Raw genomic sequence first — 64936 nt, 5'->3', positions numbered from 1 at the left:
GGAACTCAATCACGAGGGATTTCTGCAGCGATCCGTGGCAAAATTTTAGCGCAGCAGCAAGGGAAGCGCTCACAAACAGCAAAACTTGTCACAGCTTACATGCATTCCTATGGGCTGTAATCGCTCTTTTGAGCACCGCAATATGGCGGCCGGTGGTCGTACCCTTTCCCGCGATACCCTCACCCATCCGCTATCCAGCCTTTATACATAGAGATCAGTGGTGTATCCCTGCGTAGGTGGCAAGGGTGATTCCCTCTCCCCAATAATGCTATGTGGCGCTCACAGCGGTCACTAACGTAACTAACCCGTGACCCGTCTCTCCCATAGGGGAACGCCAGCTGTCCAGGTCTCTAGTATAGAGTAGGCCGTGTACTAGAGCATGTACTAGAGACCTGGCCATCCGCAAAGCTCCCAGCACCGGGGTAGTAGTTCTGACAATCGCCGCTTGGCTATGGGATTTGGCGTCAGGTCCCCCAAGGTCGCCATTTTCCCATGTATTTGTTCCTATCCCGATGCGTGCAATGCCGGAGGCCGCCCTTAGATACCCCATTGTTACCAGACGTTGGCTTGCGTTTGATTGTAGCGCGCTAAAGATCCAGTTGAAGCACAATCCAAGCCAGGCCAAGTCACCGAAGGAGAAATGGACGACTGCGCCTGCGGCGCCTGGTACGACAGGTACGCTATGTGATGCACGCAGCCGTGCACTAGATCCTTCCGATCGCTCAACACGTTTAAAAACGGGACCAAAAAGTGAAACACGACACAGAAAGTTGTTATACGCGTTTTATTTGGACATATAAAGGCTAGATTCATTCGCAGAAACAACAAAAACATTTTGCCGCTAAACTTAGCGCGCTGAAGTGATCCGGAACGGCAACAGTGGGGTATCTAGTGGCGGCCTTCTTAGTTGCACGCTTTTCCGAGGTGAGTTTGGGGGACCTGTTTGGCGTAGAGGTGTGCGCCGTGAGCATTTTTTTCCGGCGGCAGCGTAGAGCACGTTGAAAGACCGGCGGCAGCGACGTCAGCGGCGCCACGCCGATACTATGGTGGGCTAGAACATGGAGGAAGGAAACACAAGGAGCGGCTCTTCCCTCCAGACTAGCGTAGCCACCCTCTAGAGGTCGCTCGGGTCAAAATCGCCATTGCTTCCTGTCCACCACGTGATCCCCTCTAAAGTTTCGGTTTTGCAGGCTTTGTTTCTCGCGCTGCTGTCCGTATGATTTTCCTTCTTGGAAGTAATTTATTGTGAAAATGTGAGCACCGTCGTAGAAACGACGTATGTGACGTATGGTAATGTGTTCCTGTCCCGGCTGCGGCTCTCGTTGAACTGAAATCAGCTCTGTCACGGGAACGCGTTTTGTTCGTAAGTACACGGTAACTTGCTTTAGTCGCCCGTGTGTCTTCGAGTCATCTTAAATTGTTCATTTGGGACCTCATACTCTGCCGCAGATTCATTTCATATCTTCAGTTGTTGTACAAATCTGATTAATGGAACGGCATTCTTAACCACTTAGTCAAGAAAAGTACATACGTTGGAAGTAACCGTTGCCACACGTGATGTTTCCGGTCCCGCGTACTCCTTTTGCGTTCTGCACACTGTGACTGGTCTTCTAATAGAACAGTAAACATTCGTAACACACAGAAATAAAGTGCAAGCACGCTTTCAACGTAACACTGCCACCTGAACTGCGACACAACTACAGCTCGCGTCGTCTGCTTTGCTGGAGCCATGCTGTCTGGAGGGTCACGTGAGCAGTCACGTGGTAGACAGGAGCATCCCAGAATGCAATGCGAGGCTCCGCTCGTCCCGATAGAAAACTGTCGGAGGGGCCGCTCCTTGTGTTTCCTTCCTCCATGGGCTAGAAGGACTGGTGAGCCGTTCGGCGGTTGGCATATGTATCCGCCGATGTTCCTGCCGAGAGATGGCGCCAAGCGTATCTCGGCGCTATGCGATCTAATCGCCTCTCGCGGCTCATTTCAGTGCTACTCGTCACGTGATTACACACCTGCCGTTAACCCATGAGCGTGCCTTTTCTTTGTTCTGCATGCAAAATGCCCCTTGAGTGTCACCTGCAGGAGCAAACGAATGGCACACCCAGATATCAGTGCTGACATTCGTCGGCGCGTCCCTATCAGCTCTCGGGTCTGGGACACGTGTACTTTGATAACGATAAAGACGTGTTCGAGCAGCCGGTTCTGCCTTTGGGTAGTGATATTCGTGATATGTGCTTATCGTTCCTTTCATCTGAGCGACCTTTACCTTCCAGGTTGCGAGGTCCGGTGACGGGGGATTATGATAGAAATGTTTAAGTCTGTGGTGGGCTATAAACGTGAGATATACGTTAACTGCAGCTAATCAACGGAAGCGATAAGAATTGCTTATTACAGTCTGCATATGAGCAGTCAGTAGAGGGAAGGAATCCGGAAGACAAAGGGGACTACACGAAAATATAACGATTTATACATTTATTTCAGAATACTGGTCCCAGAAGGAACCTGGGAAGGAGTAGGGAACGTACATTAATTATATAATATATACACATAATACACTCGTATAGTGGCGACAATTCGAAAGAAACCCGCAAAAGAGACGCAGAAAAAGGGTCCCAAGTTACCTTCGCGAACGTGACGATTGGTAACACGAGTGTTCTGTATACCGGTAGTCTGACCTAAGCAGTAGCATAATGAAGTGTTTTTCTGAGATAGAAGAGGCTTTCTCTTGACTGTGATGCCTATTAAGCGCACGGGAAAATTCCATCTAAAATCGGACGGGACAACGACCCCAAGATATTTGTACTAAGCTCCCTTGCAAGTATACTATGATGTTGGCAAAGCCTTTGTTCTACATATAACAGCATAGACACAGTTTTGTCGGTGTTCAAATTGATTTGCAATTTGTAACACCACTCGTCGATGTGTTCTAAACTGCTTTGCAAAGGTGCGTAATATAAGGCGATCAAGGTGAGCCATAAGCAAAGCACACAGAAAAAAAAAAAAGAAAGCAAAAGAGAGAGAGAACGATCGGCATATTGAGGACGCACGTTCAGACATCCCTATGTTTTTCGGAATATATCGCGCAATATGTTACGCAGTCATCAGCGAATAAACATGCTTTACAATTAATGTTACTTAACATATCTTGCATATAGACAAGAAACAGCAAAAGTCTCAAGACTGACTCCTGTCGTATACCCCAGGTGTATGGGGTTCGATCAGACAGGGAATCAGTCCCGAAGCCAATCCATGATCTTGGTATTATGTGTCAGCTTTCTATAGGGTACGTACACGGTCAAATGCCCTGGATAGATGCAAAACCAATATTTCAATTTGTAGGTTATTATATAAAGCAAATGCAAAGTCGTGGATGAAATCAAACAGGGCCATGACAGCGGAGTACCCCCCACGAAAGATATGCTGCAAGGAATGTTGTTACTTGATCATGATGTTAATTGTTTGCAAGAGATGTGCTTTAGCAATTCACAAAAGCTGGAAAGAAGAGAAAATTCGAAACTAAAGTCGGGACTCCTGCCTTACGTATCGGTTTTATACGAGCGCATTTCCATTCGTTCGGGACAGTCCCTTCGTCCAGCGATATCTGGAAAATAATTTTGAGGAATTGCGCAGCTTACTCGGCGTACCTTATAAGAAAATCATTCGGAATATTGTCTTGCCCAGAAGACCACAATATCGCGTCCTGAAGTAATCAGACCCGAGACTTTTTGGACTAGCATATCCACTTTTTTCCTTTGCCAATCTACCCGCAGAAGACTTCTTCATATTTACCTCCTACAGTGGCATAATAAGAAATAGAGATACAAGTGCTGCTTTAAAGTAATGTCATACTAATAATAATTCGGGACTTTCAGTTGTGCGACAACGGTGATAGATCAATTAGGAGTTTCCCACATCTATATAATCTGTTCTCTGCTGTGCGTCATTTTGTTCCTCTTTTGCTCGATACTTTGAGTAGTCATATGCCAAATTTGCTGGGAGTACGCAACAAAGACGTAGCTATAATATTTCTTTTTAGTCTCACTTAATTTCCTCATTTCCTCCTTCAGTGCCTTCGTCAAACCTGAAACCAGGGTTAGTTTCCATCGCCGTCTAATTTTGTTTATGCGACGTTTAAGATGCTAAGCTTCGCGTGGCAGCCATGGTCTTTGAGTGTAAACCTTGTCTTTTTCGTTTTCCCCGTTTCTTCCTTTATCTTTCCTTCCTTTTCTTTTTCGTTTTTCCCATTTTTTTTAATAGCAAGCCGGCTCTTTGCCTGGCTAGCCTTTCCTTCTTTTTTTCTTAATAAACATATTACCCCCTCCCCCTGTAAGGCTTCTTGGACACGAACTTTCTTGTGGACATGTGTACAGTGGCCTTGAAAAAATTGCAGGCCATATTACCATTTCTCGAGATGCTACAGGCCCAGTTAAAATTTGTACAAGGATCTGCCCAAGGAATATCGTGGAATATCTGGATTTTAGGTCTGTCATGCTTAAATTTTATATGGTGGATCTCAAGAACCATCTTGTGATCTGCATGTCAACCAAGTACTTGGCAGTCCCATTTCCAGTGAAGGGTGTTAGGCACCAGGAACAGATCACGTATTGAAGCAGAAGACTCTTGACTTCTAGCGTACCTCATAGCAAAAGACAATATCAAGTAGTGCATTTTCATCTATGAAGTCTCAAACTCCAGTTGGGGTTTCCTAATTTACACTTCAACATGGGGCCATATACTGAACAATCATGACATTATATCCTTAACCGTGTTCAATGTCAATAGGTTTCATTTGTAACTATGTTACACCCTTTTTAATATAACCGGATGATGGCGGTGATGAGGTAACAGAAAAAGATGGGGTATGAGTCGCGACAGAGTCGGGGCCACACCAGGACGCCTACAAGCGACGAAAATACAAACAGATGCACATACGGTGAACGGATCAATTGCAAAATGTAGGACAAAGGTCTCAGAACGAGTGAGGGTAGTATGACTCAAGTAATATGGCGGCGGGGGGGGGGGGGGGCACACCAAGCGGGCACTTCGGAAGTCATAGGGCACATGTATATTACGCTTTTCAACTTGAATCTTTATAATCTATAATGACGGCATTAAGGCTGTCGGTTGTGGGTCACAAACACAGGTGGCGAATTTCCCTATTTATCATCATCAGTGTATTCGTTGTTATTGTATAATGTCACGCTAGCAGCGCTCTTAGGCCGCTCAATCAGTGGATAAAATGAGTTTAACATGATGTTCTAGGAACCCTTTGTAATTCCATTCAAGCATTTTCGGTTAATAATACAAGTGTGGCATTTTTTCTTCTCTCTCTCTCTCTCTCTCTCTCTCTCTATATATATATATATATATATATATATATATATATATATACCTGCAACAAAATAAGGAGCAAGGCAATAAGGAATATATCTTTCGCGCTATATATATATATATATATGACTCGGTCGTTCTACTGCCCAACAGTAAAACCGTGCGTGCAGAGAGAATACTACTGCGGTGCTACAATTTCGTTTTTTATGGCCGATACCATGTTCCTTTATAGTTACATAGGGAGCAAAAGAATTACATAACAACTAAGATGTGCGGCGGGGTACACTGTATAGAAAGCGCCATAGTTTAGCTAAATGACAATTTAGTTGAACAGACTACCATCGGCCTATGTTCCGTGACAAAGTGTTCCCAGCTTCCTGTGCACAGCAACTCCATAATCTAGGCTGAAAAGAAAGAGTGAAGAGAAAGAAACCATCAAGGAGGCGAGCTCTCGGACGCAGTACCGCTCTTTATTTTGTTTTTCGACCCGTCTGTCATCATCCAACGACGATAAGACATGCGGTCACGTGCTTCGCAACATTCCGATACCTTTCGCTTGCAGGGATCGTCGGCTAGGCAGTCGTGAAGGTAGCAAATGTCACGTGGTTTAGTTACAAAGAACTGCGGATGCTAGTAAACAGTCAGTGCGGCGAACCAACGTAGTGCTGGTCCAAATATATTCACTATAAAAATAGTCAAGCACACATACACCGTCACACACGGCACATGTTGGACTAGTTCAACGAGAACCCGCTTGGTTCGCAGCGAGCGCATAGCGCCGGAGCTCAGGAGCTTGGCTTCAAAACAGGGGCATCGCGCATTCCATGTATTGAATATGGCGGTAAGCACACCAGTCTTTCTAGCCCACCATACCGATACTGTCTTATCGGCGTGGTCCCGTGGGCTGTCAACTGGCTGTCAATATGTGTTCTCGGACGGGGACGCACGGACGCCTCAGGGCGGGGGCATTTTCTCCATCATAGATACCGAGACGATAAGAGTATTTATTGCACCTTGCGCCAAACAAGTACATCAGCACGGTATAAGCGCGTATTATGAAAGGAAGCCAGAACACGCAAAGGTATATTAGGAGAACGCACTTCAGGAAGGTCGTCACCCATGCACTTCGACAGGGCCCGTTAAGGGTAGGTTTCGCTGGAGAAAACAACATAACTAGACAGTCGGGACGATGAGCCACCCCTTAAATGGTAACCACACGTAACAGTTATAGCGAGTGCCGAACGTTCACACGACGACAACGCGTAAAAGCTTGTTCCAGTGATCCAGTGGCTCCTTTTGAGAAATCATAGCAGATTTATGTAAATATGCAAACGTAAGCCTGACGTTTGCATATTTACATATATCTACTATAACTTAAAACGATATGACAAGGCGCACCGATAACGTCATTGAGTTTTTTCTTTTTTTGCAGAGGCTGTAGTTATCACGAAGAAACACTGTAAAACCCTTTAATTTCGCAGCCCTAAATTTTCGCGAATCAACAGGGATATATTCGCAACCACTCAATTTCGCACGCTCCTATCGAGTTCCTCCTTCTCTGTTTTGAAATTTTCGGCGTGCCCTTAAAGTTCGCGAATTTTCCAGACTCGCGAAATTCGCGAAAATTAAGGGCTCGCGAAATAAAAGGGTTTTACAGTATAAGCTTGTCCAGAGCGAGTGGGTTGAGGTTGGCACGCTTCGCGCGCATTATAAGCCGCGCGATCTCGCGATTGAAAACACCATCTGACCGAGTGCTTGTCGCCGGCACAGCCAAAACGCAGTACTTGCTACGCACTTTTCGAGCGCAGAAAAATCGACAGGCAATCCACGTGAGAGGACCACGTGCTTTGTAGCGATCGAGCTGATTGGTGTAGGCGCTAATCTGTTGGCCAGACAGATCGCTTTCCAAACCACATAAGGCGAACGTCTCGTCATTTCTGCGCTCGGAAATTGCGTACTTCTGGTTTCGGCGCATTTGCATAGCGACATTCAGCGTCAGATATTTCAACACACGTGCGCGTTTAAGAATTTCTTAAACACGGAATTGCTTTCAATGAGGAATATCTTCCGTCCTGCCATCTCGCTTTTGCGCGAAATCCCCTAATTAAAGAACTAAAGAATTTTAGGTAAATGATGATCCTGTAGTTACATACTTTCTTCGAGATAATCTCCGCCTGACCAACTCAAAAACGCCATCATCACACCTCATCCATTTTGTTCCGCTAGTTTTCTTTTATCTTCTTTTTTTAACGAAAATTCTGTAACGAATTAAAAAAAAACACCCTGTATGTGGATAATGACTAGTGCTACGGTGTTAGTGGGTGACCGGCAAACAACCTGTAGGAATAGACCTCTGCCTGTTTGTAAACAAATGACGTCATAATGTTCGACAGCGCCACGATAAAAGAGATATGGCGCAGACTAACTGGTGCATGATGATGAAGGAACGAATAACCGAGAGACACGGGACACGAAGACAAGCACAAGAGTTCTCAGGCACAGTAATGATTTAATAACACACAAACCTCCTAAATACTTAACAACTCCTGGAGGGGAGAGAGAGGGATAAAGGACGAGTTTGGTAGAGTTGAACTACGTTCAAAGCTAGTGGCAAACAAGGTCGCGCCTGAAAGCCACGGTCTTGAGGGAATTACGATGGTCTCTGAAAGGGACGCGACCTTCGGTCCTACTTTCTTACAGCGAACAATTGCTTATTCGTGGAACCCAGCTTTCCCCTTCCGATCAGTTTTGGTTTCGGTCTGTCTACCAACTTCATGATGACGTTTGTCGGGTAGAGGTTTATTGAATGACAAGTTTCCCTGGAGTTGTGCCTCCATGATGGACTGTAAAACGAAACTGTGAAGCATAAACAGTATATCAGTGATTAAATTCTTACTGCTAAAAACACCACAAATGAAGCCTGGGACCTACGATGCAAGAAAGACAAAGGAAAAGATTAGATGTATGAGAGTTTTTCGTTTTTTTTATGGAAAACGGATCAAAATGGACACATTCAACAACCGCGCCGATTTTTCAACATCGGCGGCGGCGCACCGACAGTCATGGGACGGCGGCAGCGGCGAGATCCAGACCTCCGGCGGCGGCGCCCACCTCTAATTTGGCGCTAGCTCGCACTATCAGGCCCCCATAGCTCCCCCTCTTCGCGGCTCTAAAAAAATGTTTGCACGTCATAAACACGTGGTATTACTCCGTCAGGCATCATAGTTGATACCCATTGGCCGAAGGACATTGCGCGCTCCGCTATTGGTGGCAAAGTTTCAAAAGAGCATTCTTTCGCGGGCTGCCTGTCTGGAGGGCAGTTACGAGAAGAGAAGGGAGAGAACACAGGGGTGACACAAACCCGCCATTGTTGTAACTACCCTCAAGCGGGTGCTTTTGGCAGAACTGCCATCTTGTCCTGGTCGTACGTCATAGAAAACGTCGTTTTCAGGTCAATATGTGACCTTGTTTATATGTCGTTTTGCCGCTTACCGACATATTTTCGCCGTCATAACACCAAGAGATTAGCGTATTTTGCTAGCGTAAACTATGCGGTGCTTCTTCCGCAACATGGTAGCAAATTTCTCCTTAGTTTAAGTACATGGCATCGGCTCGGTAAATCTTAACGCGCAGTCGTCATCACATCTTTGGAAGTCAACAATACGAGGGTTTGTGTGCAAAACTGCGCGTTTTACTGCAAGATTATCGGATAAAAATAATTACCGTGATCGAAAAACACCCAAAACGTCGTCCAGAAACAACAACCGCATTGTTTACAAACGGTTTGGCCGCCGATCACGGGCGCCGCCATCTTTAACGTCACGTGCGCCTTGACGTTTGCTGTGACGTGCGACCAGGACCTGTCCAGGATGCATTGCGTTCGCCCAGCACGCTTTCGTCTACGGAGGAATACATTGGATGCCACCCCTGTGGGAGAGAAGTGGCAGCGGCGTCTCGACGATGTCGGTTTACAGCGGTGGCCGTTGGGGAAAGCAAGACCAACGGCGCTCATTGGCTGTCTCCTCCTCCCCATTCACCCTCGGCGTCCGCCTGTTTCTGGCGCCCGTGGCGCGGCAAACTGCGGCCGCTGCTGGCTAGCTAGCCAGTTTGCACTTTTGGCTTCTGTTGCTACGGTTCAGTGCTGCGGATCCGTTGGTCCCGTATCTCTTGCGTGTGTGACCTTCCAAGTGAACTGCCTGACGTTTGCATTTCGTGCGCTACGTTGACTGTGGTATTTTCTTCATTGCGCTACGATCAAGTTACTGTTCTGGCGTGGTTTCATTGCTATCGGCATGAATGGGTACTTTTGCCAATGACGAGCAATGACAAGACCAGCGTTGTTTTGCATATATGTATACACAGACAATCGATAATCTTAAAACTGACCGACGTGCTTCCCTGTCTGCAGTTCTGGGAATATGCCAGACAACAACGGCACATGAACGGCGAAAATTGTACCTTTGATACGGAGGTCCATTTTAATACTTCCCCTTTTTAAGTGGTCTCCTCGTCAGATAAGTGCTCATAACTATCGTCCTGGGGCTTCTCGTTCACCCACCTGTACAGGATCGTAGGATTTTTCTATAGTAAGCAACATAACTTGCTACTCGATAAACTTTGGGTCACTTTGCTTTATTGGGTATGCAGATAGCACAATATGTGCTAAAACCATTAAGACGTGAAGCACGCAGCGTAAATTAACAACAAAATTACTGAAACAAGAAAAGCAGATAGCATGAGGACTGCACAACATTGTTTGGCAACAATAACAAACAAATTAACTTTGGCATCTATACTTGCAGAGAAAAGCTAAAGACGCCGTTGAATTGAAAAAATAGATAGTGGAATTTCCTTAAATGGAAATTGCTTGGAACCAGACTTCTGGCAGCTTTGGATAAATGGAGCTAATTTGACAGGGTTTGTCAAGTGCTCTCAAGCTATTTCTGATTGCTGCCACTGCACACAAATTTTGAGAGATAAATGTAACAAAGAAAGAAGAGCAGCTTCGTGTTTTTGTCAATGTTTTCCTCTTTTGTAATTAAAGTTTGCTAAGCTGCATGCCAGAGGCTGTTTATGGCCTGTGCATGTCCAGGAACAATGCAAGACAGTACTGGATGCTGTACGATACACTTCCTCTCTAAATGGAACGCCTGATAAATGGAATACGTCTTTCTGGTCCCTTCAAGTTTCATTTAAAAAGATTCCACTGTATCTGTGACTTCATGTGATGATTTTCTACACTGTACGGATGATGCTGATCACAGATGATGGTCATCCCCTGCATGAATCAGTAGATGCTCCTCTTCCGGGTGCCCACGAAGTATAGCCTTCAGCAGTTTTTCTTGCGCATTTGTTGGATAATTCCTCAATTTGTTGCCTTTTGATGACATGCTCCCCTTGGATCCAAAGTCAGGTTGCTTTTCTAGCTTCTTATTTGGTGGAGTCCGATAAGAATCCTGCATAGGAGTATCAGTGAGCTCCATGATGCTCTCATGAAGAACTCTTAATGCTGCTTGAAACCTCTCGATCTTTGTTGGCTCAGAGCATTCCAATGACTTCTTGCTGAATTCTTTTACCACTGTATAGAATAACCTTTTAGTGTCCTTTGCAGCTTCACTGGTTGCCTTTGGTTGGTGGTTCATCAAATTCAGTTCACAAGCTCCTCGCAAAAGCTCAAGGGGGTCATCAACTGCTGGGGAAAAAGTTGATGTTGATGGAGTGGATAGTGAAGATTGCGCGTTATTGCTCTGCAAGGTCTTGGCTTTTTCACGATATGCAATAGCATGTATATGCTTGCACATATGTGCACGAAGTGTGTAGTCAGGGCACGTGCATGAAAAATCATGAGCACATGTGCTGCAGTCCTTGCAGACAAGCATGCAGCCGTAACATGGCTCTCTTCTGCACACAGTGTAAACTTGTGTTTTGTCATGTGAGGTCACCTTCCAGCTGTCACTTTCTTCCTTAATGTCTTCTGATTGTATGCTAAGACTTCTTTGGTGGCTCTGAAATATAACTGTGTGCCTCTTGGTGTTCTTGCCTTTGTAGATGCCAATCATTCTGTCACGAAGGATCTTTTTTGTCATATCAAGGAGAAAGGAGAGGAGTTTATCTAGCCTTTGGTTGTGCTTACCACCAAAATAATGATTTTTCAGTTGGCTGTGCATTCCTTCCAGATAGTTATTTGTTGTCAGGCCTGTGTGAAGTCTGTAGCACATTGCCCAGGTATTTGGCCTCTCAGCATAGTGTGTCTTGAAATACTTTGAAAATTCGACGAGGCTTGAATTAGCATCAATATGCCTCAAGAAGTCTTGCAAGAGGGATTTAAATTCATCTTCTTCAGATACCCTCATTAGAGTGTGAAGAAAGTCATGAACATTCTTTCGCAGTTGTGTGTCCTTGATTTTTGTCATCAGGTTTTGATTCCAGTTGTTGCGCACATGGAAGATGCAGAGAAGGCGCTTTTCTGGTCTCCCCATAACGTCAGACCATGCGTTATAAAATGCTGGGGCATCATCTGTCATGAATGCTTCTGTTTCAATTGTGCCGGTGTGCTTTTTAACAGCTTCGAAGAATGTCCGTAATGTGGCCCGGTCAGTCTTTTTTGATATCAGAAATGCGCATGGAAGCCCAGATCCATCTTCTGCTATTGTTAGGACAGATGTCAACATGAAGCCGTAACCAGTTGTTCCGTGAGTGGAGTCTATGCAGATGGCTTTGGTGCCCAGTTTTCGAAGAAATTCACGCTGCTGTCTCGTCATGATCGCCAGGAGGAAGTTCTCCTCTCCAGTTGTCGGCAGGGCGTTCTGTTGCTGAAAGATGTCCAGGTCCGGGTATATAACAATTGGTTCTGGTTTCTCTAGCTGTTCTTTTATCCACATGTGGACACTAATGGCATCATTTTGGTGCAGCCGTTCTTTGTTTGCCAAGCTGTACTCAGCTGCAATGTTACGAACGTCTTGCCTTGTGGTCAGGTCCAGTGGTGAAATGATTTCTCCAGAAAATTCAGACTGTAGATTTGTCATGATCCTCTCAACAGGAACGCCAATCTCTAACTGGCCTGTAAATAGAGTTGTGAATGTCAGTTATGTGTTCGTAGAGGCATGCCCCCACACTACATCTGCAGCTTTTCACTATCCCACTGGGTCCCACAGCACCACTGATAAAATACATGTTCTCAATCTTGAACTAAAGACCAAGGTAAACACTGCCAAAGACACCTACTACAATTTCACCCATTTGCAATTCTTGCGCTCAGCACCTGGCAGGTTCTGGAGTTACTTGTCATCTAGTAGTCTTCGCTTACTAAATTGAAATCTTCTGAACAGCTCTCATCAAAGCTTGAAGGTATCCAAAGAAAAGCTTTGCGTTTCATTTTTAATAGATATTGTCGTACAGATTCATTGGATGAGTTATATGCAGCAGCTGATCTTACCACACTTGACGACAGACGACTACTAAGTCGACTCACATTTTTCTATTGATTAGTAAACAACTCATTGAAGATTGACAAAGAAAGGTACCTTACATTGCACCATACAAGACAGCTGCTAGTTAATCATCCCTTGTCCTTCAAGCCCCTTTTCCTTTAATAATCAAACCTTCAAATACTCCTTCTTCCCTAGAACGATATTGGAGTGGAACAGCCTTAGCTCCGATATTACTAACGCTCAATGTGTCGATACGTTCACAGCTGCCCTCAAGTAAGTAGCCTGCTATATGAGACAGTTGTTATATCATGTTCAAATCAATTCCCAATTTATTAATATGATGTAGGACCTCATCTCACTATTAGCTGTTCTGTGCTTAATGCTGCTCATCTGTTTCTTTCTGTATTGATCATTGTGTATGACGTATTTTGCTTGATATATTATGTGTATGATCTTGCTCGTACCTGTGATGGTCCCGTTGGGACCAACAGTGTGCTGAAATAAATAAATCCTGTCACTTTTAGCTATGTTTGCCAAATACTAAATGTTTGTTTAGACCAAATGCAAACATATGCAACACGACATGGAGAGCTATTAAAAATATATGGGATAGTTACGCAATTGTAATGTGAATTTCAGCGTCAGCTGTGTGTGGATTAACGGTTGAAATCTTTTCTTAAACAGTTTTGGTTGAGTAGCCTTAGTTCTGCAATTTTTCCAGAACGTTCTTGTTGTTCCACTTAGGAGAGTTCGGATCTTGAAGCGATGTGAGTCACGAGCTGTTCCCATGTACTCACCCCTGAAAGCTGCACAATGTCGCCAAATTTTAGTGGGTGTTGCAATATTTTATGGGATACTAGGGGGAGTAGCCGGGTGCTGGGAAAATCCCTGTTTTCATTGCAATGGCTTTCGTTTGCATAACTGTGCCATGTTTTTAATTTTGCTAGTGTCAGTTTTCTGTTCACTTGGTATACGGCGCTGTGTCCCCGGTATGCTATCCTACCTCGGCTGCAGGGGCGTGCGTAAACAGCTGCTGCATTTCATGCTGTGTTTGTTCTGTCCCCACTGTTGTGCCCAGACTTGAGCTTTTCACATTATAAAGTTTGTTCACCATACATTTATGGCATACAACTAGCCATACTCTCAGTTGTACTTATGACTAAGTTCTTTTTCAATGTTCTCGTTTAAACCATAGTCCTTGCCATGTCCTTATGTCACTTACCACATAATGTGAATATCATGCTTAGTTTGCATAGTGATTTATATTACTGTCCCTAAGTTACGTGGTCCTCAATTCAAACGCTCTAGAGTTTTATTGTTCATCATACAGCTGAAGCAGTTGTCTTGCAGTTTGAAAAAGGGAGACACTTACTTGCAATCATTTGCTTTTCACTGTCACCGAGTGGCATGTGTCTGACGTCATTCAGTTTGTGGCCACTGTGTTGCTTCTGGTATGTGACAGATACACCTCCATCTGTTTCTGTAGTAAACTCCAGACTAGCAAGGCACCATGCACCAGACCTGCAGCTTCCCTGGCTCTTCAGCTGCCTTTTCTTAGTTCCTCTTCCTTGGTATTCTCCAGCACGGTGGCAGTAGAGGTATTTCTTCTTTGCCCCAGTTGCGAGGTTTGACTTTCCACGGGATGACACAAATCTACACTGGACCTTTTTTTCCTCTTGTTGTTTCCATGCTTGGAAAGCTAAAAATGTACAAGTTGTAAGTTGGCTTTATAGAACAAGAAGTTCACATTGCCCATGTGGGCATAAACTAATGTCCTGTAGCACATGGAACTGCTGATCATTTCATATGGAATTAGCAATCACAAATCATGAGAATTTGGTTTCCGATTGTAAGAGTATCTAGAGCTTGGGAAACATTAGCTTCATCTTCATAGCTTTAGCTTAGCTGTTTCCTGCTGTCTGAGTAAGTAGTTTGTTCACATCTGCTGGAATGTTTGTCATACACGGCTGTTGCACTATGCTGTTCTTATATAACTCCTATGTTTACATAGTTGTTATAATCAGCAAATTGAACTTGTAATGATGAATGTGGCCAGGATATTTCTAGCACTTGACGGGTGGCAGTGACTCTAGCTAGGTGTACACACATGCAGGGAATGATTTCTGAAAATGTATCTCTCTTAACTTGCTTCTACATAAAACTTATCTAGACATATTCTTCATCAATTCTGGCAACTAACTGCCAAAAAGACCAGCAGACGAAGTCTTGAATAATTCGGAGAAACATACTTGACACTTGCTTATATATATATGTATATATACAGGGTGTCCACGCTAAGTGTGAACAGATTTTTAAAAAATATATCAATCACTTTTTCCGAGATGAAATCAATTGCAATATAGCATATGCTGAAGGGCACTCCCTAGGGGGGCATTAACAGACTCCTAAGGCAATGTCTTAATTAACTTTCAATAAATAACTTTTTAATTATAAAAGCTACGAAGTTGCTCCAACGAGAACATCTGATCTCTTCGGTCACCAGATAGCAAAGCAGTGTTCAAAACAAAAATCCGTTCGATAGATCGTCCGCAAAAAATTCGTGAAGGAACGCAATTTTTTCGTTTATTTTATTCATTTTAGAAGGATCATGTGCTAACGTCCTGCTGCTGTTTTTCCGTGACCCCGCGGCACCCCAGGCGGCCTTGACTCCAGATTGCGAGCCCATATGGGTATCGCGGAAACAGCCTCAGGATCAGCCCTTTACGTGTGCATGGTGGTCGGACATATGATAAAGATTTTCGAAAGGCAACTCGCGCTTACGCGACGGAGGTCGTACACACCGTCGATATAAAGGCACGTATAGGAATCTAGCCGAGCAAGACGTCCGGTGAAAGCCAGGGGCCCTGGATCCCCAGTACGATATTATTCTACTCCTTTTCTACCATTTACTAGTCAAAAACACAGACTAAGAAATACATGTTTTATTTTCATGTTTATCGTACATACTTGTTTATACTATCTACATCTATAGAGTTCTAGAGTGTGCATCTGCACCATGCAATAGAAAAGTGTAAACACGTACCTTCGAGTGAAGTGAACTTGTGATGTTCAGTCTGTGGGACGAACCCGTGCTTGGAGACGTGGTGCTGTAGGAGACTTACGCGAGTAGGGAAACTCTTCTCTGGACTCTCCGCACACACCAAATTACTTTTCCTTGAAGTGTTCACGTTGACAATCTTATGAATGCGTTCTTGGTGACTTTTCAGATGAGAGAACCTGGCAAATGTTTTACCGCAGGAGCAAGGTATAACGCGCGGCGGTGCCATCTCGGACGCGTCTGCCGCTTCCGCGTCCAATTTAATGCGCCCCCATATGGTTTCGGTTTCAGAGAGTTTCGCGCTTCGCGCCAGATGGAGACGGCGAGAGAATTGATGGGAGGAGGAAACTCATCTTTTTCTACCTCCTCTCCTACATTTGCCGCCGCCATAGCTGCCGCCGCCGCCACTGATGAGCGACCAATGAGAGCCGTTGGTCTTGCTGTCCCTAACGGCCGCCGTTTACAGCACCGTATGACCAGCCGCTTGCTCTAAAGCGAAACGCACCGCCTCGAAGATATTGTCGCCACCGGCGTGCGAGCTCGGAAGATCTCTGATTGGCTGCGCATTACATGTATAAATATTTGGATGCTCATTGGTCTCCAAGAACTGGCGTCAGTTTCCTTCGCGCTGATTGGACGAGAGTCATTTGATTGAGGCGCGCCTATCCAAACGGTCCGTCGAACGGAGGAGAAAGAAAAACGACAGAGGAGGCAGTCCTCCTCAGGTACCCGCGGACGCGGCTGTAGAGTATGTACCACTGCGCCCATACACCATGTTGCAAGCCCATTCGCCTAGACTGTGCGCGCGCTCCGATTGGTCGAGAACGTTTTGAAATCGCATTTCGTATGCGCGCATGTGCGTACAGCGTCTCGGCCGTTTCAGCATAGTTTCGAAATAGCATGGCCGGCATGTCGTCCTCCTGTGTTCGGTGGTGTCAATCGACAGAACAGTTTGCAGAAATATGTTCGCTGATTTATTCGTGCGTTATTGTGAGTCTACGCGTGCTGTGCTGTTCCTGGACACAACTATTATCCCACGAACAATTTGTCAACTGCGGTACCGGAATGCTTCATGAGTTGGAGCGTGAAGAAAAAGTTCAGGCGCCGTTGGATTTCGAGGACTGTCAACAAACACAGGATTACGTGCCACAGAAGCGCTTTTCGCTTCGCTATAATGGATGCACCGCAGGCAGCGAAAGAAGATGCTCATCATGAAATGGTACGCACTCATGAGACTGGCTCTCGGTATTAGGAGTTGAACGGTGTGTTCGTTCTGCTTCATGTTCGAACTTTGTCCCAGTGCGTCAGCAACGCAGTGGGCTTTGCACGCACAGGACACCCATGTATCAGATCTTTGAATTAGTGCTTTGTATCAAATAAATCTTTATTTTACCCCAAAATCGCTTTAGTTATTTTGAATACCGAGTAACGGCGGCAGGCTTGAAATCCAGTAGAAGTCGATGGTAGCCAGGACCGACCGAAAAGCCAGCCAGACATGGGGGCTCCTGATTGGCCGACTGGTTGTGCATAATATCCACCACGTTGCAATTTCATTGGTCGTGTGCCCAGTGTTGTGTGAATTATCTCAAACTATGGGCTCTATGGGGAGCTGTTGGAGCCTGGAGGAGGCATCGCGTCTGTCCGGCCACGCATGTTCTCTCGGACTTCGAACTGCATGCAACCGCTGTGCACGCAGACGCTAGGGGTAGTTTGAGGGTTTTGAATGCTTTAGATTTAGATTGTGGCGAACTGCTAATGTGAGAACGGAATGGCACATCCACCCGATCATCACAACAGCGGGAAGGCGAACATGACATGGAATCCCTGCACCTCCAATGGACGCAGAAATCGTCAGAGAGGAAGTCTGCACTCTTTCCGATGTACTGCAGGTGAACGGTAAGACAAGTTTGATTACTTTTTTGTGACTGAAGGAAGTAATCCAGGTTTATCACGTTAAGTGTATTACGTACAACATTTACGAGTCACTCGGTACGTTAGCGGCGTTTCATTGTGCAGTGCATTGCCGTAACTTGTACGTTTCTGATATGTGCTTATGCTAGTTGCTCCTCATGCACGTCGCAGCCGTTCATTCACTGTGATCTACGAACATTCGTGACAAATGCGCTTTGGTGTTCAAATACGAAATCAAGATCGATTATCTATGATAGCAGTGATTTTCGTGCAGGGTTACGGATCATTAATAGATTTTTTTTTTAGTTCTCCCGCAGCCATCGGCAACGACGACGCACATAGCTCAGCATTGGCTTCTGAACTGCCCTTCGATGTCGAACACAGGGGGGGGGGGGGGCAGAAAGCCGCCATTTTTTAACTACCCCCAGGCGGTCGCTTTCCGCAAAATCGCCATCTTGTCGTGTTCAACGTCACGGAACTATCGCCCAATCACATCTCGGCTTGGCTTGTTTTCTTTATTATGTTTTGTTTCTCCATCTCAGCTGATCCGTGTCATCTGCTTCGCCGCTTTCGACGTCCGCTTTGACTTCGCGTGTTTGGCTATTGAATTGCGTTTGCTTGCCACACATGCCACTTCTGTGACAGGCCATGGTAGTGTGTTGTTATTCCGGTTGCGCTAATCGTTCAGAGTTTGCAAGTAAAGAATCTGGCATAACGTACCACCAGTAAGTATATACCCCTGTGCTCTCGGTTTCGATTCGTCTCATTATGTTGCCTTTGTTTGTTCTCGGCGGTACGTTTTAGCTTTCCCCGAGACGAGTCCTTACGATTGCAATGGGTGAATGCGATCGGGAGACCGGATTGGGTGCCAACGAAGTACAGCCGAGTGTGCTCAAAGCACTTCAGGAACGAGGACTTCGACAGAACGTCGCTAACACGCGTGCGCCTGCGGGAGGGTTCCGTTCCTGTCGCACATCCGTCGGTTCAAGTTCACCAGGTACGTTTCGCCATAATTATGGTCGATAATCAATTGCATATAGCCACACTATGGGCCCAGAGCTTGGGTACAAAGGGAATTAATGCAAGGGACATGTTAACGGTCAAATTTGCCAAGTATTTGCTCGAGGTCAGGCCCTTTGACCACAAAATACGTTCACCAGTTCTTTTGTGTCTTTGGTGTTTAAAAGTCTGGTAAATACAACTCGTTCGTTGTCACGTCAGGAGGAGCATGACTTGCCAGCCAGACGGGAACCTAGCGGGCAAGAACCAATAGGCGTGTGCACGCCTGAACCCGGCACGAGCAACGTGAGCCTGCCTGAGCCTGACACACAGGAGGAGATTGAAGTGAGCATGGCGTCTGGATCTGACACTCAAGAGCCAATGGATGTGGGCCTGCTCGAACCAAAGACACCAGAGCGAATCCATGTGAGCACATATTTGAAAGCCTTTCAAATGTGATGCCGAACAATAGTATGCCGTTACAGGTAGACAGAACTACAAGCACACCTCTTGTGTCTGCTGTGGTAGGTATCATTTTTTTAGCATCAACCGCACAGTTTGTTTCACGAGTAAATCTTTATGGGTTTGTGCTGCCTTCATGTTTTTATTTGTTTTATACGATACATCAATTTCTCAGTCTTGCTTACTTAGTGGAGTGAAAGATGAACTGTATCGCATGCTAGTCCTTGAGTTGGTTAGCAAGCTTCCTATTCATTGTCATCCCCAGTTGACCATTAGGTCTAACTCAGAATTGAGCCACTTGCTCTGTGGCAGTGGTTGCCCAAACACTGGCCTCCCTTTCTCTTCTCCAAGTGTGTCATGGTTCGGTTTTTCAGGCTGTACAGAAGTTAGACCCAAGGTGTTATGCTCTTACTCATAATCGTGTGTAGGGAATCAACAGCTCAGGCTTCACTACTAAGCCACCTACCACAACTTCAATGTGACGCCTCAGCAGCACAAACAAATGAACCACAGATGCATTGTGCCTGTCATGCACTTACACATTCGGTGCCTGGCTTGCATGTCACATGTATATAGTGTGCGACATTAAAAACTGATCAGAGCTCTTCATGAAGAGAGCAATAATCCTAAACCAGAGAGTATCTATGTTGCACATGAGTTACAACCAGGTGCTACTTTTGATGTGACACCTGTTTGTAACCCAAGTACCACAAAGGTAGCCTCCGGTTTCCGTTTATCAGTCTCACTGTGATGCACTCTGATCAGTTCTTAATGATGCACCCTGTATACCAGCACCCTGCAATATATCTATGGCATGACGATCACACAGAAGAGCAAAAATCATGAGAACACAGTAGGATTTAGTTCGGGCAACTATATTTGAAAAGCATTTCCAACGACCATAAAACCACATAAAACCCACTTCCTCACAGGTACCCCAAACAGATCTTGTACAGATTTAAACATGCCCTACGCATGAAAAAAACACTGTTCACTTTAATGCCCATCAATCGCATTTTCCATTAAAATTTCGCACACTGGGTCACTGCTTCGAAGACTACTCCCGCACGGTGTAAACCGAGGTTGTCCGCTACCCCCTCATATCTTGGCTTTAACATGGTGTTCAATGGACCAATCCCAGCATGCGCCTGGCATTTGTCCATACTGGATTCCAGCCGCGAATAATCCTGGATCCGCCCATGCTTTCCACGATACAGCACCAAACTCCATCTACAAGTGCTGCAGGACTTTTGAATCTTTATTTGGAAGTTTTCGTTTTGTTCTGATTATCAAGGGGCCCTGAATGAAACAGTGTTTTAATGATAATGGTTCTTGCGTGCACTCTCCTTCCAGTCCAGCCCCACACCAGCCAAGGCTTCCAGCAGTATCAGTTCCGACACACCAGGGCGATTTGAACAGTCGCGCACGGTAAGCCTTCGGAAGGATTGACACTAGGGGCTTCTCTCATTCTCTCTCCACTGCAAATCAAATGTAGCCTTCCTCTTTGCCTCTGAGTATTGGGACTTTACACCGCGGTTGTGTACTTAATTTAATTTCTTTTCAGGGCTCTTCCGTTTGTCTGTTCACAAGCTTGACTCCGAACACCTGACCCCATGGTAAGGATTGTGCTCTCAGTGGAAAGACTAGGATGTACATAACTAACGCACAGGGGTTATGATCATACTGAACATCCTATGTATTACATTTGTACTGCTATTTCCACGTCTTTCCAGGACACAACCCCCAGTGGCTCAACTCCAAGCACCAGCAGATGTGAACCTTTGGTAAGAATTATACTCGACGTGGAAAAGAATTGCATGTTCATAACTAATACGTTAAGATTCCACTGTAGGTGCTGACTGCACCATTCAAGTATATGTTCCAGGAGCAGGCTTTCAAATACCTTATTTCATACAGTACAGGTGCATAAGGGACAACCAATTAGACTTGAGCATACAGTTTAAACATATTATTGCCCCTTTCACGTCTACATTTCAGTACAGTGCAGTGCCGTTAGTTGCAGCCTGTTGTATAGTTACTGGCCCGAGGAAACATTTCTCAAATTATCTGTTGCCAGCACTTATTGGTGTTAGCAATGGGTATGAGGGTAGTCTGAGTGAACTAAGAGGGACAGTCTTTCTGACAAAACTGATCTGTCTCTGCTGCAGCGATGCTGGCAACACTTGTAGCCTAATAGTTATAGTTACAAAGCTCAGAGAGTGCTCTATATCATGGAGGGAATTCCCAGCTTGGTATGCATGCTGCTGATTATTACTAACCCCAACACTTGTCACAATGAATTGTACTGTTTGAATCAATAAAGATGGATTTGATCAAGCGCAATGGCGTGGAGAAACTTCTGTGATCTGCATGGCTGACTTTTTGTCATCTACTGTGACCACTGCAATGTGGATCTCTCCTCTAGTGAGTATATGCACAGTGTGTCAAAAAAGGAGCAGTGTTGTGCTACTGTGTCTCGTGATACTAGGTCCTAATTCACAAAGATATAAGGGTGCGATTGCTTCCATTCAGTGCTAGGTAAATACGTCAAGAGTGCTCATAGTAAACAGTTAAATTCGAGACATCCAAGGTCTGTTTATCTGTACGAGTGATACGCTGAGAGCTGGCAGCTCACTATAGGCAGGCTAACTGCCGCATCAGATGTTTTTTTAAATTTTAGTAAACATAATGTTAGGACAGTAACTGTAGACCTTCATACTTTCTTCGAATAGCCACCATATGAGTAGGTCCTGTACCAGACAGGCAATCATGCTGTGTTGTAAAGGAACTCTGAGCAAGCAGCTCCTACATGTATCTGACCAGAAGCACAACCTGTGCATGACTGCATGGCCTTGCATGTGGCTGCCACGTACTATCTAAATTGTTCACAGCTGAGTATTAATGAGGTTATTGGTACCTGTTGTCTCAGGCGACATCCTCTGAAGACACGCCAGTAAAGGCCTTCCTCAAAAAGGAAGTCAAACGTATAGGCAACCTGCATACCCTCAGCAAAAAACGAATCAAGGCCTTGCAGCAGGCACAAAGACGCATCAAGCAGAAAGTTGCAAAGCTACAGCATGTGATATCCCATCTCACATCTCAGAACATTTTACTTAAAGAACACGCAAGCTGCCTCGAAAACATTGCCGGTGCAAACAAGGACTTGCTGATGAGGCAGTCAGCAAAAAGTGAGGGGACAAGCTTGCCTCATAAGTACAGCCCAGAGTTACGAGCGTTTGCACTTACCTTACATTTCTATTCGCCACGTGCATATAACTATGTAAGGCAGGTCTTTGACACGTGTCTACCCCACCCACGTACGATACGGAAGTGGTACCAGTCAGTCGAAGGTGAGCCAGGGTACTCAAAAGAAGCGCTGTTAGCCCTGCAGATGCGTGTTACGGACAACAACCAGAAAGCACTGTCAACTGTATGCAGTCTTATGGTTGATGAGATGGCGATTAGGAGGCATGTCGAGTGGGATGGGAAAAGGACTTATGGCTTCGCAACGGTTGGGCCAACCTCGGAGGATTCTTGTGCTGTAGCAAAGGAGGCATTTGTCATCCTACTTGTTTCGTTACATGAGCAGTGGAAGCTGCCGATAGGATACTTCCTTGTAGATGGAATAACTGGCGAGGAAAGAAGTAACATTGTCCTTCAAGGCTTGTCTCTTGTGCACAATGTCGGAGTGAAGGTCGTATCTCTTACCTGCGACGGTGCTGCAGCAAACTTGTCAACGTTGCAGAACCTAAGATGCTCGCTGCAGTTTGAAAATCTAAGGACCAGCTTTCCCCTTCTGACACAGCCGAGCCCATAAGCGTATTTCTTGACGCTTGCCACATGCTGAAGTTAATACGAAATGCATTTTCTCACTTCAAGTCCTTCATTGATGAAGATGGCAAGGAAATATCATGGGACTACATAGAGGCACTCCACTCACTTCAACAGAAAGAGGGGCTCCATGCCGCAAATAAACTAAGGAGGGCGCATGTTCAGTGGCAGCGGCAGCCCATGAAAGTCAATCTTGCTGCAGAGCTTTTAAGCATGAGCATTGCAGATGCCATACATGAGTGTCGTGATCTAGGTGTATCAGGGTTTGAGGACTCGGAGGCAACTGAGAGGTTCCTGAGAGTTATCAATAATGTGTTCGATGTGTTGAACTCCGTCAATATGCACCAGAAGTCATGGAAGAGGCCGCTCTGTCCGGAAAACATCGAAAGGGCACGCATAATGTTTCAAATAGCCACAACATACATTTGCAGTCTACGGAGGAGCAACTCTGGGCCACTTCTTGTGCAGACTAACCGGAAAACTGGGTTTCTTGGTTTCATCACATGCTGCAAGAGTGCCATCGAGCTCTATGACTTTCTCCACTCTAAGAACCTTGTGACATACTTCCCAACACATCGCGTCAGTCAAGATCATCTGGAACCGTTCTTTGGTTTAGTACGTTCGCACGGAGGATACAACAATAATCCTACTGCAAGGCAGTTTGCAGCAGCATACAAAAGATTGATCATTAACACCGAAGTGGAAGCCTCTCAAAAAGGAAATTGTTTACCACTCGAAAATGTCTCCATACTGCACGTCAGCAGCGCTAGACAGCCCCTATCGGAAGACATAATTAACTGGACATCAAGAGGAAGAAGCATACCCACAGAAGAAGTGACTCTACAGGAGGATCTACGTGAGCATAACTACTTCTCAGACCCAACGGAGTCATCAACTTTTGGTGAAAGAGTGATAGTGTACATTGCAGGACGTATAGTGTGCTACCTATGCGAGTATCTGAAATGTGACATCTGCATCTCCCACCTGACAGTCCGTACACCTTCCCTCTACCATTCACTAATACAACAAAAGGATTACTTTCACAGACTTCCCTATCCATCTGATGATGTGATCACCATTTGCAGGAAATCTGAGAAGCTGCTGCGTGCAGCTCTTTTCCAGGAGGGCATATCATCGGCAACACTTCTGCAAAGGTTAATCTTACAAGTGCTGGAGTCTATGATGGACAGGGGTGTGTTCAGCTCCATACGTAATGACCACATGCTCGAACAGACGTCACTTGAAAATCACTACTTTCATCTAATACGATCTATTGCTCACAAATACTTAAGCATACGCATTCATCACGCTTGCAGACTACGTACAGAAGAGTTGCACAAGATTAGATGCCGGCAAATGTACACTAAGCTTACCCAGTTCAAAGGACAATAGTTGCCTTAGGAGCCAAAGTACATGCCACTGTGATTTGTTATTATATTTGCCCTAATAAGTTGTTGTTCCCAATGATAAATGTGTACTAATTGGGCCATAATACTGTCATCTGCATTCATATTCCAATACTATACCCAGACGTTGCCCCAGTCCTGAAGCAGTGTCAGCAAAAAGGATTTCTTAGCACGACAGGAGAGAGCAGCCCTACAGCTATAATTACAGGAGAAACGCAAGTACTGCAGCTGATAGACTGGAACAAACGCTGGCAGGCTGCTTGAGGAATGATTGTGTGTGCGCATGAAAGTGAGATTTCGGTGCCTGATGCTGAAAACTGCTACAAGCTTTGTTGCTTTCGGGGTGATTTGGAGGTAAAAATTTTCGAGCACAGTGAGAATGCAATTTATTGCTTAGAACGTTTTCTCAGTTGCAAAAATGCAGAAGTCACACTGCCTCCTTCCTTTGGTTGTATACTCAGCCCGGCTTTTGCAAGCAAAACAAAGCAGTCTGTTGAGAAATCAGCTTTACAGGCACACTATGAGGTGACAGAAATCAGCAGACCTAGCGTGAAACAATGCGCGCAGGCTGCATTTCAGGTACTACGGTAATTCTTCAAATGTATTATCAGTGATTGTGCCTTATAAATAATGTGAGGTGAATGGAGGAATTACAGTTTTACCCAACAAGTAAAGTGGCACAAGTAACAAGCTCTCCTACAGCATTATTTCGTTTTTCAGACATCCCACTGTCTTCTAATTGCATTACACTTGGAGACCTACTTTTCTACTACAACGCGACAGTAATAACCAAGGCTGGATGATCTTATAAAATGAAACGGACAAAAACAAACGAACGGCGTTACAATGTTTACATCGACCCAGGTCGCGGTTCGTGGGCGCCGCCATGTTTATGGTCACGTGTGAACACGACAAGATGGCGCCTACTGGCACGCTCTCATGCATGGGCGATTGCATTGAAGGGCCGCCCTGTGATGTCGAAGCACCTAAAGCTCCAGTGAAGCCTGTTAGAAGGCGAAAAAGATATGTACTGTAGCTTTTTCGAGGCCGTTCCCGAGGACAAACAAACTTGATTTGTCATACACCATCGCTTTTTGATTTTCTGCTTTGGGACAGCATGATCGTTGCTCTACAGCAAGACAGCAATCGCTGAAGACAAACGGACGAAGTTGGGGGGGTAGGGGGAAAGTGAGGAAAGACGAAAAACCCGAGGAGAGAAGGGGAAGGAGGTTGGGAAAGGAGGTCGGTCTGCGCATGCGCACTGGGCCCTAGCTTTTTTCCCGCGCTGCAGCTCGGGGCCGCTGTGAGTGGCTCCTGGAGATCACGTGGTTTGGGCGCCCTCCATTTTCCCTGGACCATTGCGTAAACGGGAGCTTCCGGCGGATGGTGTGACTATGACCGCATTGTTCAAAGAGAAGTGGAGAAGTCGCAGATTTGTTAGTGTGTCAAAGTGACTCTGCGCGTTTTGTGGTGTTTCCCGATGCAAGTATCCTACGTACGAACAGTCTCTCGAGTTCAGAACTGGAATGCAGTGGTGAGCTGACGCCTGAGGAACACTTGTGAGCGCCGTCGCATTTCCAAATGCAGTCACAACGGAGACAGGATTCGGTGTCCATGCGACAAGCATTTCCCGCTTCGTTGAAACCTTCACACTGCGACCAACGAAAGGAGATGGTCACTGTGAAATCGCATGCACTCGTGTGAGCGTCGCTCGCTTCTAGGAGTAGACTGTGTGTGTTTTGCGAGTTCGAACTTGGTCAACGAACGCAACGATTTGGACTCTACGCACGGTTAATATTTGTGGCAGACTATTGAGCCAGTACGATGTTTCAAATAAATGTGTATTTTGTCCAAAATTTGCCTAGTTGTTCTGCATACGGGATAACGAGCGTCGGGCATGAAATCCGGTAAAAGTAAAAGCCTATGGTAGCCAGTACCGGGCCGAAAGGCGAGCCAAACCGAGAGACTCCTGATTGGCCGAATGGTAGGCATCATAGTTCATTTTCATTGGTTGCATGCCCAGTGTTGCTTGAATTATCTCAAACTATGGGCTCTATGGGGAGCTGTGGGAGCCTTTCACTATTCGTTACCACGTGACTTGCAGAAACCGCGGCAATGCATGGTGCGCTGTGTCGACGACGACGAAGCAGTAAGAGAGACAATAGCGCGTGCTTAGCAACAGCCTGGGGTCGGATTCACAAAGAGCTCGTGCGACGGAATCTGTCGTAACTCCGTCGTACGGGAAAGTTACGATGAAGTGTAGATTCACGAAAGGCGCGCGTCGCAAAATCTTCGCAGCTTACGGCGGAATCCTGCGAGAGCTCCCGAGCAGTCTCACGAAGAAAGATGGCGGCGTTATTTGGCAGCGGTGGATTTGGTGACGGGAAACAAAGACTCCGTAATACGCGCCAACGCATTGCACTTTGCCACAGAACCTTCGAGACCATCCCCGAAGTAGCATTGAAGCACTTTTTTGCTTGATAACCTTCAACAAATGCTTCAACTTTGTGCTCTGTAAAATCGGGTCGCAGGGATTTTTCAAGCATCCCGTACACCCCGCTAAGACACCCCCAACAGCCCTCCAAATTGTCTGCAAGAAAGGCAAAAGAAGCCATAAAAGCTGCAAAACTGAGTGCCACACACCGCTTACAAAACACCCTCACCCACCCCCTCCCAGGGACGAACATACTGGGAATATATTTGCTGTGTCATCGAACGCGTTTCGCCTGTGATTGCATGGCATCCTTTATGGCTACCGAAAGACCGAGCACGTGCAGTAAGAAAACATTTGGGGACGAACAACTTCGTCTTGTTCTAACGGGACGACTCTTATTGGTGCGATTACAAATTTTCGTCATCGTTACCATAGCGAAAACATAGTCTCGCACCCTTTGGCTGTTTCTCTCCGATGTGCACGTGACAGGAAGCGAGCAACTTCCTCGTCAGAGGGAGTACCCTCTCCACTACGATAGCTTTGTGAATCGCGCTTACGACGCCGTCGTACGCGCATCGCAGGCTACGACGTCTTAGCGCATCTTAGCGTAACTTACGATCGCGTTTGTGAATCCGACCCTAGCACGAAAGACGATGGCAAGAGTGATAATGTCATTCCCTCTCCCCAATAATGCTATGTGGCGCTTGCAGTGGCCACTACCGTAACTATCCCATGACCCGGCTCTCCTATAGGCGATCGCCAGTTGTCCAGGTCTCTAGTATAGAGTAGGTCGTGCTTGCAGTGCTCCACGCTGCCGCCGGTTCTGCCGATCAGAGAGCCGCTGTCGGTGAACCATGTCTCTACGTATTCTTCGCATTCAAGAAAGCCACAAGTAGAAAACGTGGGTTTCATGAAAATGTCACAATTCATTTAATATATATGCGGAAAATATGTTCTGACTGCTCATTGTATGCGCATTCGTTCGCTGCCATATGATTTTCGGATGATGATTAACGTCGAAAACAAGGAAATGACTTGCGTATGCTACAAATCACACAGCACAATAACTTTGAATTATCAAATACAATGTGTGTGCGATATGGTGACGGCTTGGATGGGACCTACAATATGGCGGCCGATGGTAGCACGTCTGCCTGCTAGTGTCAGTGGCGGTCTCCTACGGGAGACTGTTTTCGGCTGTAGTTGGGTAGATCTGTGCGCCGATGCCACTTTGACCGGCGGCGGCGTAGAGCCGGTTTTGCCACCGGCGGCGTCAGCGGCGCGAGGGCGTAAACGCGTAAGCCGTGCACAAGCATACGCAAGCGCTGGTGGCCTGCGAGGTGTATACTGTCTAGACTACAGTGCAAACCACATCCTAAAAAGGTTCCACTTTTTATTTGAAAAAAAAAAAAGTCTAACCGTCACAAATTTACCACAAACAATAGATCTACTTCGATCACATTTTGACTAGAACGAGCCGTGAAAGCCCGTAATCTGTGCACAGTAACATGGTTGCACACGTGTTGTACCCTCAGATGGAATTTTTACAGAGGGCATAGTTGTCATGCACAAAAATCAACCCGGCCAGCGGGGTGATGAGGGGCAACAGCCCCCTTGCCCCCCTTCGCGTTGCCCGTGGCGATCAACCTAATACTATCACTAATGAATAAAAACAACAATAATAATAATGACAGTAGAAGAGCCACAAAGCTCGAGCGTTTTCTACACGTCTCCTTTTACCAATGTTTTGCGTTCGTTCAGCAACGGTGAGAAGATTTTCATGTACCAACATGCTCACTTATCGAAGGGCTTAGCTCCATCGTTTTCTTTTGCGTTTGTCAGGCACTCCTCGCAGAAGAAATCAGAGCCAATCTTCCGCTTCTCGTCATCATCTTGCAAAACTAAGGTGCCAAAGTAACGCCACACCGCGCTCGTTTTAAATGCACTTGAGTTCTTATCAACAGAGAACAAGGACACGCGCTTCAAAAACGGAAATTCAGTCTCTGATGCCATGATAGTTCAATAGTAACGAGGCGAAGACCGGCAGAAGTGCGCGAAACCACTTTGAGATTCCCGCTCCGCAGCAGAACCGATGGGAACACGGAACGCGCGCGGGATATCGGCGCGTCGGGGAGGTGCCAGCGGCGGCGTCAGCGCGCGGAGAAATGGCGGCGGCGCGGCGCGGCGGCGCACAGGTTTAACCCACTGATCTCTATGTATAAAGGCTGGATAGCGGACGGGTGAGGGTATCGCGGGAAAGGGTACGCCAACCGGCCGCCATATTGCGGAGCTCAAAAGAGCCATTACAGCCCATTGGAATGCATGTAAGCTGTGACAAGTTTTGCTGTTTGTGAGCGCTTCCCCTGCTGCTTCGCTAAAATTTTGCCACGGATCGATGCAGAAATCACTCGTGATTGGATTCCTTACGTTTTTTGTGTCAAATCCCGTCCCATACATGTTATTTCCTGTCTATTTTTTACTCGTGTGAGGTCGTGTCGTTCCAATTTTGTACTTTGATCTTCGATTATGTGATTTGCAGGTTTTCTGTGGTGTTGTGTTTGTTGTGTTACGTTTCCTTTGTCGTCTATCAGCGTGTGCAGCGTGTTGCTTCTCGTGTTTCTCCCATTTCCTTTCTGCTCGGGGGTGTGGAATGCCAGGGAATGTTTGGCATGTTTGTTTATGTAACCACCTTAATATGCTTGGGTATAAACATTATGCTTTGCACAGGAAGTTTAGATATGACTAGTTATGACACGAAATGCCGAACGGCACTAAATCACTTCCAAAGTACTAGAATGATATTATGTGATATGAAGGCTATATGACGGTAAAATTATATCGACTAGAAATATGTGCACTGGGGAAGTAGCGGTAAAGACAGTTCAAAATGACTAGAGGTAGAGTGAATAAGTCATAAAAAGGCTAAGTAGCAAGGTCTTGTGGTGAAAGCTCCAACATCAAAGTATCACAAGTCCAGTTGCAACAGCAAGTTTGAAGCAGTCAACCAGGTAAGTGGGCAGAGTGCATTACTGATTGTTGAATATGATCAACATTGACAATTTCTTTCGCAGATGAGGCCTGGCTGTCACCTTCTCTGTATATTCCTTGGCAAGGTGGTACAGTCCGACACTGCTGTAGCACTAGGAAACTTCTTTGATCAGACGGATCACATTGTTTTCATTTGGGCTGCATTCAAACATATATTGTCGCAAACTTAAGCAGGGAGAGTAGACATTCGAGGTTGAAAAATTATTTATTGTCTCTAAGTAAAGTAAACATGCTGGAACGCACCAAAGAGACATGTGGCTGGTGTGTTTGTATGTCCCACTAATTCGAGTGAGGCAAAATTTTCATGCAATACTTTTTTCTTTATATTCTTTTGCCCATCTTAGTACTGTCCTATCCAATATGGAGTGGCTTTTAACTGCATAATTCAGGAGTGTTTTCATATATTGGACTAGTTCATGCTGTACTGATTCCAATCATCAACCATCGCTTGAAACTCTTAACTAGGGAATATGATTCATAGAGGCTAGACTTTCATGCAAATACACACTTCGAACCAGAGTTCGAGGCAATTCATTGCTGTTACTAAGTTCCTTTTTTGGTAACTTATAACTTAACTCTCTACTTTTGCCGTGGTAACTTTCAGAGGAACTTATTTCTTTTTCAGGTAACTTTGCCAAAGTAACTTAAGCTAAGGTCCAAGTTACTTCTAATTCGTTTTTCACTCACGTCCACTTGTTTTCTTGCTTTCTCTCCGGTTCTTCCATGGCATTTTATGTCATAAAACGTGATGTTCAGTCAATGACAGTTCTGTTCAGGAAGTAAGAACCGCTGCTGGCCGGTTTCACGTCAGTTCAGGCAGGGAGGGCAGGGTCATCGACCTCTTGGATTTTCATTATTTTTTTATATTTAGAAGCTCATCGTACATGATGACCAACAGCGGTAAAATGAATAATTTCTACGAAATAGTTTTCGCGCAAAAAAATCCAGAAAATCCTGCCCTGAATTCGAGTGTTTCAGTTTTGCCCTGTTTGCACGCGTATATTTCCCGAGTCTTAAAAGATACTGCAATCAAATTTTTTTATGCTGTAGTATGCCTATAGGCCAGCAGTCCGAGCGCAAATTTTGGCGCGCAGGAGCAACGCTCTGTGATATAAAAAATGGCGAACATGCTCTCTCGTGCGGTTTTGTTACAACTTCGACGCGTGATTTCTCTGACTGTAGATGTTCCTCACTACCCTATTTGGTATCACTTCACTCAGCTTTTAATGCTCTTTCATCTGGTATATATATCGTGCGTGTACTCCCTACAGGTATCTGCTGAGACAGGCAAATGTCAAGGTATATTTAAAAAAAAACAAGGATTTTGAGCGTCCGTTTCTCGAAAAAGCCCATTCGCAGTCTTGTAAATATATCGACATAAACTACCACTTTTGATTACACAAAGTTGTCCCTTTCTTGTACGACATCGACAGGAGGCCCGCCATCCCACGGTACCGGCAGCCGAGCTCCGACAAATACGCACGCAGACTAGGGCCGCGTTTTAATGGTCTAATCGCCAGTGTACGTCTTTTGAAGCAGGATGTTTTTACGTGAGATAAAAGGTCTAACATCGGGCCATGTCCGGGCAAAATATAAATGAAATAAAAAGGGGCCTTTTCGAGAAACGGACGCTCAAAATCCTTGTTTTTTCGAAATATACCTTAACATTTGCCTGTTTCAGCAGATACCTGTGGGGGGTATACGTACGATATATATACCAGATGAAAGAGCATTAAAAGCTGAGTGAAATGATACCAAATAGAGTAATGAGGAATATCTACAGTCAGAGAGATCACGCGTCGAAGTTGGAACAAAACCGGACGAGAGAGCATGTTCGCCATTTTTTATATTATACAGCGTTGCTCCTGCGCGCCAAAATTTGCGCTTGGACTGCTGGACTGTAGGCATACTAAAGCATTAAAAAAATTCACTGCAGTATCTTTTAAAACTAGGGAGATATACGCGTGCAAACAGGGCAAAACTGAAACACTCGAATTCAGGGCCGGATTTTCTGGATTTTTTGCGCGAAAACTATTTCGTAGAAATTATTCATTTTACCGCTGTTGGTCATCATGTACGATGAGCTTCTAAATATAAAAAAAATAATAAAAATCCAAGAGGTCGATGGGACCTCCCTGCCTGAACTGACGTGAAACCAGCCTGCTATTGAAATGAAGCTGAACCATTGTATGCCCACAGGGAATAAGATGCAAAGCGTTCGCATTGTTTGACATAAACGAAAACTCAACGCAGGCAACTCAGGGTCGAACTCAACTGCTCACACGCGCTGCACCTGTGTAGTGCTATTTTGTGTCCGAAGTAACTTGGGAGTAACTCGTTCTTTTTTTAAGTAACTCCGTAACTGCGAGTTAAGTTTCGGGCTGGATAACTTCGTTATTAACTTAGTTACATTTTTCACACAGTAACTTCTAGGGAGTTCCTTTTGACTGGTAACATCTCGATCTATGCTTTCAACTCTGCATGCTTTTTGTACACTGCATAAAGTAAGATACTTTTGCCCCAGTGAATTTGTTGCGTGTTTTAAGTGCATGCAAGTGAATTTCTAGAGGTGCATATTTTGAGCAAGATTAATGAATTTTTCATGCATGTGTGTTCAACCAGCTTTTAGTGCACATAAATCCGGCCTCTACATATGACGTATGCATTATTACTTTCTTTTGGGTGTTCTGGGAAGTCAAACTTGTTGGGCACAGCGTCAGGCCTCAGTCGAACGGTTTGGCCCGTTCTGTCGAAGCATTTGTTTTTAAAATGTTTGCTGCAGACCAGTGATGTCGTCGACGGCGTCCAGTCAACCTGAATTGAACAATTTATGCCATCAATTACGGAAGGGATGACAAGGCTAATCCAAGCAAGCAATCGTCGATACCGTGACCAACAAACTGAGCCGTAGATACCACACCTGACAAGCGCACTTCAACGCCTGCTGCGTGCCGAGACCATACCCGTGAACTGCAGGAAGTCTAGACTATCACAATGACTCTATCCAGATAATGTACGGCTTAAAGTTTAACGTTTAGATCTTGAGATGCGATTCACAAAGTGCCGCGCACATGCTTCAACAGCACCGTTTTGTCACCCCGCTCGTAGACTAATAAATCACATTTATTTGTAAAACCAAGTCACTTACTTGTGAAATGTCGTCCCCGGTGCTTTGCCAGTACGGTCAGCACACCCATAACCACTGCAGGCGGGCATAACACCACAAAAATGCTACGCAAAGGCGCATGCAGATAATGCAGCTGAGTCGCGGACTGCAATGTTTTGAGCTTCCCAAGATGGCGGCCGGTGACCGTACGGTTGCACCCTCAATCCGCTATCTAGCCTATTACTATAGAGATCAGTGGTCTAACCTGGAGTTACACAGGCTCCGCCCCATGGCGTGCGTCATATGTCACTTGAGGAGGGAAAGAGAAAGCAAGCGATGAGGCGGGAATGGCGGGAAGAGCAAAGACGAGTATGTGCACGGCCGGCAGAACTGTTTGCGAGTAGGACAAATTATGCGATTTTTTTGGGAATTCTAACTTCAAAAAAGGTATTAAGAGCGGTTATATGTAGGCAGCCCGTCAGGCTGAGAACACGATAAACATTCCGTTAAATGTTCCGTTTTAAACAGTCAGCACTTCCAACACGTCATGAAATATTATTTACGCTGTTGCCTGTGTACTGCTGTCCGAGGCGTGTTACCCCATTACGGCTTCTCGAATTCAGCATTATGTATTGCACGGCGATTTTTACATTTATCTTACTTCACGAAATAGTATAGATTATCATGGCTATGTGACACTTTTGTACGTGTAACGTGTTTCCTCTCATATTAACCTCTGTGAAGTAGGGTAGGGTCCTGAGGCTATCAGGGGTAAACATCACACATCATCATAACTTCTCTATCATTTATTGTTGTTGTTGTACGTGCTTCCGAATTTCGAGATATAGATATTAGCAAGAACAGATACAGAGAAACTCTTTCATTAAATGGAATACAATAATCACATGTATATTGCTCTCAGTCTATTATTTTGCTATTTTATTTTATTTTATGTTTCCAGCGATTTGAGCACATATTTGAATCACACATCACAGACACAACTGCTTGCTCACACCTGTCGCACTTAGTTTAAATTGTATTATACTGCAGTTGTTCGGGTGTTAAAGGTCAGCTACGCCGATTTCCCGATGTGTTGAAACGGTTGTGATATTCAGAACGAGCACATCCAACTGCCCCCGAAACGCACCTTCGTTTCTCAATTTTGTCTTCCTATTACGAAAATTAATTCATCAAAGAAACCAAAACAAGCCATGGGCGCAGCCATTTTTGTGACGTAGATGGGATAAACCTGCTCCATCTACGTAGATAAAGAATCGTGCGTCTGATTGGATGAAAGCTGAGGCTTTCTCTGACTTCCCTGGCGTCTTCTCCCGTTTGCGAGGAAATCCAGTTATGGCCGCCGGCTACGATGAGCGTTTGGTCGTTTGGTCCGAGGTAATCCCGAGAACTATTGAACGATGGAAACAACAACCGCGAACTCACCTCAACATCATTTTCGGCGTGAAATTGTGATTTTGTGCTCGAGAACTTCGCAGTTCAACCGTTCAGCTGCCATTCACGTCAACCCGTTTGCTGCTTTTACTACAAGTGCAGGAATGGGAGCGATTGAGCAACAACGTGAGACTTTGTGATCGTTTGAGCATATATATATACCTGCAGAGGACTGGTCTTCAAAGAAAGAAGGCCGTATTTCTGCCCATGCACATCGTGCGATTGCCAGGCTTGTTACACGAGATACATATATTGTGCAGCATCATAGCGCGACTGCAATGAACGACGTAGGAATGTATCGTGACCACTCGAACTGCATTCGTTGAACCATTCGTCGGTTATATGAAAGTGCTCATTAGAGTTGCCCCGCACAAAAAGTGTTGGATGTAGTTTTGTAGTGTGTTGTTTATCTCGTAGAGCGCATCGCGGACGCATCAGGACGCGCGTGCGCTCGGCGTGCGTGTGACCTCGTAAAAACCAGTTTTTCAACGCGCGCGGAGGGCGTACGCCAGTCAGTTTTCTGCCGGCTGACGCTCACGCGGCAGGGAACGTCACCGCTCTCTGGTGCCACGTGACCGGCGCTCTTCGCCACGTCACCACTTTCTGATCTCCGGAGCGGCAGTCGGAGGCAGCCGGATATCTTGTCCTCCCGGCACAGATTCTGACGACCGACGGCGTCTGCTGCCGGCAGAAGGAGAAGGTGACGCAACGGATACTTATCGCGCTTGCTTTTTATTTCATGAGGATTGTTCTGTATGTGTCCCATACAACGACATTCACTGTACTATGGCCAATTCTGAATTGGAACGCCAACGATGCTTGGCTTTATTTATTTATTTTATTTATTTATTTAACTGGTACTGTTAACCCTGTACTAGGGTTGTCACAGGAGAGGTACAGAAAAGTCAAAACATAGCACTCAACAATTCACAGCGATGCATCTAGCTGTTTTTTAAAAACACTAATGGAATTACTGCTAAGCAAAGAAATAGGCAGCGAACTCCACTCTTCCACCGTTTTAACGAAGAACGAGTTCTTGAAGTAATCAATTTTACTTTGGAACGGGATGGCTTGCATACTATGTGAGGAGCGCAGCTCTCTAACAGCTCGTCGCCTAATATAGGGAGAGGTGTCAAGTTTAAAGTGACCATTGTATAACATAAAATAAGTAGAGAGACGATTGAATGTTCTGCGTACTTGCAATGGTTTCAGGTGAGCCCTGAGCAGTAGCTGCGTTACGGATTGCCTTCTGTCATAGTTTGCGTAAATGAATCTGACCGCCATTCTCTGGACGCGCTCCAATTTCTCAATGTCCTTCTTTCTATAGGGATCCCACACCACAGAGGCGTATTCTAATGTTGGTAGTATGGTCGTCCTATATGCCATGAGTTTTACTTTCCATGGCGCGTTGTAAAGTTTCCCTTTAAGGATTCGAAGCTTATGGCAAGCTGTACTAGTAATATTAGTAATATGTCTTCCCCACTGCATATGAGCTGTCATGGTTACTCCTAAGTATTTGAAGTGTTCGACCTCTCGGAGCACGTGCTCCTGCAAAACGTAGTCATATCTGAGCGGCAGTGTCTTGTTAGTTACGTGACAAACAATACTTTTCCCTGTATTAATTTCCATTTTCCACTTGTGACACCAATCATTAATACGTTCCAGGGCCACTGCTAGCTGAGCCTGGTCTTCGTGATTGTCTATTTTGGTGTATAGTAAGCAGTCATCTGCAAAAAGTCTCACACGGATACTGCTGGGGACGTCGAAAGATATGTCATTAATATATAAAAGAAATAGTAAAGGACCCAATACTGAGCCTTGGGGGACACCCGAACTAACATCGCACACGCTGGAAGAGTGGTTCTCTAACACAACATATTGTTTTCTATTTAACAAAAATGAACCAATTCACTTAATAACTCTCCCATTTATGCCGTACATTTCTAATTTTGACAATAGTAACGTATGTGAGACTTTGTCAAAAGCTTTGGCAAAGTCAGTACATATAACATCAATCTGGCCTTTCTTATTTAAAATCTCACATAAGTCGTGGACAGTTTCCATCAATTGTGTTACAGTAGACAATCCGCTACGAAAACTATGTTGGTATTCATACAATAAATCATGATCTTCCAAAAATGATATTATGCTTTTAGAAAGTACATGCTCCATCACTTTACAACAAACGGAAGTCAGAGATATAGGGCGATAATTATTTACACAAGTACTATTTCCACTCTTAAACATAGGAACGACCGTGGCCATTAGCCAATCATTTGGCAATTGACCCTTTTCAAGCGATTTTGAAAAAATGATAAACAAGTAATAAGACACCCATTCAGCATATCTTTTTAGAAACTCAGTAGGAATATTGTCTGTTCCATGAGACTTCCTGGGATCAAGATTAAGCAGTAGGTTCAATATGCCTTCCCTCGTTATTATCACGTCAGGCATTGAGTACGGACTGTAGCAAGGCTCAGCAGAGCCCATGTGGTGGTCGTCGACTGTAAAAACCGACTGGAAGTGCCGATTAAATTCATTCGCGATCTTCAGTCTGTCTTCGCACATTTCTCCTTCAATTTTAATATCGTCAATTTTATCGTATTTCTGATTAATGTATTGCCAAAACTTCCTAGGGGAGTTTTGCATGAACGCGGGCAGCGACACATTGAAAAACCTTTCTTTAGATTCGCGTACTTTGCGATATAACAACGCGCAAAATCCTTGAAGTCTTTGCTGGACCTTATTCCTAGATCTGCGTATCCTGCTAATTTTCCGCTTGATGCGTATGATGTCCCTGTTAATCCACGGGTTGCTCCGTCTTACTCTCTTTTTGCGCATTGGGACATATGGGGACTTTACCGCGAAAGTGGTGCGACGACACACCGGCGCAGCAGCTTTGGAACAATTATGCAGTGCATAGATAGATGCCTACAATGTAGTGTTGCATAGGAAGCTTTTTCTCTACGTGAGACGAAACAGACACGGAATACAAAGCATGAATTTTATAAACTCGGATATTTCTTTCGCTGGACAGACGTTGACTACACATAATCGTTCGCTTGCACCTTTCCAATACATGCATAAAAACAATAATTGGAAGCTACTCGTCCTAACGAAAGGAAAATAAAAATTGATTTAATTTAATTTAATTAATTATTAACTACCTGTAGCTCGACATCACAGCTTCATCGCCAGTCCATCACTTGTCAGCACGCTGTCGCGCCTATATTGATGCTCAGCATCGAGATACGCTTCATTAGTGGAAAATAAAACCGAATGTGACGTCTATTATCAAAATACTCCCACAGGCGTTAGGGTCGTCCACACGGAGATTTGGGTTAATGCTGTTTTACATTCCATAGCGCTTCTTCGGAACCTATTCTTTGGCCCATATCTTGTCCCGTTTCTCACGTGAATGCATCTGAATCATCCACAAGGAGCACAAGCGCAATAAGTTTTTGCTTTCATTGGTCCATCCTACGCTAGACACAGACGATATGCAAGCGCGAATACAGAAGGGATCGGGAAACTGACAGCCGCCGGGAAAATGACTCGTGTGAATACTAGAGAACGAGCGGGTGTCTTCAGACGCGTAGTGACCTCGTTTATCTCGGATATCCTCTCACTCCTTCCTGACTTGCTGCCGGCAGAAAACTGACTCGTGTGAATACAGGGATATTCGCGCGCGTCTGGGCGCGTTTTCCGAGAAGTAGACAGAACCATGGCCGTCGTGCGGCAGACAAGGTGGCGCATAAATTTTTGGGACAATATCCATCACACTAAATTTACGTGAACATTTTAATGGTATCTGGAATGAAGGAACGCAGGAACCACAGCAAAGAAGAGCATCGGCACGTTCTAACAGATATTTGTGGTCGACGAATATAGCAACAGTGGCGCGCGTCACTCGCTCCGTACACGTCCCATGCGTTTCGGGTGGTCGCCTCGCTGGCGTTTCTTCGCCGCGTGTGCAAGGCCATGGCGTACGCAAGGCCATGGCTTTGACGCTGAGAAAACGTCCAATGCGTTTCGCCCTTTATACGTATTTTTTGCATGTTTACTTGAGTGTCCGCATTGTTCTATACCACACAGGCCATATTTCATTCATAATAGTTTCACAAATAAACACGTACGGGTCGATCTCATATTGCTTTTGAGTTAGGCATAGTGTCTTCAGATCAGGGTATGTGTATCCTGTTTGCTGGGCCCAACAGATGTTATTAAGGGTAGTGCAACATTTCCCACTTCTTGAACCATGCTAACATTGCCAGAATAAGGAACATTACACTGTGCTGTGTATTCCACACTCAGTTGTCTCGCGACGTAAACCCCCAATTATTATATTGGGTACTCCACATGTTCAACCAGTCAGCACTTCCCATATCCTATTTTTTTAAACATGTGCTTAAAATTGCACAACTGTCACTCAAGTAACTTTGCCACCAAATTAGTCAGTGACAAAAGGTATATGTACTTTAGCACAAATTTAATAACCTTGGTGGGAATGGTTGATGGTGTCCTCTGGCTTGTACGGTGCACTGCATAGCAAAATACACAATAGTCCCAATGTTTTCCTTGTCCACAAATGCACTGTCAAAGCTGAAAGACTCTTATCAAAATGGGGAAGCGGGCTTGGTTGTCCAGAGAAACAAATATGAAACTGCAGTGCTCAACGTAAATAACTGCATGCTCAGCAACTAAGGCTGGTGATGCCGAAGACCTAATATTTCTAGGTTAAAAGGAACAAAGGAGAAAAGACCACTGCAGCGTATTAATGTTGTTTCAAAAGTATAACACCACAAAATTTGTGAGAGTCAATTGGTGTATTTAGTTATGTTGGCCACCTCCTGCACCAATTTTTAATAAGATTCAAATGCGTTGCTATCAACCAGGACCTAAGCCTGACCTATGATCTAATAATAATAGTAGTATCTATCTATGACCTATATGGACCGTCACCACTAGTTTGGTCTAGGTTTCACACGTGGCTTCTAGTGAAATTCGAAGCTGCTCTGTAGAGCTGACAGGAGACTTGCAGAGTAGATAATTTTTTATTTATATTTTCCAAAGAACATGTAAAAAAGAATGTGCTGTACCAACTGTATTCAAAGAAATACAAATATACTTTGTTTTAGTTATGTGCATATTAGCAGATTACAGGTGACCGATGACACACAATGGGCGTCAAGGGTGAGAACAGAAGAATACTACCACTGCAGGCACTGTCCTGAAATTCTAAGTCACCATTTGTCAGAAAGCAATGACCACGCACAGCCTAAGGATCATATTGAGCTCCTTCCATTATTCTTTTTATTGACAGCATGTTGGCTGCCATCCAGTCCATGAAAGTGACCCTTATCGTTGAAAGAACGGTTCAACAGCAAGCGAGCTGGTGATAGTGTTCATGATGGCGAGACCTGAAGAGGAGATACAAGAAGGGACATAAACACGCTATGTTGAGACATTGTGTATGTCCCTTCCTATCCCTTGTCTCAGGGTTTTTCGCTATGGACCTTCATGATGTTTCCTTCGGCAAGCTTTCAATATTTTTATGTAGAATTGTGAAGGTACAGCCAGGCGCTGTTAGCAAATCACACAGTAGTTTTCTTGAATCAAGAATCCATAGAAGGTACACAGTCACTTTCAGCATTGCACACATCTATGGGACATGTTAATCACTTTGGAATGTCACAGACATGTCATGGAGGCCGGCACATGATTAGTGGTGCTGAACAGACAACTATTTGTCATAGTTTATGCATAAAAAGCAGTTTTGTCACCTGCATGTTGAGACAGATGTATCTCTACATACTTTGCCATGATACAAATATATGAAGCAACAAATGTACCCTCTACTTTATTATAGTTATTAGTCAACACTGCCAAGAATGTGGGAACACAGTCTTGTACCACCTACACTCTTCAAAACGACCTTCACACACGACACATTGTAGGTCAACGAGACTCCAGAATGATGTCCTCTCCCTCCTCATTAGCTGAAAACATTTTTCTACAACCTTGCATATGGGGAAGTTAGTACAAGAAATTCACACATTCCTTTTTTGAGCAAATCAGTATTCAGAGCGTTACCATACTGTGGTAGGTCTGCAGTGCATTACGTGGTACAGCACACACTGTAAAAAATTTCACCGTAGAACATGTCCCCCATTCTAATGACAGTCTTCTCCAGTTTTTCAAACTGCCATTTCCCATAGTGCTTTATGGTATGACACAGTATTGCTAAATCTTTACTGTAGTTTACTGGTTGTAGCAGAAAAAAGACACCACTGTTTCCGATCACAGGACGCAGGCCATAAGTGCTATACGGAAACAGTACATGCTGCTCTCTAGCAGTTGTTCGTGTTTGGACATGGTATGGTGCATGCAGGGTAAATTCCATGGTTAAAATATCCAAACGCGAACAACTGTTAGATTACATGATGTAGAATGCTCTATAGTACAGTAAAACCTCCAAAGTCGGACACCTCCCTACCTCGGACAACTCCCCATGATTTCATTGCACGGGCAGGCTCCCATTGAAACTACATGGGGACGAAATTCTCTATGTCGGACACCTCCCTATCTTGGAAGTAGGATAGGGTTTTCCCTGCAAAGTCGGACAAAACCCTGGCCAAATTACCTCAATATCGGCCCATCTTTGCACCAAAAAGACCCCAAATGAGCCAATGGCCTTGACTTTTGCCCCTTTTTTCCCCTATACTGGTCTCAGCATTTTGTTGCTTTAGTTTTTAGAGTCCAAAAACAAGTGCTGTCAGTCTACATTGTAATTCTTTATGTGAGCACTTGCCTTCAGTTTGTCCAGAGCCTTTGAACGAGCACTGCACCAAAGCTATGAGAAGTGGGCTGACGCTTCAGAGACAAGTCCTTGCTGCTCGAAAAGCTCCAGAGGTAATGCCATTGAGTAGAATCTGAACGGAATTGAATATACTAAAATCAGTAATAATTATCGGTGAAGAGTGGGTAGAGGTACCACTACCAGGCACCACCACCAGGTACCACTAAGGACCTTAAATTGAAGAAGAGGGACATTTCTCACAGCTGTGATCTCTTCCATTTTTTGTTGCCGCCATATTCTGTAACTCGGACACCTCTATAAGTAGGAGACGCTTCGGCTGCACCGCGGGTGTCCAACATAGGAAGGTTTCACTGTATTTATGTTCCGTGTCATGTGACCACAAACAATATATGCTTTTGCTCATGCTGCACAGCACAGGCGAATTGAGCTGCATGTGAGGATAATAACATGAAACCCGAGGCGCGGAGGAAAAGGCATGACTTTATGGTCTCTGTGTCAGTTGTTTCATGTTGTAATTGCGTACCAGCTGGCCTGTACCTGAGAATAGGTTTGATGCATTGTACACACACCATAGACATGCAGTGTGTGGTGTGTTGTGATAGTAATGCCACCTGCCAATTGAAGAATAATGCTCCAGGTGGATTGTTTCGGTACAATCTTGAATTATGCATACCAAGGGGTAGGGCATCTGCGTGACAGGTTTACCTGGAAGTAAGAATGTAAATGTTAGCTGAAGTCATTGAATAATTAACATTATCAATATACTGCTGCAGGTGATACAAACAACAGCACACAAGATGCTCTGATATGTTCTGCAGGAATGTCACTGTACTCACAATATTAGTACAGCAGCTACAGAAAGGCATAAAACAAGTTTTTGTATACATGATACCACTTGAATGCAACACAAGCTTCTGCTGCACTGCCAGAACACCACGGCGGACAGATTTACCTTACTTCACCTGAGAAAACGTATGTACTGTTGCACACATGATGCTGTTTGAATGTCTCAAAAAACATAATTTATGACCGAAAGTGCGTCAACTGGAAGATTTCGATTTACCTTAGTCAAAACTGAGAAAAAGTATGTGCTGTTGCACACATGAAACTGCTTGAACTGCCTTTGAGCGCTCTGCAAGAACACCTTATTTGTGACCAAAATACAACAGCTGAGCCAACATTGAATTTATACCTTACTCAAAATACACAAGATGTGCTGCCGTGCATATGATACGATGATACTGCTTAAATGTACTCTGAAAGCGCTGGCACCTCAGGCATGGTTGCTCTAAGCTAGCGAACAACAGCAAGGGTATACGAACACAAGAAGTCGAGCACAAGTGATGGAATGCACTTGATTAATCAGAAAATGAAATGTCTCAGTAGGTGTCACTGTTCCGTCAACAAAAACAGATGAACTTTGAAGGGGCGTCTGGTTGGCACTGGTGACAGCCTTCAGCTTGAAACCCAGACGGTGATAGTTGAGACGTGGAGTGCAAGCTTTTCGGTGGTGCCAGAATGCCTGCGAAATCATTTAACAAATAAGGCAATTCCAAATCTGTACTGAGAATACACCCGCTGGGGCGTAATCTCTAAAGGATGAAGCAGTAACTGACAGATAGCGTATTTTTCTCTTCTACGTGACGCAATTTGCACCGCATGACTGACTTGTCTAACATTACGCGTCTTACCTTTATCTGCTGCCCAGTCCTGCCCCTGCAATCTCCTGCTGCAGGTAAGGTTGGCACAGCATCCCGGACGACACATCTTCGGCTTCTTGTGAAACAAGTTGCGCATTGCTTCCGTAACATTCGTATGAGCCAGATGAACAGATCAAATCGCTGCTTTCGAAGGTGCCACCCAGTCGGAGTTGTAACCGATTGTTGCAGTCAATAGATTTCTCTTTCGCCTTTCGGAAAATTGTGGTTTGAAACATTGGAACTGCATGCTGAAGTGTTCTTGCAGACGAGAGCAAAACGCTCACGCATGCTCGGCACGCAGCACAGAACACGAATCACACCAGGAAGTCTGTACTGGCCTAGCAAATGATTTGCAGTCGAAGGAAGCAAAACTCACGTTCCCCGTGGGTTTAGTGAAGTCTAGAAATATACTGGCTCCCTAATAGCGGACTGTTTATCACTTCCCCAATGTGAATCTGCGCAGCAGACGGCTCGGCAGAAGAAACTGGGCGGCTTGGCGGAAGAAACCAAGCCAAAAGTCATGCCAAGCCGGAGCGCGGGCAGACCACGAATGTGTCGTCTACACAGGGTTTGCGGGCCACAAGACGGGATGTCAGTGAAACTAAAAATTCACTTTTTGGGAAAACCGCGAGGAGTTTGGGATAACTATTTTGCATACATAATCAGTGTTCCTTATGAACACATCGTGTGAGTACCATTCCATTCTGTAACACTCGAAAATCGGCGTAGCTGAGCTTTAAGGTGACGTGACAGAAGACGAAAGTTCAGAGAGTTCAGAACAGTCCTCTTGCGATTTGTAGCTGTTGATCGCAAAATTTTCCGAAGTTCAGCAGCAGGCACTTGTGTTGCCGTTCGGCAAACACTGATCCCCATCTTGCGTTTCCTCCCCCTTTTTTATTTGGTCTAATAAATATATCCCCCCCCATCTTGCCCGCGAAGTGAACGAGTTACTCTTCTTCTTGCAATCTGGAATGATATGCTTGGTTTAACAAACGAACAAAAGCTTTCCTTGCCGTATGAATTATTTTGAGTGACAGATACCCAGCGCTGTCGCCGGTCGGCTTTCCTATTTTGCAAGGGGAAACGGTGAAACTTCAGACACTTCTCCGTTTCGCTGGAGAGGAAGAACCACCTGAATGCACTCAGTGTAGCGAACCTCTGTCGGTTTTACACAAACTCATCTCATGTCCATCCAGCAAGGCTATGCAGTACTGCGCTAGAACACATTTACCTTATAAAACTACGAGCACATGTCCACATTCTACATCTCTCCGCAGCTAGAAGAATCCCCAGTGGGCAGAAGCGACCTTCTCACGTGACATATGACGTTCGTCGAGAGGCGGAGCCCGTGTGACTCGAACTACAGCCGAAAAGAGTCTCCCATTTCCTACGGATGACGTTATGTGCGCCCAGATATTTATGGGGAAAACGGTCTATTGGTCTGTTGAACGACGTTTGGGGGCGCTCTGAACCATGTCCTTCAGCGCACCATATGGCCGAAAGCGCGCAACTCGGTCGCGTACCGTCCAAACCGATCAGTTTCGGACTGCGGGTTTCTGGAAATAAAATCCCTCAGTACCTATTGGCACTCGAACTTATGGAAAGGAGAGGCGCTAATTAAGCACATCTACGGGTTAGAAGAAGAAATTGACGCTGACGTGACGCTAATCAAGGGGAAATGCAACTCGCAAGTGAAAGTCAGCGTCAACTACAACGTGTCTTTGAACGTATGTACCATTTCCTCAAATCATTTACATAACAGTGTGCGTGATCGGTAAAAACTCTTTAGTAAGTCGTAAATCCATATTCCGTTAGAGTGTAGTGCACCTCGCGCACAAGCAAACGTCTCTGGTGTTTGTGACTTTCGACTCAGTCAACAGCATGGGCGTTCCCAGGATTTTTTTCCAAGGGGTTACAAAGCGTGCGCCCCCCTTTTTCTGGAAATGGCCGATGCGCACTGTGCGGGTGTTCAGAGGTTCACATTATGACATCAGAGAACAGAGAATAATCATGACGACGTCTAAAGAGCCACAATTTTCACGAGTGACCTTTGAGCTCAGGGTGGGGGGAGACACCCCTTGCCCCCTCTCCGCACACCCATAGTCCATAGCGTCACGGCACAAGCTAAATTTAGCAAGTTCCTGCGACAGCACACACATACGTGGTAGCGTGAGTGAATGAATCACACGACAACGTAGCGTTCCGATTTCTAGAGTCATACCCATAATTCCTGAATCGTTACCTGTGCAGCAACACAAATAACGTGTAGGACCACGTGTCTGTTCCTTACCACGTAATGACTTAACATTTGTTATATGCCTTACAAGTCCCTCGTACAGTGCGTTCCGCCAGTTGCACCTGTTTGCTGCTACGTGAACAAACGTGACGACAGTTCGTGCACCAGCAAACCACAGCAATGGGAAAAACGAACCGGAAAACCCAAGCGGGATTGTTGCTGTCACCCACGCTTCTCGCCTGCCTTTCTCGTATGGTTTGCCGGGGAAACGGTACGACCACGGTCCCGCAGCTTCTCCGTAACTCTATGGGGAAGCTTTACCCAGGGACCGGAGCGCCCGCGTGGTGGCGCTGCCATCGGAACCCGGGATGGAAACGCCTGCGTCTCCCATTGCAGTACACTTGTTTCGGCTGTTGTCGCGTGATAACTGTGTGCTAGCAGCATACCAGAAACATGCTGTGTTACTAAATGTCGCTCTGGGTATTCGGGAGGTAGCAAGGTTCGCGTTTCCTGTGGATTCTGACAAGCGTGAGAAGTGTAATTCCTCGCATTGAAGGTGGGCGGTTCAGTTTTGTCTCCTCCTCACACACGTGTCTGCGAGAAGCACTTTGACCACAGCGACATCGTGTGGCACGACGAATCCGTCGTCAACGGCGAGAAAGTGCTGAACAAGCGTGGAAAGCCAAAGCTTCGAGAAGATGCAGTGCCACGCACATTCGACGACTGCCCGTCGTATCTGAACACGCCGAAACCGCGAAGCCGTTCCGTCAGACAACAAGCCCAGGGAAACGGCCACGTAGAAAGAAAGCGGGCGCCGTCGACACCAACAACGAATTTCGTGGCATATCTGAGTCAGTCGAGATCCTTTTAGAAACTATACTTTTGTCTTCATCAGCTTCGCGGCAACAATTGTGAGTAAGTCATCTGGCACCACGTGAAAGAGACTGGTGTGATTGAATTAGTACGCCGCCATGGGCGCAGTAACCGTCTGCGATTAACTGTAGAAGGTCCTCTACGCGCTAAATAAAGTACGGGTCACCTTACCGCCGGGCACCACATAAACGGCTCACAAAATCTCCGGTTGAGGGTTTGAAGGTATAAGACTCGCGACAATACATCCGTGCCACTCGAAGTGATCGGCAGCAGCTTTCCGCATCAAATAAAGTTGAACAGAAAACGATTATTCGCATTATAGCTGCTGCAACGTAGCAGGAAGCAATCGCAACAAATAATTTTCTTATAGGATGTTTGGAAAAGCGCAAATTCAACACTGCATCTGCCGTTCCCATGACTGGCCCGAGCGGGAGCTTCTACCGGGTTCCGATCGCGGCGCCGCCACGCGGCTCCCTTTGTCCCTAGGCCAACTTTTTGATGGAGCTGCATGAGCAGAAGGCTATCAAGGGATCGTGGTACGACTTTACAGCAGGAATCCGACCCCTCGTGTCTTTCAAGCTGTTAGAATAGTTTACAATAGAACGGTATTGTGTACCCAATTTTTGTTTTCCTTTGGTAGAGATGCCATCGCAGTACAGCGGAACGGCGCGAAATATGACACACACGGTCCACTAGTACGGCAGCTGTAAAACAGGGACCTGATAGGGAACTTTAGTGGAACAGGCATATAAGACCGTTTTCTCCATAAATCTCTGGGCACCGCCATATTGAGGTCACGTGACTTTCCGCCAATGCCGGCCGTCAGCAAGCTCGCTGTCGGAGTCCCCGCCTCGCGATCGCAGGCACGGTCATCGAGCTTCCTTTTCGCTTTATTACATTTGGTTTGCAAATCCTCGTCTTCCTTCATCACCACGGACGTACGGCATGTAAATAATAACTGCTGTAAGCGCTGACACGGAATGGTTGGACGACACACGACGATGGCTCAAGATATCGAGATCACGTAAGTGAACTAAATATGCTTTTACGTGAAGTAGCTCTTACAACAACCAGAAAAAAACGTTTTTCTGGGGATGTTTATCAGTGCAATGCCATATTGTTCATCATGCAATCAGTGCAATGCCATTCTGTCGTATGTTGAGTAACAAATACATTTTGCACTAAAACCAGCATGGCAATACGTAACAGTATAACGACTAAAAAACGGCACTTCTTTATTTCGATTCTTTTTCAGTGGTGTACAAGTACATGATAAACAAAACAGACATTGATGGCCGACCAGCAGAACACTACAGGGCAACTACACAAGGAAAACTACATCGCTGAGGCAACCGACCTCCTAGACTCTGGCCACGTTGGAATTGTGCTCTGCAGAAGCGTGGAAACGTCTGTTGTCTGCAAGCCAATGTTAGGTCAACACAGACTGTCTCAAGTTCATACAAAGTCACCGTTGCCTTTCATGACAAAAAAGTGCAACACGTATATTGCCCGTGTGCGGCAGGACTGGGCAAAACATCCTCTCACGTGGGCGCTGCGTTGCTCAAAGTTACAAAGGAAGGACTCAGTGGTTCCTCATGTGCGGACAAAAAAAGTGTGTGGAACTCCTCGACCGCAAAAAATGTTGTGACACAGATGATGGCCACAGAGATTTACAACCACAAGGGCAGGAGAAAATGACATTCTAAGGATGATCTCGCAAGCAGTGCTTACGAATCGGTTGCATAAATCTCCTTTCAGGACAGAGAATCTTGAGGGCACAATGCTTTTTCAAGTGTTGAACCCTCCTGAGGCATACTCACATCCCGAGAGAACACAAAGACGCAACATATTTTGTTGACAAATGAAAGGAAAATAAATTTTCTTAAAAAAACATTTGCTATGGTGTTTGCAGCTCTGACATATTCCTAAAATACTTTTTTGGTAAGTCTAGTAAGGTATGGGAATTGGTGGTGATGATGATGATGATTGAAAGAAAAAAAAGGGGATTGTAGCCCTCATCACGAGGGCCGGCTACCCCAGATCACCTAAGGAAAGGAATGCCATACACATCCACCCACACCCACAGGAGATGTCGCGAAGCGGCGACGAACGCCACAGACAGACAGGGTCATAGCCCGTCTAACAGCTTGATGTCCCTTAAAAACTGTGTAACGGCTCGCAAAGCTGGCAGTTGAGTGCTCATTGGCCATGGGCCCAGCACCTTCTGCACTCCCAAGGGTCGATTGTCAACCCGGCCTAACGCGGCTACAAGTCTGTCACGACACTCAGAGTATCTTGGGCACATAACTATAATATGTTCGACGTCTTCGATTGAGCCACAGACTGGACAATTAGGAGAGTCAGCCTTTCCAAGCCTGTACAGGAGTCTTGCACTGTATGGTACATTGAGGCGGAGCCTTTGAAACAATGACGTAAGGTGCCGTGGCATGGATGTTGGGAGGACCAGGGCTAGTTTGGAGTCAACCAAGTGCAGAAGGGAAGGTCCAGCCTCGCCACAAAACCATTGATGTTTTGACAGCTTATGGCTCAGAGACTTTAAGGCACTCTTGGCGTCCGCCTTCGTGAAGTAAACACTGCGGAATGTACTATTTCCATGTGCTTTCCCGGCGTTGTGATCGGCCGCATCATGTCCGGTGACTCACAGTGGCCAGGTATCCACAGGAAAATCACGTCATGGCCAGCGGTCACTGCTTTTAGGTGCGCTACTAGTATGTTATTCAGTACAGGAGCTGAGAGGTGGTGTGCACCCGGTGTCATAAGGGTCTGTAAAGCGGCTTTAGAATCACAGAAAATAACCCATTTTCCCTGGGAAGGCGCGCACGAGATATGCTCTATGGCTAGAAGAAGAGCGTGTAGCTCTGCTGCTGTCGATGAAGTACGATGCGATAGTCGAGCACTGCGCGCAGTATTCGACGCTGGTACAACGAAGGCACAGGCGGATCCTGTAGATATTGTGGAGCCATCCGCATAATGGGAATTGTTCTTCTGGTAGGGTTCCATAAAAACTACAGGTTGTCTGCACAAAGCGATCACAGACAAGGGTTGGAGTTCTTTTGCTGTAACTGTGGATAGCAAATTCTTCCTTCTCTCCCGTGTACACTGCACACCTTTCTCTTCCGTCTCCTTCATCACGGAACAATTTGTGCATTCTGATGCTGGTAGCGTGCCTTCCTCTGTTGCAGCCGTGGGATGGTATCTGAAATTTTATTTTGTTTTTGACGTTATGTTGTTTTCACATGAAAGGTCTGCATGATCCCTTTACTGAGATGCTGGAGCAACTGTGGTGTGTCATTCATTGCAGCACATTGCTGTTTCATCACAGGCATTCACGACATTCGCGTGATCACTGTCAAGTCTGGAAAGTGGCTCCTGATCAGGATTCGTCGTGCCTTGTGCGTAACGCTATGTAAAGCAGATGATGTAAGAATTGGTCAAAGAACATGCGAGGACTCGTCATAAAACATGTACACTCATGCTTACATACCGACAACAACAAAAACATATATGCGCTGACATTTAACAATAGAATAATGCATGTTATAAAAATAACGAGTATGCTAGAAATATGGCTGGTTTTGTGAGGCCAAAATGAACAAGAGTGGCAATGTACAGATAATTTTAGCGAAATAAATGACTAGGTAGATTACTTACTGGGGTTGACAAACAAAGTGTTGGGTACGGATTTGCTTTCGTGGGCCGGTCATCAGGAAAATGAAGCGAGCATACCTAAGAAGGTACAGGAAGGTGAAGGAGCCGCGACACGGGTCGATGTAAACCTTGTGATGCCGCTCGTCTGTTTTTGTCCTTTTCATTTTATAAGATCATCCAGCCTTGGTTATTACTGTCGCGTTGCAGTAGAAAAGTAGGTCTCCAAGTGTAATTAGAAAACAGTTCGATGTCTGAAAAACGACCACTGTAGGAGAGCTTGTTACTTGTGCCCCTTTACTTGTTGGGTAAAACTAATTCCTTCATTCACCTCACATTATTTATAAGGCACAATCACCGACAACACATATGAAGAGTTACCGTGGTAGATGAAATGCAGCCAGCGCGCATTGCTTCACGCTAGTTCTGTTGATTTCTATCGCCTCATACTGTGCCTGGAAAGCTGATTTCTCAACAGACTGCTTTGTTTTGCTTGCAAAAGCCGGGCTGCAAATACAACCAAAGGAAGGAGGCAGTGTGACTTCTGCATTTTTGCAACTAACGAAACGTTCTAAGCCATAAATGGCATTCTCACTGTGCTAGAAAATTTTTACCTCCAAATCACCCCGAAAGCAACAAAGCTTGGGGCAGTTTTCAGCATCAGGCATCAAAATCTCACTTTTATGCACACACACAATCATTCCTCCTGCAGCATGCCAGTATTTGTTCCAGTCTATCAGGTTCAGTACTTGCTTTTTTCCTGGAATTATAGCTGTAGGGATGCTCTCTCCTGTCGTGCTGAGAAATCCTTTTTGCTGACACTGCCTCAGGGACTGGGGCAACGTATGGGTATAGTATCGGATTATGAGTGTAGATTACAGTATTATGGCCCAATGAGTACACATTTATCATTGGGAGCAACAACTTATTAGGGCACATATATTAACAAACCAGCATGTACTTTTGCTCCTATAAGGCAACTATTGTCCTTTGAACTGGGTAAGCTTAGTGTACATTTGCCGGCATCTGATCTTGTGCATATCTTCTGTACGTAGTCTGCAAGCGTGATGAATGCGTATGCTTAAGTATTTGTGAGCAATACATCGTATTAGATTAAAGTAGTGATTTTCAAGTGACGTCTGCTCGAGCATGTGGTCATTTCGTATGGAGCTGAACACACCCCTGTCCACCATAGACTCGACTTGTAAGATTAACCTTTGCAGAAGTGTTGCTGATTATATGCCCTCCTGGAAAAGAGCTGCACGCAGCAGCTTCTCAGATTTCCTGCAAATGGTGATCACATCTTCAGATGGATAGGGAAGTCTGTGAAAATAATCCTTTTGTTGTATAAGTGAATGGTGGAGGGAAGGTGTACGGACTGTCAGGTGGTAGATGCAGATGTCACATTTCAGGTACTCGCATAGATAGCACACTATACGTCCTGCAATGTACACTATCACTCTTTCACCAAAAGTTGATGACTCCGTTGGGTCTGAGAAGTAGTTATGCTCACGTAGATCCTCCTGTACAGTCTCTTCTTCTGTGGGTATGCTTCTTACTCTTGATGTCCAGTTAATTACGTCTTCCGATAGGGGCTGAGTAGCGGCTGACGTGCAGTATGGAGACATTTTCGAATGGTAAACAATTTTCTTTTTGAGAGACTTCCACTTCGGTGTTGATGATCAATCTTTTGTATGCTGCTGCGAACTGCCTTGCGGTGGGATTGTTGTTGTATCCTCCGTGCGAACGTATTAAACCAAAGAACAGTTCCAGATGATCTTGACTGAAGCGATATGTTGGGAAGTATGTCACAAGGTTCTTAGAGTGGAGAAAGCCGTAGAGCTCGATGGCACTCTTGCAGCATGTGATGAAACCAAGAAACCCAGTTTTCCGGTTAGTCTGCACAAGAAGTGGCTCAGAGTTGCTCCTCCGTAAACTGCAAATGCATGTTGTTGCTATTTGAAACATTGTGGGTGCCCTTTCGATGTTTTCCGGACAGAGCGGCCTCTTCCATGACTTCTGGTGCATATTGACGGAGCTCAACACATCGAAGCGATTATTGATAACTCTCAGGAACCTCTCAGTTATTGCCTCCGAATCCTCAAACCCTGATACACCTAGATCACGATACTCGTGTATGGCATCTGCAACGCTCATGCTTAAAAGCTCTGCAGCAAGATTGACTTTCATGGGCTGTCGCTGCCACTGTACATGCGCCCTCCGTAGTTTATTTGCGGCATGGAGCCCCTCTTTCTGTTGAAGTGAGTGGAGTGCCTCTATGTGGTCCCACGATATTTCCTTGCCATCTTCATCAATGAAGGACTTTAAGTGAGAAAATGCATTTCGTATTAACTTCAGCATGTGGCAAGCGTCAAGAAATACGCTTATGGGCTCGGCTGTGTCAGAAGGGGAAAGCTGGTCCTTAGATTTTCAAACTGCAGCGAGCATCTTAGGTTCTGCAACGTTGACAAGTTTGCTGCAGCACCGTCGCAGGTAAGAGATACGACCTTCACTCCGACATTGTGCACAAGAGACAAGCCTTGAAGGACAATGTTACTTCTTTCCTCGCCAGTTATTCCGTCTACAAGGAAGTATCCTATCGGCAGCTTCCACTGCTCATGTAACGAAACAAGTAGCATGACAAATGTCTCCTTCGCTACAGCGCAAGAATCCTCTGAGGTTGGCCCAACGGTTGCGAAGCCATAAGTCCTTCTCCCATCCCACTCGACATGCCTCCTAATTGCCATCTCATCAACCATAAGAGTACATACAGTTGAGAGTCCTTTCTGGTTGCTGTCCGTAACACGCATCTGCAGGGCTGACGGCGCTTCTTTTGAGAACCCTGGCTTACCGTCGACTGACTGTACGTCTTTGACACGTGTCAAAGACCTGCCTCACATAGTTTTTTATTTATTTATTTATTTATTTCCAGTACTGTTAGCCCTAGTAAGGGCTGTTGCAGGGGGAAGACATGACAGGAATGGCACAGGTAACCAACACTATTAACAAATGGCAGTAAGGAAACTAATCCACAAGAAATTGAAGGGGGCTTCTATACAGCCGCATCGGAAAGTGCCTCAGTAAACTTTTGTACATCGCCAATATCGCTGAGTGATTGGGGCAGTCCGCTCCAGAGGTCAATAGTGCTTGGAAAAAACGAATATTTAAATATGTCTAAACGTGCATTATATGGTTTAATGCGTTTGTCATGACCAGTTCTATGGCTGCAGGGTTCTGTTTTTGTAATGCGTTTGTTAGCATCAATTTTTAAGTTCTGGTGGTAAGGAATAAGAGCTTCAGTTTAGCTATCTGCCGTCTTTTTGCCAACGGTTCTAGCTGTAGTCCACTTAACATTGCTGTTACGGATGCAGTGCGTCTGTAGTTAGACATTATAAATCTTACTACTCTCCGTTGTATTTGCTCGATTTTGATTGTTAGCCTTGCCATATACGGGTCCCAAATAACACTGGCGTGCTCTAGTAATGGTCGAATGATTGTCGTATATGCCGTAATGTCGTACATAGTTTAGCTTCTTTCGTGCAAAGTTGTAACTTTCTCTTTGCCATCCAAAGCTTTTTCCTTGCTTTGTTGCAGACTACAGTTATGTGGTCATCCCATTTTAATTTAGAGTTAATAGTGATCCCAAGATACTTAAAGTTCGCTACCCTCTCAAGTTTCTGCCCTTGTATGCAATATTCATGTTGCAAAACGGATTTCTTAGTAGTAATATGACAAAACACTGTTTTGTCACAATTAATCGTCATGTCCCAATCACCACACCACTTAGTAATGCGGTCCAAACAGTCAGAAAGGAACACTTGGTCTTCACTTTTAACGACAGGAAAATACACAAAGCAGTCATCTGCAAACAATCTAATTGTGGCAGGAGAGCAAACACAGAGAGATATATCATTAATGAAAATCAAAAATAATAAAGGACCTAAAACGGATCCCTGGGGAACTCCGGAAGTAACGGGGACGTAACCTTTTGTAGAGCGAGAAATGGGGCGACCAGGCTCTACTGAGGTTGATGGGTTTAATGACGGTTAATGGCGATGAACCGAAAACGAAAGCTCGGGTCACGCGCAGTGCTGCGCGTAACCGATGGCGGTGCTGGTGATGATTATGACGCTGCTGCTACATGGCTCCCCCCCGTGGCGGATGACAAGGCTGGCGAGGAGGGCCGAGGTTGGCGGAAAGGTCGGGCGCCGAGGCCAAGGAGTGCAGGAGCTGGACCCGAGGCGGCGGGCGGCTCGTAGTGTGCGAGCTGCGGCGCCCAATGCACCCGACGTGGAGGGGAAGGAATGCTGGAGACAGGAGCTGAGCACGGACCTAGGTAGGGCGGGTCGGGCGATACCAGAGGTGCAGACTCCAGGAATGCGGGCTTAAGCCTGTCGATGGCCACAGTGTCAGGTCCCCGTGGAAGATCGAGGCGGAAAAACTTCGCGGCTCGCGAGATGACCCTGTAGGGGCCGTCATAGGGAGGCTGCAAGCTGGAGCGCACAGAGTCCCGGCGGACGAAGACGTGGGTGGCTTGATTAAGGTCGGGGCTCACGAACACGCGTGTTGCGGGAGCGGAGCGGGTAGGCGTGGGCTTGAGGTCCCGGAAGAGCTGGCGGAGACGGTCGATGTAGGAGGAAGGGTCGGGCACGACCGGGGCCGATGGGGTGAAGAATGCTCCGGGAAGGCGGAGCGGGCAGCCGTAGACCATGTGGGCCGCGCTGCAGTCATCCTGGCGGATCGCGGCGCGAAGGCCAAGCAGGACGAAGGGTAGACGCTCGGGCCAGGTTGTGTCGCCGTGGTCAGTGGCGCGGAGGGACGCCTTGAGCTGCCGATGAAGGCGCTCGACCAGGCCGTTGGCAGCCGGATGGTAGGCCGTGGTTCGGATGTGATGGGTTCCGAGGGCGCTGCACAGGTGACGGAAGAGGGCCGATTCAAACTGGCGTCCTCTGTCCGTGGTTACAGTGGACGGGACGCCGAATCGGGAAACCCAGGAGAAGAGGAATGCGTGGGCCACCGTCTCTGCCGTGATGTCAGGAATCGGCGTTACCTCCGGCCAGCGGGTAAAGCGGTCGATGCACGAGAGCAGGTAGCGGTAGCCTTTGGCCAGAGGAAGCGGGCCGACCAAGTCGATGTGGACCTGGTCGAAACGTGCATCTGGCGGAAGGAACCGCGATGGAGGCGAGATGGTGTGGCGGTAGATTTTGGACCGCTGGCAGGCCAGGCAGGCCCGCGCCCAGTCACGGACATCGGCATTCATGCGAGGCCATATGTAGCGCTCTGCGACGATCTTTTGCGTGCCGCGCACGCCAGGGTGGGACAGCGAGTGGAGGGCGTTGAAAACATGCCGGCGGAAGGCCAGGGGAACGAAAGGGCGCGGGGTACCAGTAGAGGTGTCGCACCATAGACTTGCCGTCGAACCGGGGAGCGAGATCTCCCGAAAAGTGGTGGATGAGGCGGGGGAGGAACGAAGATTGGCGAGATCTTGATCAGCGTGTTGCGCCTGGGCGATGCCGTCCAAATCGACCGCGGGGGGCGGATGGAGAGCATTGACGTCCGGCCGCGAGAGTGCGTCGGCAGCGGCATTGTCTTCGCCTGCGACGTGTCGCACATCGGTCGTGAACTCCAAGAGGTAGCACATGTGGCGGGTTTCACGAGGCGAGTGGTTGAGGGAGGCCGATCGCAGGGCGAACATGAGAGGCTTGTGGTCGGTGTACAGCACAAACGGGCGGCCCTCGAGAAAATGGCGGTAGTGTCTGCATGCCAGGTAGGCGGCGAGGAGCTCACGCCCGAAGGTGCTGTAGCGTGTTTCGGCTGGCGAGAGGCGTTGGGAAAAGAAACCGAGAGGTTTCCAGTGGCCATCCTGACGCTGCTGCAAGACTGCGCCGACAGCAGCAGTGGAGGCGTCGACGAACAACGCTGTCTCGGCGTCAGGACGAGGATGGTGGAGCAGCACAGCATCTGCCAGGGCCTGCTTGACCTCTTCGAACGCGCGTTCTGCTGCCGGTGTCCACTCCAGAGTGGCAGCACGGGCCTCTTTCGGATGGTCAGCGCCGAGAGCTGCGTAGAGAGGCTGGAGCAAGGCAGCACAGCGAGGCACAAAACGTCGGTAGAAAGTCACGAGGCCGAGGAATGAACGAAGTCCTTTGCGAGAAGTGGGGGCAGGAAAGTCTCGGATGGCCTGGACCTTGGATGCGAGTGGCCGGATGCCTTGCGGGGTGATGGTGTGTCCCAGGAAGGTAAGGGTGGTAACGCCAAACTCGCACTTCGCGGCATTGATGGAGACTCCGTAGTCCTCCAGGCGCGAGAACAGGGCGCGCAGATGGGCGCGATGAGCCTCCGGAGATGGACTTGCGACGAGGATGTCATCCATGTATGCGAATGCGAAGTCCAGGCCGCGGAGCACTTCGTTGATGAATCGTTGGAATGTCTGCGCAGCATTACGCAGGCCAAAGGGCATCCGCACGTATTCAAAGAGGCCAAGAGGGAATTTGGTGATAGGCTTTGATGAGGTCTATCTTGGAGAAGATGGTCGCTCCGTCAAGATTCGCGGTGAAGTCCTGAATATGGGGAAGCGGGTATCTGTCCGGTACCGTGACGATGTTGAGTGCACGGTAGTCCCCACATGGGCGCCAATCACCAGGTGTTGCTTTGGGCACCATGTGGAGAGCGGAAGACCACGGGCTGGAGGAAGGCCGAATGATCCCCAGTTCGAGCATGTGCTCAAATTCCCTCTTGGCAATGACGAGGCGCTCTGGAGCCAGCCGTCTGGGGCGAGCGAAGACAGGGGGGCCCCGTGTCACGATGTGGTGAGTGACGCTGTGGCGAGGTGGGCAAGAGGCGTGCGATTGGCGCAGGACAGCGGGGAACTCCGTGACAATGTCGGCGAAAGCAGTGGGCAACGGTAGCCGAATGGTGGGACTAATGGCGGCTATATGCGCTGGGGCTCCATAAACGTGCAAAGAAGTAGTGTTGTCGACGAGGCGCTGGCGTCTAATATCCACAAGAAGGTCGAAATGGTGGAGGAAGTCGGCGCCAAGGATTGCGAAGGGGAGGTCGGCGATGGTAAAAACCCAACGAAATACTCTGCGCAGGCCGAGGTCAAGGGTGACGGAGCGTTGACCGTAAGTTGAGATGGTGGACTTGTTGACGGCCTGCAAAGCCAAGTCTGGTTGTCGGTGTCGTTTTTCTGCGGGGGTTGGTGGAACGACGCTCACGTCAGCCCCGGTATCCACCAGGAAGCGACAGCCGGACACGCGGTCCGTGATCCGGAAGAGCCGGCTGTTGTCGCCCCCAGCCATGCCAGCCGTTAATGGTTGGGGGGAGCGTTTCCCGGCCACGAGCAAGGGGCCTGGCAGTTCCTTGCGGCATCGCCGAATTTTCGATGATACCAGCAGAAGTGGTGCTGAGAGGGCGAAGGAGACCGTTGACGGGATGGCGAGCAGCGACGGCAAAACGGGCGCCGAGGGGAACGTGGTCGCTGCGGGGGAATGGCGTCCACCCGGTTCACCAGGGCCGCCACCGTAGTCTGGAGTTGCTGGAGCGACGTGCTGATGGCATTGATTGCAACGTCCACCGGTGGAGGGGAGGTGCGGGGGGCCCGGGCGGCAACGGCTCCTGGAGATGGAAGGCCAGCAAAATCCATAATACGGTCCGCCATCTTCGCCAAGTCATCCAGGCGGGAATTTTCGCCGGCGGCCAGGATCATGCGTACGTTGTGGGGCAAACGTTGTAGGAAGAGCTCGCGTAGTAGTGAGTCGTCCGTGGTAGGGTTGCCCGCGAGGTCGCGCATGCGGCGTAGTAGCTGTGTGGGCCGTCGATCGCCGAGCTCTTCCCTGTTCAGAAGCTGCTGCAATCGCCGCTCCTCCGAAGCAGACGTGCGGCGAATTAACTCGTCCTTTAGGGTGTCGTAGGGTAATTCGGGGTGAGGGCGGATGATTAGGTCGCGGACTTCCGCCGCAGCTTCGGGAGGAAGGTTTGCGATGGCGTAGCCAAACCTTGAGTCTTGAGAAGTGACGCGGCGTCCGTCGAAGAGAACCTCCGCCTGCGCGAACCACAGCTGAGGGTCGGAGATGGAGAAAGGCGGCAGGCGGAGCGGTGCCACAGAAGCCTCAAGCGGTGGAAGTGGCGGTGGCCGGCTGGGAGGCGAAGAGCTGGTGGAGTGCTGGTCACCGTTCATGATGGTGGAACGCTAAAACATCACGTTCGGGTCACCAGTTGTAGAGCGAGAAATGGGGCGACCAGGCTCTACTGAGGTTGATGGGTTTAATGACGGTTAATGGCGATGAACCGAAAACGAAAGCTCGGGTCACGCGCAGTGCTGCGCGTAACCGATGGCGGTGCTGGTGATGATTATGACGCTGCTGCTACACTTTCTTTTGGTTGCTAATTTCAACATACTGTGTTCGTTTTGACAAGCAGGAAGCGGTCCATTGAACTATGCGTGTGTTAATTCCTACCCGGAGAAGTTTATCTATTAGCTTAACATGCGGTATGGTGTCAAATGCTTTTCAAAAATCCAAGCATGTAACGTCAACTTGTACGCCCTGATTCAACATTCCACTGAAGTCGTGAATGGTTTCGAGAAACTGAGTTGTTGTAGATACACCCCTCCGAAAGCCGTGCTGATTAATGAAGAAAAGATTTAAATTTTCGAGATACCCTATGAGATAACAACTTATGATGTGTTCTAGCATTTTACAAGACTGGCTTGTTAAAGATATCGGACGGTAAGTAGTCACGTCTTCAGTATCCGGTCTTGTGAATAGGCACAACATTAGCTAGCTTCCAGTCCTGTGGAATATCACAGTCAGCCAGGGACTTTTGATAGATAAGATAAAGAAAGTGGCTACCCAAGCAGCGCAATGTACTGGAAGTCGAGTGCAATAAGGGTGGACGGGTATGTGGAAGGCCTTGAAGACACTCGTGAAACTAAAGAACATTGATAAGACACATACCGTCCACCCATATTGCACTCGACTTTCAGTACATTGTGCTGCTTGGGTAACGATGGATGCGTATCTCCTCAAGAATTCATTTAGTATTAGATCAGGGCTAGTTGAGTTTTTGGAATCGAGATTAGTGATTAAATTTAATATTCCTGCCCTGGACAGCGATATGTCATTCGAGGCAGATATCGGAAGACCGGTGAATACCTCAGTCGTGTGTGGCGTAAAGACAGTATTAAAAAAAACTGCTTGAAGGCTTCTGCAATGTGTTCAGGGTCAGATAAGAGTGTGCCATTGTGGACAAGTGTCGACTGATTTCCTACTCTCTTGAAAGTGTCTCCAGAATTTCCTGGGGTTAGATTTTATGAAATCCTGCATTGTATTGTTCGAATAGTGATGTTTTGCCTTGTGCAGTTTTAATTTTAGAACCATCTTAGTAGCCTTAAATGCGTCGGTCTTGCCAGTACGACGATAGCGCTGTGATCGTCGTTTTAGTTGTATGATCTGCCGCGTTACTCAGGGATTCCGCTTATTAACGATCTTCACCTTGTCAGGAATGTATTCTTCCATACAATAGTGCACACCAGATTTAAATTTCGGCCACATATCATTTACATTCAGAGAATCGAATGCACAGGTTATGCTGTCAAGGACATGCATGTTCCAGATGCAAGAGAACACTGTTATCATTAGCAGCACTAAATTCTTGACAACCCGCGTGCATCGTCGACCAGAGTATCGTATAGTAGAACTACCATTCAAAAGCACTGCCTTGTGGTCTGAAACTCCTTCTACCACCGTTACTTCAATACTCTGTAGTATGCAACTTGATACAAATACCAGATCAAGCATAGAGAGGTACGTCAGCTGCTTATGTAGGCTTTCCGTCGCTGATGTTGCAGATGGTTGCCCGACGATGAAACTTGGCTCTTCTAGTTTGGGTGGAAGGTAAAGTTGTTGGCCCGCCATTGGGACTGAAATCCTGTCACCCAGCGAAGTAGGGAAGAACTCGTCCTTGTGCAATGTTGTCCCGGCCATGGTATCACAAGATAAGAGCAGCACCTGTAGAAATAGTAGGAGCATGTCTTAGATGTTGTTGACGAGGTGCCGGGCCCCAAGGGAATGAGGTACGTCAGCTGCTTATGTAGGCTTTCCGTCGCTGATGTTGCAGATGGTTGCCCGACGATGAAACTTGGCAGTAGTATTAAGTCTGGTCCAGGCTTCGACAGGGCGAAACTACGGCACCCCTGCCCCCGAGCCCTGCGCGTATTTTTCCCTGCGCGGCGCGTCCCTGTGCGTATTTTTCCCCGCGCGGCGCGTGTGCGGAGGGTTGTCCGCGCGATTATCGGCGGGGGAAGGCTGCGTGCGCGCTTACCCTCTCACATTTTTCAGCCTGGGCAGACTTTTTTGGCCGACTTCACATATTTTTCCGATACAGCAGGTGAGCGGTTTACATGCAGAGACATGCAAAGAAGGGTCATACACAAAAAAGGACAAGTGAAGATATATTTATTAATGCTATTCAAGTTTAGATGTATTTATTAAAGCCAATAGTGCTGGGAATTGTGCCAATTGTGATGCCAATCAGGTGAAGGAGAAAAACCCAGCCGAAAAACCTTCACAACCTGTAACACGGCGGTACTCAGGTGGAGGGTTGCTGTGGTGGGCGGAGCGTGACCGGAGGGCTGCGTGCGCGCTTACCATTCACCCTGGGCTGACTTCTTCCACCATTTTCCTACTGGGGCCGACTTCCTTCCCGTGACAGATGGGCGGTGCTCGGGTGGAGGGCTGCTGTGGCGGGCGGAGCGTGACCGGAGGGCTGCGTGCGTGCTTACCCTTCACCTTGGGCTGACTTCTTTCACAATTTTCCTACTTGGGCGTCGCGTGGCCGGAGGGCTGCGTGCGCGTTTACCATTCAGCCTGGGCCGCTGACTTTCGTCATTTTTCAGCCTGAGTCGACTTGAATCGTAATTTTTCCAGCTACAACAGGTGTGCTTTTTACTGCAAAGGATAGCCATACACAAAAGTACAAGTGCAAATATATTTATTAAAGTCATTTGGAATTATGTTATGACTCTGCGTGAATGGGAAAAACTTACACAATATGACACAATACACGTAACAAAGAATATACTTATTACAGGTATGATACATTAGCATTGAATAGGTATCACAAATCAAACACAATATTTTTATTAACAGTAATCACAAGTTTTCAATGAATCAGAATTGATAGCGCATTTAATCAAAGAAGATATTCTTAATCAATACGATTACAATCAAAATTACAAATTGTATTATAAAACATCTAATATTCTATACGTGAGAACCATCAGTGCAATAGCGGGAAGTTCTGATAGTTGTATGCAGTTAAATGTGAACAGCAGAGACTCTGGAGGACTATGGGACACGAACACAAGAGGAAATAAAATCTATACCAATACAAAGAAGATATTCCACTTCACCACATAGCACGCTCCTAGCCAACAAACAGAACAAAGAACGACACGAACGCAAGAGGAAATAAAATCTATACCACTACAAAGAAGATATTCCTAATCAAACAACACAGTAACCTATCATTCAGAAAATCAGAAGAAAAAATCAAACTCATCAGAAAATAGACATGTTAAAAATGAACTTCACCACATAGCACGCTCCTAGCCAACAACCAGATCTGATGATATCTACCCTGATTTGTTGAAGACAGCTGTTAATAGATGTATGGAAGACCACGGAACACGAACGACAAGAACGACACGAACACAAGAGGAAATAAAATCTATACCACTACAAAGAACATATTCCTAATCAAACAACAGAGTAACCTATCATTCGAAAATCAGAAGAAAAAATCAAACTCATCAGAAAGTAGACATGTTAAAAACTTCACCACATAGCACGCTCCTAGCCAACAACCAGATCTAATGATATCTGCCCTGATTTCTTGAAGACGGGTGCCGATAGATGTATGGAAGACCACGGAACACGAACGACACGAAGAAATAAAATCTATACCAGTACAAAGAAGATATTCTTAATCATTATGATGACAATCAAACTACAAACTGTATTATAAAAAGTCTGAGACGTGAGAACCATCATATCTGTCATAACATTTCGAGTGCAATAGGGGATCTCAATTTCATATTCCAGCATTACTCAACTTTTAATTTCTAATTAAGTGAACAGCATAGACGTAAGGAAATAACGAGAAACAACACAATCAACAGCTACAATTAATAGAGAGCGAAACCTGCGCACCATCCAACACATAGAGAAATAATAGCTAATCAATCTATCAAAAAGGCGAGAACAGAGGAACACGCGGCGACACGTAAACATCAAGAGAGGAAAATAATCTATCATTGAACCAACATAAAATCGATCAATATACAATTTTCATCAAACACTACGAACCTTGATGGAGGTATCCAAGACATAGGAAATATGCATGGTTTTCACTCTTTTCCTCAAAGCCGGGAGACTTTATGTCTCTATCTATGTCACCATAGCACCGCCCATGCTTTATCACTCAAAGGGTTAGGGGCTGTATTACTTCGTCCAGCAAACGGGACACTCTAGATGTCAGATAAGAGAGTTCAAAGGCGATATATTTTATTGTGCAGTGCAAATAGATGTCGATATCACTCGCTGGGGTCACTACCTTTTCGCATCCTTTCCCTGAAACGGAAATCTTTCGTCAAAGTGGTTGACAAGTCGGCTAAGTTTGTAGAGATGCGATATTGTTATTGAAGATGTAGAGAAAGTCCAAATTATTAATTGGTAGCAATGATACTCAATCAAAAAGAGAAACAAATCTAATTACATCAATTTTTGTAACATCTTGCAACAGAAATTTCTAATGAACCACACAGAAATATCAAATGTGAAATGCAACTCAGAGTTATGAGGCATTCCCATCTTAGAGATACTTACTTATGTCAATCGAGTGAAGAATTGAAGCAAATGCAAGACAATAATTATCTCGAGCGGTAAGTTCACTACTCATAGAATATCAGTCGAGTGAATACTTGAAACAAAATCAAAACAATAATTCTCACAACAGGTGGAGATTATAGCATTCTAAACCAGATAATAAAATTTTAATCAATAAAATAAACATAGATATGCCTTTAATGAAGTGTAGATGTGCACTTGAAAACAGAAGAGACAATTGCTCTACATTGAAAAGATGGACAGATTTTGTACTCGATACCATAAGTCATGGGAAGATGTGATAAAAAACTGCTTCGAAAAGGAGGAGCCGCGAAACGATTTCATTATCGCTGCATTTCAATACGTCCTAGACATGGTCGTATTCGGGGATATGGTACAAACTACAGAACTGAAGGTGCAAGAATTTATATGCCGAATCTACAACACTTATAAAAATATCTGCACATCAACGTCGGAAGGGCCATTGGGATTGATGGCGGAGTTTTTTAGATTTGCTAACGAAGAATTGAAATACACTAGACCAGATGTAATTGTAATCATTGCAATGGGCATTGCCTTCATCAAGAAAGCACTCGGATCAAATTATCATATACAAGCGGTCTATATCACACGTTTCATTACGGATTTGTTGAAATTACACATATCTGAGATGGAAAGTACATACATTCTTATCACGTGATGTGTTCCAATACCACGGCAACGCAAATATTTTCTTCTACCAGTCAGTGATGTCGAATCAACAGAAGTTCAATATTGTCGTGCAAGGTCTGATGTATTATCACCTGTTGAAACTCAACAAACATATCAATTGCGGTGGACCACCGGACGATTTTCATCTAATACTCTCTTGTACGCCATTCAAGAATCTTCATACAAAGAAAGGAAACAAAGTGCAAATTGTTGAAGCAAAACAAACACGGCGACAACATAGCGCCTGCGTTAATCAACGCTGGATTCAAGCGCCCAATAATCAGACTAAACTATTTAATGTCTTCGGAATTCATCAAAGAAGACAACAAACGAGAACTTCAGAGTTTGAAATAGAACTGTAATTTATCGAAATAAACAAGTGTATAACTGAAACAATAAACGCAATCTTTGTCATCATTATAATGAATTCTGCGCATCACAATGAAAACACCTTATGATTAGATTGAAGATCGCCAATGAAACGAATATTCCACAGTTTGTGTAAGAATTCTCATACGGAATGAGACCCGACCACCAAATAGGTTTTCTCGACTACACTGCGTACAAGTTCAACACCCAAAGGATAGAATTGCCGGAGAAGGATCGGTCATTGAAATTTAGAGACATGATGCATCAGTCTATGATTACAAAAAGGATCACTAATCACATGTGAAAACTTATAATATTTCATGAATTAAATTCCACAGTGCATGTATATTTCTCGATCAGTTGCACTAGCCCAGACATAGTAAAAGAAGAAGAAATGGCGTCTTTGACAAGCAACCGATTGGAGTGCAGAACAAATAAATAAATATTTTTGTCAACACAGTTGTCCGTTTGTATGACAGGATAGGAAAAAATGAGCCGTCCAAGATAGGGCAAAACGATAAATAGGGCAAGGTAACTGATTGCGGCAGGATAAGTCAAAGCGTTCGCGACACAGTGTCATCGACTTTTACAATCGCATTGGGGTTCACTGCCTGGGAGATAATACGAAGCCCTCGCGAAAAGCGAATCTATTATCAGACGCCACAATGCAAACGAAAGATTTTACGAGCACGACGTGCAGGCCAAGTCTACATTTCTAATCGCATAGTCTTCGTAACACACGGCACACAAACGTATATGAAATAATTCCCAAGTGGCAATCAGATTTTGGGAGAAGCGGATCACACAACCGCCATCAGAAGTGCTCAACCAATATACAATGAAGATGAGCGTTATGCATAAACACAATGGAAGATATATTATATTAATTATAATAACCAGATCAGCGCAGGTCACACATAAACGTAGATCAAATTCTCAAAATATACTCGAGATGTCCCATAACCATACAGAAAAACTATCACACTATTTTAGTGTCATCGCATCCGGGCACTACAAATGGAAAGGCCATACTTTAATTTTATAAGTCTTTAGCTCATAACATTGTAAAACGCAAATTCCACACTAAAGATCATTTTCTTCTTTAAATTTTCAAAGTCAAAACTGCACGCTATTTCTTGCATTTTTCTAAAGATATAGATTAAAAAGTTGCGTATATACTCACACGTACTATACAAGATATTTGATTGTGGA

General features: G+C 45.8%; 1 protein-coding gene across 1 annotated transcript; it reads right to left on the bottom strand.

The window, feature by feature from the left end:
- Positions 1-10583: 10583 nt before the first annotated feature.
- Positions 10584-16042, bottom strand: LOC135398479 (uncharacterized). The gene is made up of 3 exons (XM_064629880.1): positions 15799-16042; positions 14128-14454; positions 10584-12385 (listed from the first exon to the last, which is right to left on the bottom strand). The coding sequence occupies exons 1-3, from the start codon at positions 16040-16042 to the stop codon at positions 10584-10586; spliced, it is 2373 nt and encodes a 790-aa protein (XP_064485950.1).
- Between the last annotated feature and the right edge of the window lie 48894 nt (positions 16043-64936).

The sequence above is a fragment of the Ornithodoros turicata genome, chromosome 6 (assembly GCF_037126465.1).
Source record: "Ornithodoros turicata isolate Travis chromosome 6, ASM3712646v1, whole genome shotgun sequence".
NCBI lineage: Eukaryota > Metazoa > Arthropoda > Arachnida > Ixodida > Argasidae > Ornithodoros > Ornithodoros turicata.
This window is presented reverse-complemented; position numbering and strand designations above follow the sequence as displayed.

Coding starts and splice junctions, on each gene's coding strand:
- LOC135398479 (XM_064629880.1), bottom strand. CDS start 16,042: ATGGCACCGCCGCGCGTTATACCTTGCTCCTGCGGTAAAACATTTGCC. Junction 14,455..15,798: donor CAAGTTCACTTCACTCGAAG/GTACGTGTTTAC, acceptor GTACATTTTTAG/CTTTCCAAGCATGGAAACAA. Junction 12,386..14,127: donor TGAAAAGCAAATGATTGCAA/GTAAGTGTCTCC, acceptor CTCTATTTACAG/GCCAGTTAGAGATTGGCGTT.